The 71569-nt window shown below is 34.2% G+C and overlaps 5 protein-coding genes across 7 annotated transcripts; 2 read left to right on the plus strand and 3 right to left on the minus strand.

Annotated features, from left to right (window-relative positions):
* Positions 1–6217: 6217 nt before the first annotated feature.
* LOC108990231 lies at positions 6218–7378 on the minus strand. Its single transcript, XM_018964155.1, has one exon. The coding sequence runs from the start codon at positions 7376–7378 to the stop codon at positions 6218–6220; it is 1161 nt and encodes a 386-aa protein (XP_018819700.1).
* Positions 7379–14006: 6628 nt separating this feature from the next.
* On the minus strand, positions 14007–15240 carry LOC108991635 (HVA22-like protein e). 2 transcript variants are annotated; one of them, XM_018965997.2, is made up of 5 exons: positions 14983–15240; positions 14861–14887; positions 14603–14725; positions 14267–14486; positions 14007–14153 (listed from the first exon to the last, which is right to left on the minus strand). In XM_018965997.2, the coding sequence occupies exons 1-5, from the start codon at positions 15027–15029 to the stop codon at positions 14133–14135; spliced, it is 438 nt and encodes a 145-aa protein (XP_018821542.1). In that variant the 5' UTR covers positions 15030–15240; the 3' UTR covers positions 14007–14132. The 2 variants fall into 2 exon arrangements, with proteins under 2 accessions (XP_018821542.1, XP_018821623.1); XM_018966078.2 differs by lacking the exon at positions 14861–14887.
* Positions 15241–21619: 6379 nt separating this feature from the next.
* Positions 21620–24810, plus strand: LOC108997545 (palmitoyl-acyl carrier protein thioesterase, chloroplastic-like). Its single transcript, XM_018973897.2, has 6 exons — positions 21620–22200; positions 22473–22606; positions 23571–23684; positions 23766–23943; positions 24090–24158; positions 24395–24810. The coding sequence occupies exons 1-6, from the start codon at positions 21775–21777 to the stop codon at positions 24641–24643; spliced, it is 1170 nt and encodes a 389-aa protein (XP_018829442.1). The 5' UTR covers positions 21620–21774; the 3' UTR covers positions 24644–24810.
* Positions 24811–42337: 17527 nt separating this feature from the next.
* On the minus strand, positions 42338–44491 carry LOC108997458 (heavy metal-associated isoprenylated plant protein 7-like). Of its 2 annotated transcripts, none has more exons than XM_035685188.1 (5): positions 44268–44491; positions 43922–44171; positions 43595–43797; positions 43393–43480; positions 42338–43003 (listed from the first exon to the last, which is right to left on the minus strand). In XM_035685188.1, the coding sequence occupies exons 1-5, from the start codon at positions 44274–44276 to the stop codon at positions 42552–42554; spliced, it is 1002 nt and encodes a 333-aa protein (XP_035541081.1). In that variant the 5' UTR covers positions 44277–44491; the 3' UTR covers positions 42338–42551. The 2 variants fall into 2 exon arrangements, with proteins under 2 accessions (XP_035541081.1, XP_018829350.1); XM_018973805.2 differs by having other exon boundaries at positions 43922–44174; positions 44268–44476.
* Positions 44492–63113: 18622 nt separating this feature from the next.
* LOC108997390 (probable WRKY transcription factor 43) lies at positions 63114–65046 on the plus strand. Its single transcript, XM_018973679.2, has 2 exons — positions 63114–63534; positions 64679–65046. Exons 1-2 carry the CDS (start codon positions 63254–63256, stop codon positions 64857–64859), a joined length of 462 nt encoding a protein of 153 aa, XP_018829224.1. The 5' UTR covers positions 63114–63253; the 3' UTR covers positions 64860–65046.
* Positions 65047–71569: the final 6523 nt, after the last annotated feature.

Consider the following 71569-nt stretch of genomic DNA (forward strand, 5'->3'; position numbering starts at 1 on the left):
ATCCAGTACTATATGTTGTGATGAGTATTTTTTATGATTTCCAATCCCTCTTTTTATATTTTTTGTTTTTAATTTAATGCAATATTGCTGATTATAAAAAGAAAAAGAAAAAGAAATAGTTGAAATTTGCGTCCCTGTACGTTGTTACGTACACGCATGATCGTCTGGTGTCGCTCGGGCCCAGATCGAGCTGGGTATTTCCTTCAATTCAAACATTATATTAATTATATGATCTTAAGGCTAACTTACACAACGCCCATAAGAAAAGAGTTGGATCGATCCACTAAAAAAGCATCTCATGTATCGACTTTAATTACTTTATTACTTTATGTGGTGCATGTTCAATCGAAGAGAAAATGGGGGGCTCTGTTAGAGGCCGATGATCATCAGTTGCTTAGCTTTTCCTTTAATAATTCTACCTGGAAAAGGCACATTTCTTATCAAGTGGAACAACAACAAAAAAACAAAAGATCAGATCGAGGCTATATAATGAGAGGCATGGGGCCGTTTTAAAGTCATTGTCAGAATTAATGGAGCTAGCTAGCTAGTTATACGTATTCGATCGATCGGCTTGCAGCAAAGAAAATGGCTTGCTGCAGTACTGGTTTAATTCATGCATGGTTCAGAACTATCTATATCTGCCTCTCTGGTTAAAAGTAACTATAATATTACTGTTTATTAAGAATAATAAATTTAAATCAGTCGATTTTTTTTTTTATATCTTATTACTATTTATCGATAGTATGATAAACAGTAATAAACAGTAATAAATAGTAAAATATATATTTTTTTTCATATGAATATCAATGTGCGACGTAATACCGTAATCGTGCGTAGGGAATGAGAGAGAGGAAGAAAGAAAAAGTAAAAAAAATATTGATTTTTGAGTTTTAAATAATCAATAAAAAAGTTATTTTTTTTTCCTTCACATGTTTTTTTCGCATATCCTATTACTGTTTATTATATCATACACTAAAAATCAACTTTAATTTATAAAATACTAATTTTTTATCATTAAATAAATAATGAAATTTTACTGTACTTTTTAAGAGAAAAAACTATCTAATTAATTTGAATTTTTCATATAATTTAAATTTCATAATAAATTATGAACATAAATAAATAATAATTTTATTCTTATATATTAGACTATTTTAATATTTGAAATTACACTTCATTTTTTACTTCAATTTGACAGATGTGGCAAACGTGCTTTTTTTTTATCAATTAAAAAATCTTACGCCATACAGGATTTTACACAAGTACCACTAATTTCAAAATAACCAAGCCATTTATAAAATACTAATATTTCGTCATTAAATAAATAATGAAATTTTGTTAAATATTTTTTAAAAAGTATAACTATATAAATAATTAGAGTTTTAACATAATTTAAATATGATAATATTCTTAATTAACTAAAGAGAATTGTTACAACTAATAAAAAAGTAACCTGAAAATATGTCATGAATGTGTATTTCATTTTTTATTTTTCTTTTCTTTTTTTTCATGTATTTTTTTAATCATCATAAACATTTTTAAAAAAATAAAAAATTTACAACATCATTGGATCAGGAGGGAATTGATTCCCCAACAAAATTATTGAATTCGAAGAAGAGATTAATAGATTCTTATGTTTTCAGAAACTTTTATATATTTTTTAAAATATTATTTAAATATAAAATATTTTTTAATTTGTTAATCTAATCATTACAATTTTCTTAAATATAAATTTTTTAAATTTTAAAACAAAAACTACATTAAAAAATTATATTCCAAAAATATTTTAACTTTTATAATATTTTTATTTTAACTTTTTTTCTCCATTTTCTAAAATCAAATAAAACATCTTAATCCAAATAATTTTATATATTACTATTCACAAACCATGTCACTACTATTAATACATCGATCCAAATCATATCTAAGGATATGATATCTACGTGTGTTGTTTTTTGAAGGACGAGACTGCTGCTGGTACATTAAAATTTTTAAAATTTAAATTCAACCCTTCATTTTACCACTTCTCATTTTTTTTCTTTGGTTGGATTGCTTCGATTTATACAATACAGTAAAGTACTATCACTATCACAAAAATTCTCCACATCTCTTTTCACTTGTTAGGTGCAGAAATTGAGTTCATAAAAAATTCTCTATATACTACTTATTTTACTTATGATTACGCTTTTTTTTTAACCCAAAACATATTTATATTTTACAAAATAAGTTATTTTTCAACCGGGCAAATGTGCGAGGCAAATGTGCCTCGCACATTGCCCAACCGCTAGTATATATATATCCCTATAGCATGCATTAGAAAAATTAATTACATGTTTAATTTCTAATTGATTGCTCGATCGATTTACACACTATTTTTTTTATAAGAAATAGACCTCATATCATTTCATAAAAAAATTATATCTGTGATTTAAATTACAAACTAAATTAACTTTTATTATAAGTTTCTCCGTCCACACTAATTAAATGAAAGTCGATTAGCAATATTATTAGTTTTTTTAATTTCAGATATTGCCACTTTAAGGAAATATATAGCAAAATTAATCAATTCCTGCTTTTTGATTTCAGATCTTGCAAATCAGTCAATACGATGTAGACTGCAAAATCATATAAGTGAAGGGTACCTTCACAATAATTTTGCAGTCTCGATCAGTACGCAACTTCGATGCATGTACGTTCACATCACTGCCTCATTATCATCAGTAGACTACTCATGCTATAACATGCAATTTTCACAGTTATTGAAACGAAAAGGTTATGTGAGAATAAAAAGAAAAGCAAGAAGAAGAAGAAGACGAGGAGAAAGGATTGCCAAGAGTGAAAATTGATGAAAAGATGCTACTGTCATTCATTCATGCCGTATATACTTTACAAGGTACTGCCATCTATATATAGTAAGTAATCTAACAAACTAACAAACTAGGAATAAGAATATTTGTACAATTCACTAAAAAATCTTGAAAATGCAAAAAAGTACATGACACCTCATCCATTTGAGTGGCTTTCTAGTAATCTATTTACAATGGAATCTTCACTTGTTGGTACTGAATGCAACAGCAGCTGCTGCAACACTGGTGCAATGTTGTTACCAAGTGAGGTGATCATTATGATCTTGCAGCTCCAAGGTAGTGGAAGGTGGTGATGCATGCAAGATGGAGAATACAAATTTACTATTCCCATCTTGGAGAGATGTAAGAATAGAAGATAAGAGGGCAAGAATTTTGTAAATATGTCAACAAGTTAAGAATTTGTTGGAACATGAGCAGTCTTGATGCTGCCTTCAATAATTTTGTCTTTGATAAGGTGACAATCCACTTCGATATGTTTAGTTCTCTCATAGAAAACAAGGTTGGCTACTATGTGAATTACAGTTTGATTGTCACAATATAGGTCAACAGCTTGTGGATGAGGTATAGAGAGGTCAGAGAAGAGTTGTCTAAACCAAGTAAATTTTGTGGAGATTGTGGTCATGGCACGATATTTTGCCTCAACTAAAGATCTAGATACAACAGTTTGAAACTGTTTTTTGGATTTCCAAGAGATAAGGGAGTGGCCTAAGAAGATGCAATAGCCAATGATAGATTTTCTTGTGTTAGGGCAAGATGTCCAATCTAAGTCACAATATCCTTTAAGGTGGATTGAAGATACTGAAGATAAAAAGAAATGCCTTGGCCAGGAGCATTTTTAATGTATCTGAGAATTTTGTAAGCTGTTGCAAAATGAGTGGAAGTGGGATCATCTAAAAACTGACTAAGAAAATGAGTGGGGTAGCAGATATCTGGTCTAGTCAATGTGAGGTATAGCAATCTGCCTATAAGGTGCCTATAAATAGTGGGATCAAGTATAGGAAGGCCAGAGGACTTGTGATTTTGATCCATTGGAATTTTTAAAGGATTAGGGGCTAAATGTCCAGAATCTGCAAGGATGTCTAATGTATATTTTCTTTGGCAAAGAAGGATACTAGATGGTGATCTTGCAACCTTATTAAGGCACTGCCTACTACAATGACAAAGAATGAGGAAATGCACAAGGCACGGTCTCAACACACTCAACACAGCAGCGCACTACCTCCTGCAACAACAGGGGCATGGCCTACTACAGCAACACAGAATGAGACAAGGACAGCACAAGGCACGTCCCCATTACAGCAGTGCATATCAAAGGAGTCTAGAATTATTTCTATGCAAAAGTCCAAAATAACGGATTGTAATGGTTGTGGTCCCAAGCTGTGGTCCCAATCCTATACATAGCTAGCTATCATTTATTGTATAAATAGAGCTGAAAATAGCCATACATTGATTGTGAAGAAGGGTTCTGTAATAACTGTTTTTCCTACAATGAAATCAATCTCACAGAGAACGTTTCCCAATCACGTCTACTGCACTCTCCCTTTCTTTAGTCTTGTTATGGTATCAGAGCACAAATAAGGCTCACGCCTGCTCTATCTACATCTATTCCTATGGCACCCAATAACACATCGTCTGCTCCCTCTTCCTCTATCGTTAATTCGGCTTCCCACTTTATTACATTGAAACTCACCATAGACAACTATTCCTTATAGAAGGCACAGATTGTTCCTTTCCTCAAGGGAAATCAACTATTTGGCTTCGTTGAAGGCTCTATTTCTCCTCCCCCTCCCTCAAGTCCGATGGCACGCCCAACCCAGAATACTCACGTTGGCAACTTCAAGTTCAACTCATTATTTCCACCATTAATGCAAACTTGACCGACACTGTCTTGGCTCAAGTTCTTGATTGTTCCACCTCTCATGAGGTGTGGCAGACTCTACAAACTTTATACTCAGCACAATTTGCTGCACATGCTATCCAAACCCAATTTCAACTAGCTACCCTCAAGAAGGGTTCCAAATCTATTATTGCATACTTTCACAAAGCTCAAACGTTGGCCTCTTCACTGGGTGCTGCGGGTCACCCACTCTCTTCATCACATTTTTCTATTTACCTCTTGGCTGGACTTGGTCTTGAATATGAGTCTATTGTGACCTCCATCACCACTCATCCTGAGCCCTTATCTTCCCAACAGATTTACAGCTATTTATTAAACCATGAATCATGTTTGGCTTATCAAAATGCTTCCTTGATTTCAAGTACATCTCTTGCAGCTCATGCCACCAATGTCAGGTCTTCTCCTTCATCAGGTTTCTCTACTAGAGGTCGTAACTCTAACTCTCGAGGAGGAAGACGAGGTCGTGGTAGAAGTCCCAACTTTTTCACTAAGAAAAACACTACACGACCTCAACTCTTTTGCCAAGTGTGTCAAAACCCGGGTCACTTAGCCCTCTCTTGTTACCACCGATTTGATCAATCCTATCAGACCCCAGCTCCATCATCGCTAACTGCCAACTACACCTCCATGTCTTCTCATGCGCTTTCTACCAACAGTTGGTTTCCTGATACAGTTGCCACCACCCACTTCACACCAAAGTTCTCCAACTTTAATATTGAGTCCACCCCCTATCATGGTACTGACCAAGTCAGTATTGGAGACAGATCTTCTCTTCCTACTCATAATACTAGATCAGCTCACTTGTCTACTCCATCTGGCAAATATCTTCTACATAAGCTCCTTCATGTTCCATTAATTACAAAAAAAACATTTTGTCTGTGCGTCAGTTAGTCAATTGTTTTGTTAAAATCAAGTTAAAGTTAAAAGATGAAACACAGAGCATATTGTGCAATACCAAAGTGTTAGTGAGTTTGACAGTGCCTATGTGAGAAATAGGTGTTGTGTAGTCTTACCACAAAGGAAACATTGGAAGTAATGGCTGAGAGAAATGATGTGCTACACCAGTGTCAATTATCCATGGTGTTTAAGGTGGTTTGTTGTGTGCTTGAGTAAATGAAGGGAGGCAAAAATGGCATTTTTAAAATTTTCTTGCTTCGATGATGCAGGTGTTGCCTTTATTGGAATCTTAACCTCTTTACCACTTCTCAAAATGATTGCACTTGCATTTTCTCTTGGATTACTACCGTTAAGGAGGGTAATTCCTCGAACCTTGCGCCTCTAGCTGATTAATTGCAATTGCCATCTGACCCATCTGATTGTCCAAACTTTAAATACTGGCCCTCGTCTCCAGTTGAAATTGCAAAGTGCTAGTGGCAAGAGACTTAACAATATCTTCTAAAGACATACCAGAATTAGAAGTTTGTCCCGGTTGTTGTCTAAGAGGGTATGGTTGTTATATTGCTGGTAACTTAGGGCGGTTTTGAGTTGCGGGCTGATTTACTTGTGGATTACCAAAGCTAAGATTGGGGTGATCCCTCCATCCCAAGTTATACATGTTCGAATAGGGATCATACTTCCTTTGTAGTTGTCCAGGAAAACCACCCGCCGCATTCACTTGCTCAATGGGCTCATCTTGAAGAGTTGGGCACATATTGGTTGCATCCTCTACTACCGAACAAATCCCACAAGCCTTCGCCGTTTGCATATTAACTACAGCTATTTGACGAACAAGAGAAGTTAAACTCGCAATTTGTTGTTCAATGGAGGAAATATTTACCTCATTAACATGCTTATATGGAATGTCAAGCCTAGTGCCAAATTGTTGAGAATTGGCCTCCATATTTGCAATCAAGTTTCTCATGGCCTCGGGAGTTTTATCCACTAAAACTCCTCCACTAACAGCATCAACCATGCTCCTATTAGTGGAATGAAGGCCCTCATAGAAATACTGGATAAGTAGATGCTCACTAATTTGATGATGGGAGCAGCTTGCGCATAATTTCTTAAAACGTTCCCAGTATTCATGTAGGGACTTTTCGTTGTGTTGCCTTATACCACAAATTTCCTTTCGAATGTTGGCTGCCTTTGAAGCTAGAAAATATTTCTCCAAAAACAACATCTTCATCTTGTTCCATGTGACAATACTCCCGGATGGTAGATAATAGAGCCAATCCTTAGTTGAATCCTTCAAAGAAAACGGAAAGGCTCTTAATTTAATTTGCTCTTCAGTCACCCCCATGGGTTTCATACTCGTACATACCACATGAACCTCTTTTAAATGCTTGTAAGGATCTTCACCTGCAAGGCCATGAAAAGTGGGCAAGAGATGTATTAGTCCAGATTTTAATTCAAAAGTAGTAGTAGCATCTAAAATAGGAAACGCTATGCATAAAGGTTGTTGATTCAAATCAGGGGCGGCAAGCTCTTTCAAAGTTCGATTTCCAGCCATGACTTCCTCCTCTTCTAAATCAGAATTACTAGCAAATACGGAATCAAGAGTCAGATCGTTCTTTTCAAAATTTCTCCGAGCTTCCTTCCTTAACCTGCACAAAGTTCTCTCTATTTCTGGATCACACTGAAAATCACCTTGATTAGAAGATCGAGTTACAATCATAAACAATCAAGGAAATTCTAATAAACCATGAAAAACAAATCAGAAAAGGTCTAGAGTTATAAAAATAACTATCGAAAACTAATGATTTTCTTTTTCAAAAATTTCAAGAACGAAATAAGGATCACAAAAATCAACTAGAATTACTCCCTGGCAACGGCACTAAAATTTGGTGTGATGTCCCAAGCAACCAAAAATAAAACATTTACTCCTAAAAATACATGTAGTAGTGCAAGTAAGGAATAAGAATCGTTCGCACAGTGAGTATTTAACCTAGTTTTATGCTACGTGAACAAGGACTGGGGGGGTTTGAGTATAACGAAAACAATTTTAAGAAGAACAACTTAGAAACAATTCAAATTAAAGTATCGAAATCAATCAAAAGAACAAACCTTGGTCTAAGTCAACATCCACCATCGGAACTTTACAACTGATCATCGATGCAAATATATATTATTTCATACTTTGAATATTCATCATTGGAATTATTTTCCTATCTCTCCTTAGTCGTAGTTTATTAGAAAACAAGCAATCTAATTAACCTTAACCACTAAATAACCCAACACAAGCGCTAAAAGTTTAATCTAGTAGCAACCTTAAGAATTAGAGAGATCGATGAAGCTAAACAACACAAGCACAAGCGGTTGCATTTAATTTCATCTAGCGTTCTTCCTAAGATTTAATAATTTCTGACGCAACAAATCATCAAATCCTAGTTGTTTTACAAATTAGAGGGATCAAACAATTACGGATTTGATGTCTAATCTAGCAATAGATTGCAACGAATAATAAAATAATAGGCCTCCTAGTAATTAAATGAGACAATCATGAAAATAGACATAGAAAAACATTCGATGCTCAAAGCATAAATTGAACACTAAAAACAAATAAGATCTCAGCAGTTTTATTGATTCCGAAGTTTCTGTTTCCTTCGACCAATTATGAAAGTCTAGTCACATAAAATCATCATGAAAACTGGAAGGAGGAGTTAGAAAAGAGGGGAGAGAGATGCTCTAGTATGATGATTTTTACCTTTTTCTCTTTTACACGTCCATGCCCCTTATTAGAATCCTATCAAATCTCTTAAAATATTCTAAACATTATCCTCAAATAACCATATCCAAATCTAACTTAATTAAGGGAAATATTAAAAATAAAATAGAGTCATGATATAACTAGGAAAGTAGTGTTTTCCAGCTGTAACTTTCGTGCATCAGATCTCCAAAACATCTGCAATTAAATCGCATATTTGAATTGCACGATAAGGCCGAACGTTCTGAAACGTCAGCAGTGCAAGTGTGTCAACTTCAAGCCCGATTTAGACCTTTATGCGGCCAGTATCTTTCACACATCAAAACAAGAAAGTTGTAGATATTTGTCTTGGTGTTCCATAGTATCCCGAATCATCTCAATCGAAGCTCAGATGAGAGAGTTATGTGCAGATTACGAAGTTGTGTCAAAACTGTCCAGAACCGTCCAATTAACTTCGTTTTGCATTAAACGACTCTATTTGCTTCCTAAAAAAAAATATAAGAGTAATGAGTACATTTAGTCATCAAATAAGTATAAAAGACTAAACATTAAGGAAAAAAAATATGACACTTTGCATTCTCATCACTCAGAATCATTTTCTTGGTTCAAAGCTATCAAGGCCTTTTTCAATTGAAAAATAAGATGGCCATTTTGCTGAGTAAATCTATCTTTGAGCTCAACCAAAATCTTTCTAGCATCATCAACAACTGCAATGCTAGTTTTCAGAGAGGAGTTTATTGAATTTTGAAACCAAGAAACAACAAGGTCATTACAACGCTCTCATGCATTATAGAGGGTCAGTGGGGTTCTGTGGTTTTAACAAAGTGTCATTGATAAAACCAAATTTGTTTTTGGCTCAGAGAGCTCTGCACATAGCTCTAGACCAGGTGGTGTAGTTTTATGTGGTGAGGTGTTCAGGAACCAAAGGGATAGAAGAGTCGTCCCCATGGTCAAGTCTGTAAGGGTTGATGATGTTGGTGAAGTCTGTAAATAAGGTGTTTCAGTATGGAAAAAAACTGTCACCCTTATTGCTCTTGTACAAGGTGAGAATAAAAAGAAGAGCAAGAAGAATAAATTGTCTTTCATTCATGCCATATATACTTTACAAGGTACTGATATCTATTTATAGCAAGTAATTTAACAAACTAATAGACTAGGAATAAGAATATTTGTACAATTCACTAACTAATCTTGTAAATACAAAAAAGTACATGACACCACATCTATTCGAGGGACTTTCTAGCAATCTATTTACAATGGAATCTTCACTTGTTGGTGTTGAATGCAATGGCAGCTACTGCAACACTAGTGCAGTGTTGTTACCACGAGTGAGGTGATCATTATGATCTTGCAGCTCCAAGGTAGTAAAAGGTGATGATGCATGCTGCTCCAATAGGTTCCTTAATCATCTTTAATTTGCTACCAGGTATATATTCGGAAACGAACGTACGTGGTCAAGCATATATAATATGTGTGTGTGTGTGTGAGTGTTGGGTTTTGCTCTTTTGGCTTTAGTCCCACATTGGTGGTGAATAAAGTAGGAGCAAGGCCTAAGGTCTATAAAAGAAGGATTAGCCTCCTTGGCTAAGTGCACCAGTCAAAGTATAGCTAGTAACTGTCACTTTAATAAAATTCCTCTGTTGGCCTTTTTTGTAAAAGTGGATTAGGTGAAAGTTAAAATTTTGCTAATGGAGAAGCTTTGTAGGTGTATTTGGAGTGAGAAGAAAAATCGTGTGATTGTAATAATTTTTCACATAATGGATTTTCTTATCTGGGTCTGATAGTTTTTCTCATGTTTTGAGAGTTTTCCACGTAAAGTCTGGTATTGTTATTATTTCTCTATTTTTCTTGATATTCATGCAATGGGCGTAGATCCTAAGAGTAAATTTGGGAGGTCCAAGTTCCCAACAATATACATACATATATATATATATATAATAGAAGTATATTAAAAATGGAAAAATGCCAATTATTTGGACTGAATTAGCATCTTAATTAATAAATATTGTAATATATTTATAATCCTAATTGCATCCCTTAATTTCCTCGAGCAACTATTTTTACTAATTTATTGCTCTCAAATTATATATAGTTAATAAACCACAAAAGAATAGACGATATATAATATATATATATATATATATATATATTTATACATGAAATATTGTAAAAGGAGGAAAAAAATGAATTCTGGATGCAATATTATAGCTTATTATTTGTCATAAAAACTTGTCAACGTACTGATCTGGCTAATTATGCATGCATGTGTAAAGATCATGATAGAAAGATCCTCATGAGCAATTTACTTTTGCTAAAGGAAAAGTATCTCTTTGGACCAAAGACTTTGGTGTCCCTCTAAAGACATATACTCCATCTCCAATTTAATTTCGTGCGCATGCATGTGTTTCACATAGATCAGATCAAGGAGAGGAAGAGACATAGAGAGAGATTAGGGTTTCCAAGGGGCTAGCTACATGGCAGTACGCCTTCAGGTCCAACTGCTGCGATCCAAAGAAAAGAACTTCCCAAACTATTAATTTTTCTAAGAGAAATGATAGTTGCAGTCGTGAATGTGCAAACGTCATGCAATCATTTTGAAAATAAATAAATAAATACGATATAGGGACAATATGATGAAATCATATTGTTCAAACCCAAAATGATATAGGGTATTCGGGTCCTGTTTTCATGACTGGTGGTAAAAGTCTTAACTGACATAATGGACACATTCTAAATGGAAAAATCCGATACCATGATTGTAACTTATAGGAAAAGATGATTGCAGATTTGTAGCACCAGATAACAGAATTAATCCAGCATTTAGAGGCGCAGAACTTGAAGGATAAGATGGATGACCATGATTTTGGATTATTGTTTAATTAAATAAAAAACAATTTTCAGGCAATAATTTAGTTCTTCTATTTTTTAAAACATTCTCATAATTTTGAATTTTAAAACTACATTAAAAGATTCTCATAATGTAGATTCTCATCTAATTAAATTATCCACTCCCTTAATGTGTATATTGGTAAATGAAAATTAAATAATGGATGGAACTCATTTAAGTTATTAATTGTGAAAAAATCATTTATCTTTAGTATTTTTAATTAAAACTAATCAAGTTTTTTAGTCCTTTTGATTTCTCAACTCATACCTTTTTGGTTACTTTGTAACGAAAGTATTCATAAAAATTTATGATTTTTAAAGGAAGTTAAAAATCCTTTTAAGTTATGACTTTTAAGAGTAATAGAAAGAATAACTAACTTTCTATACACTTGTAAAATATATATAAAGCATAAATTATATGAACTCTTGATATGGACAATTAAGTTCCTTGAATAGAATTTTGATCCAATATAATTCAGCTGTAGCCATGACCATGGATCGATACTCAGTGTATGTGCTAAACATCGACACAACACTTCGTTTCTTGGCTTGCCCTAAAATCAAGCAATTTCGTAGAAAAATATCGTTGTTGCTAGTAGAGCTAGCATCGATCAATTGGGTCTTCTACCCAATCAAAATCACAATAGGCATCTAATTACAAAGTTCTTGGAGTAGACCAAAGCCCAAAATCAATGGTACCTTTTAGGTACCTCAACACGCATTTGGCAATAATGAAATTATCTGTTGTGGAGCAATGAAGGAACTTACCTAACTAAGAAAGAAACGTCAGGACTGGTAAGGGGGTCCTGTCAAATTTACTCAATCTCTTGATCAAAATACAAGGTGTTGAGTAAGTTTTGGCTCCCATGGAGATAAGGGATGTACTTGGACTGATTGAGTTGAAGATCTTCACTACTACGCTGAACATGTATACCAAGAAAATGGGACAGATAACCAAGGTGATTTAGCTTAAATTCAGCATGTAGATTAGTAATAAAAGTATCGATAGCAAACAAGTGAGTGCCTGTGAGAACAATGTCATCCACGTATATAAGAACAAAAATATGAGTAGAGCCCTTGTGAAGCAAAAATAAAGAGGTGTCAAGAAGAGAGCCTATAAAGCCAAGGTTGGGTAGTGTTTGTGTCAATCGATAAAACCATGCTCTAGGGGCCTGCTTGAGGCCATAAATGGGTTTTATTGAGTCAAGATACGTTATCTAGTTGTTGTTTGCTCACATACCCGGTTGCTCCATAAAGACCTTTTCACTAAGAAAGCCATGCAGGAAAGCATTGGAAACATCCAATTGTTTAATAGGCTAACTATAGTTAGCATAAGCCGAATGGTGGGTGGCTTGCTCATGAGGCTAATGGTCGCATAACGGTCTATTGTGCCATCAGGTTTATGCTTGAGCTTGTAAACCCACTTGTTTCTAATGACATGTCTATTGGAAGGTTTAGGACACTAGAGGTGCTAGGTTCCATTTTCCACGAACGCTTGATATTCACTTTCCATTGCATCCAATCGGATCTGAAATAGCTTGGGAGAAAGTGGTGGGTTCACGAGGTAAGGGAGTGGAAAGGAGTGCTTTCAAAGGATACTTGGTGGAGTTGACGGATTTATATATGTGAAATCTAGGGAATTCCTTTTGTCTAAGGTCTCCTATCATAGATCGGGTGAGGATATGTGGATTTTCTGTAAAACTGATAATGCTTTAACTAAACGTGAGCTACTAGGAACTAATGGATTTTCTAAGTTGCTATAAGGTGGACTTTGCGGTGTTGGCTCAGGAGTAGGTAAATAAGAGTGTGGGACCAAGGGTTCAATTGAAGGTGTCTAATAAGTTTGAGAGAAGAGTGGTGAGGCAGTAGTACTAGATGATGGTAAGGCTTCCACCGGACAATAATTAGTTGCAGAGCCACCATAGATTGAATAAGAATGTGAGGGTAAGATTACAATGCCTGAGGCAGTGTACTAATCTCGAATAGAGTCGGTTAAAATGTCTTTAGTTTGTATAGGAAACACTTGTTCATCAAACACAAGATGTGATCTAGAGATATAGACCTTGTTGGTTCATAGTCAAGCACATGTATCCCTTCTGATTGGAGCTGTAACCAAGGAAACAACCAAGAATATCTGATAAATTAATCATTCATAAATATGGCATAAAGTTTACTTCCACTTATTGAGACAATTGGAGATGTCCAATCATAATGATCATTATGGATTAACTCCCTTTCGTTCTCCTCTATTAATCCAAGATTGAGACCTTAGGTGTGAACTTCTTTTTATCCAAGACTGAAGGTTCACTTGATCTGATTCCTCTGACAAGGAGAAGGTGGGCATTTGCTCCGATTCTTGTCTATGACGGGACCTAAGATAGGTAAACAGGCTCAGTATAGAGGGAGACCAACCCTTCAGATAAGCCTTCTCTTGCTCCACAAGCCCAGGCATAACAAAAGTGGATCCTTCAAAAGGTAGGATGACGCAGCAATTGAGTGAAATGAAGTTAGTTTGGTGGTGCCGATGCGTGGTGGGCAACGGAGTATAGTATGATTGGATTTGGACCCATCAAAGCTCAGTTAATCAACCGGCCATCCGGATGATCATGATTCATGTTCATGACAAAATAATTAATGATAAAGAGGAAAAAAAATTGAAGTTACAAAAGCTAGTCTTTAATTCGAAGTTTCAAACTCGTACATGACTGAAAATCAAGTGTAACATCAACAAAAAACTAGGAAACCATGAAAACGAAACGTTGAAAGAGATCAAGATGAGCCACACAAGCAAGCTAGCTAGCGGGAAAATAATGCTGTCTCCCAAAATCTAATTATCTATTCAGTATGCCTCCTGCTCCCCCTGCCCAATCACATGCATAAAACCAAAAAACTAATTAAATGATCACAACTAATAACACAAAAAAAAAACCTAAAAATCAAAGTGTAGAAAATGTATGTGCATGAGTCACTCACTTTCTTGTGGGTGATGAACTCCAAGAACGTCTTATGTTTGCCCTTCATGTTGTTAAGGGTATTGGGAGACTTGTGGTGACGATGATCGCTAACCCGCGGGCCTCTATATTTCTTCATTTGCTCTCTCACGTATCTCTCATATAAGAAGGCTGCCCCTTGGAACTGCGGTAGAACTAGCCACGCCACAAACAGTAGCTTCACATCGTACCAAATTGGTATCCTACGTACGATTCGACCTCATTAATTAAAAGCTTTCGATCCATTAGTTTGAATAATTTAAATTAAATAATATGTTTTGCGCGTGATATATAGAAAAATTAATGGAAGTTTTCATACCACTCCAGAATGGGTTGGAGAAGCATCTCCATGAGAGTGAGAAATGAGTATAAGATCCAGTAAGCAAGCCACTGTTCGTCATCCAGTTTCGATGTGCTTTCTATGGCCATCACCGATGCATATCTGCAATCGCGCGAAGAGAATATTCCGAACACGAAAGAAAAAGGTGGGAAATTCTTACTTCAGATCTCAACGCAAAACACAGAAATGGAAAGCTAAAAGAGATCAAGAGGTATCAAAATTATTCAATATACTGACAAGGGGTACAACAACGTTAACACCGGCCTGCATGAATATCACCAAATTAAAATTGAAGAAAAAGATAGGGAAAAAAAAACTGATAATGTGAATGTCGCATGCATAAATGCTTACGTACGTACCCAGAAATTGAATGAACCTGGGTGATGAACGTCCACAATTTTCCCATTATTCAGTCCGTTCCCCGGAGCCTTCGTGGGATACCGGCCAGAAACAAGAAAAGAAAATTGAAAGTAGAAACAGATCAGAAGCTGGTTTCTAAAAGAGTAAAGTAAACAAGGGTTGTGGCGGTTCAAAATATGGAAAAAATTGGACAAATGGAGTTCCAAAACGGCAGGATATACTAATAGATGGGAGCAGGCCGGGACAGGTGCATGCATGGCATGATGATCATGATCATGTGAGATAAGAGTATAGGATTCTGACTTAGCCGTACTGTTGAAGTCAAGCATCTAGATTTAGCTCCGTCTCCGTCCAAGACAGCCAGTAGTAATCCATACTAAAGCATGCACTTTCGGCATTCCTTTGGGCGCTACCTCGCCAGCTAGCTGTGCCTTTTCACTCAAACCACGGGTTCATTATTATAATCAAAATTGGTAATATAATGAACAATAAAAAGATGATAATTAATTCAACATTTAAGAATATATGTTTTCTTGTATTAATTAATATCGATCATTACATGATCAAGTAACAATCGGAGCAAGTGGTATAAGTGGCTGATCTAATTCCACTGTACCAAAGTAATTGGGATCGGATAGCAAATTGTAGGGATCATATGAGTATTTAATTAAATAGCCAAGATCATGTGCAATTATATATATGAGTATTTAAATACTTTTTTTTACTGCATCTCATTGCCTCATATTAGGGTACGTGGGTGCCAAGACCTTTGCACCGAAATATACCGCGTGAACAGAAGTCCCAACGCACTGTGTTCGAAAAAGCTCCTAATTTACACCTCGTATAGTCGTATATAATCTATATATATATATACATTATATATAGTCAAAGTTTTTGTAAGATGAAACCAAGATTGAGAAATAAATATATAATGGGAAAAAGATGGTATATATATATATATATGCATGGTATATTGTAGATGAAAAGATTCCTTAATTTTTTTTTAATAAGAAAACAGTACTCCAATTTTATTGATAACCCTCACTTATAGTAGAGAAAAATCGTGATTATAACCAGATGTCTGGACGTTACAAATAATCAAAAAATCCAAACCCATGTATCAAAAAAATGCAAGACCCAAAGTAAAACCACAAAACATTATATAAAATATTAAAGGCAAAATTCTAATAAATACAAAACCAAAATAACATATCATGCCTGCACAAAAAATCAAGATAAGAAAAATCTGTAGTATACCTGTTATCGACAGCGAATTACGTGGAAATCTACTTGATCTATGCGAATAGCTACCAGAATATCCTTGGGAAGATTATTTTTATTATAAAAGAAGAAATCATACCTTTAGTGCCCATTTTGGCTAATTTGTCGGCAATGTGATTTGCTTCCCTAAAAGTATGATGTAGCATCACTACCGTTGATCGAGCCATCAATCTTGCCTCGTTCCTGTACCTCTGACTCCTCCAAGGAACTTGCCGATCTTTCTCCCACCAATTAACTATAAGTTTCAAATCAAATTCAACCTCTATGTGTGTTATATTCATCTGAGCACATAATCAAAGACCGTTTGAGAGGGCTCTAATCTCAACAACATTGTTAAAGTTTATACCATAGAACCTGACAAAAGCAAAGATCATGTTGCCATCTACATTTCAAAGAATACCACCACATCCGCTTCTGCTAGTATTACCAAGAATACCACCATTACCAAGAATACCACCCCAAGTACTCTCACTACTATTCTTTACTTTATTATTACTTTTTACCTACTTTTCTACTATTCATTACTTTTCACCTACTTTTTACTACTATTCAATATTTTATTATTACTTTTTCATTACTTTTTCACTACTATTCACAAACATTCTCAACACTTCTCAACACTTCTCACTACCCAAACGTTAGTTTCACAAAACCATATGCTAGGCACATCCACTTCAAAATCTGAATATTCTTTCTCTGTACCGGCATCTTCATTATACCTAGTTGTTGTAAAATCACATCATTTGAGCATTTGATGAATGGCTTATTCATTTTTATGTGGATAATTTGAGCCAACAAGTTCTTGACTTTATAAACCACTTGCTCCCCGGTTTCAACAATCCCCTCTATTCGAGTTTTACATCTATATAATCACATGAACCAGCTGATTAAAGATGGAAGAATACCAATCACTACATTGATCTATGAGACTGCCTGAGCCTTGGATATCCATTGATGAATTTTACCACTCAATGTACAGGTTGGCCCAAATTTTAGACCCAACGCTACCTCAAAACAATTCAAAAAAAAAAAAAAATTGGAATCTCTCCCAAAAATAGTGACTGATTTAAAGATTCACAACCAGTCATTTTACAACATTCAAGTTTAGAGGTCATAGAAATATGCAACTTCATTATATTCTGGTCAAAAGGCAAACCAGTATCTTTCCGCATAAATATATATATTTTAGTCAGAAGTAATCTATGCCAAATTTATTTGGCCCACAATCATTTGTCCTTAGGTTCATGATTATATTGCCAAGCTGAAAAGGTAGAAAAAATTTCTTTCTACTTCACTCTCCATATAGGAATATATGGGCCTGAGCAAATTTAAATATATTGTGACTTCAACTCTTCACAAATGTGATTCCCCACTAACTCTGAATTTTCTCCCAATTGCCTCCCTATAAAAAAAATTAAAAAAAAAATCCAACTACATTCAAAAAGGGATCCGTAACATCTGATAATTCACCAAGAATCCCTAGAGATGACCAATTTTCATACTAGAATGAGATCTTTTCTTCATTTATGATCCATCCAGACTCTTTAATCACCGATTTGATCAATGGTTTTAAAGCCTTTCAAAAGTGTGATTCATAAGAAACATGATTTAGGGAGAAATGGGTGATGTTGAGTTTTATATTTGGCTATGAAGAAAATAGCCCAAATAAAATTACCATACAAAAATTGCCAAACAAATTTCATATGAACAGATTTCTCAATGTCTTTCAACTTCCGTATACTAAGACCACATTCATCCTTAGGCCAACAAACAGTGTCCCATGTCACCCATTTCCTTTTCTTCTTCCCCTCCATACTACCCCATAGGAAGTCTGCAAAAATCTGATTTAACTTGTGTATGACATGTTAAATCTACTACTGATGTATTAAGCACAGTTAACAAATGTATAGGAATCTGATTTAACTAATGTACACTACGATGTGTATTAAGCATAGTTAACAAATGTATAGGAATATTAAACAACACATTTTTTAATAAAACAAGTTTACCACCCTTTGTGAGTAAAGCACATTTCCACGAGGCCAACTTCTTTAGCATTTTCTGAATTAAAGAATCTACGTGCATGAGTGCTCATGATATACTGTCTGGACATATAGGAGCGCCCAAATATAAACGGGAAAAAAACCCTCATGAAAACCTATAGTTTGAAGCCCAATCATATTCTTCCGTGCTGTGGAAACTTGTTTGGCAAAATATATCACAAATTTGGTATGGTTGATCCTTTGACCAGTAATGCTTTCATATGTGTGTAAAGTATCCCTACACGGCTTCATTAATATAATCACGCGTTCATTAATATAATATATTTGCACTGCAGCATATAATTCTTTGTGTTTTCTAATTCCTTCAATCGATAGATCGACTTTATGTTATAAATATTTAAGAAAATGATGCATATCATTTTTGCAAAAGTGTACATAACTCGAAAATCTTACAGATCAATTTATGTAATTGGCGACAAATCCGCAGGCCAGTGTTGATTTTCTTGCCGATGGAGTTCATGACAGTCTTCATGAGTTTCCATCAGCAAGGTGCACGTACGTATGTACACACTCATTCTTGCTCATTTGAGTTCACATGAGTGATCTTGGGACCTGCAACGATATAAGATTACATCAACTTCATTCAAGGGTTCTATATGGTGATGGTACATACTACTAGGGAGCTCACCTTCGGTATTGATCCTTGTCACATGCATGCTGTAAAAATCTTAATTTCTACCTTGATTTTGAGGGGGCTAGCTATATATTGGACTGGATAATTAAGATATATCTATCACTAGAGATAAAATAAAGTTAAGAATTCGATTTGAATAATATTATTATTGATATATTTGATTTTCATAGTTATCAAATTATTTATATATATTATATATAACTATCTCTACGTAACTTTTTCGAATAATAGGGACTTAAAATTAAGTGATCCATTCGTAATAATAAAGATGCAGTCTTAACGTGATGGCTAATTTAATTTTGAACTTGTCTTCTCATATATTTTTATATTTCTCTCTCGTTCTTCCCTTTTTCTTTCAGTTTCTATGCAATCGAGAAATCTTAGAAATACGAGCTTCAACATCATCATGTTATATCATAATAATGATCTCGATCGTAAATATATGGTACTTGATCTCTTTCATATTTTAAAGGATGAAATATTCCTAGGAACAAGCTGGCATGGCCCTCTAATTATTGTCCAATCCCTACAATAACTGATCGTTGTAATTAAAGTCTCTTTTGTAAATAAGAAGGGATGAGATCATGAGATGTATTGATATTAAAATTAAAAATAAAATAAAATATTATTAGAATATTATTTTTATTTTAAATTTTAAAAAAATTAAATTATTTATTCTATTTTATGTAAAAATTTAAAAAAATTATAATAATTAAATAAAATGAGATGAGATGTGAAAATAAATTATACCTAAGTTAAAGCTTAATTAGAGTAAGAATAATGATAGGGTTACAACCCTACAACTATCCATCTACTACTTTTTTCGTATTTGATTTTTTTTTAATTTTTAATTTTTAATTTTAATTCATTATTAAGAAAGCGAGTATTAATAGAATTATTTTTTTTAATTTTTTCTTAATGATTTAAGGATGTTAAAAAAATACTTAAAGAAAATGATAAAAATAAATAAAAACTCTACTCACACCCGGGATTGGGAACCATCCGTGTACACGTCCATCCACGTGTAAAAATGAAATGGAATGTTTCGTTCAAATTCGGATACATCTCTTCTTCTTTTCATCTTCTTCAAATTTTCTTTTCATCTTCATCTTCTCATCTGAAAGGCAACACTTTCTTTCGTATACTCACAGATTTGGCTTCGAAAGCAAGCTTCTCCACAGACGACCACAAAGACGAAACATAAAGACGAGTTTTTTTTTTATTGATTTGTTTAGTGCGTATTTATTTGGGATTTTCTAATCTTTTACTGAATGTGGGATTTGACTTTGAAGCCAAAAGGTTTTGTTGGATTTGGTCGTGATGAGTAAATTCTGATGTCTGAAAGGTCTGTATTTGGGTGGGCAATGATGGGTTTTGATTTCAAAGAATGTTACTTCATATGAAGATGAAATTAAATTTTGGAGCTGTCTCATTCATGGTCGGTCTTCATTTGAATGGTTCTTTAATTTTCACGAAGGAAATATTTAGGTTCGGTTTGGATTCATAACTTATCTCAATTTATTTTAATTTATTTTACTATTATTCATTACTATTCATCAATTTTAACTTATAAATTTTATTATTATTTATAATTTATCTTATTATTATTTATAACTCATCTTTAAATCTAAACGAGATCTTAAAATTTAGTAGCCAACTTGTCAAAAATACCGGCCACGTCAGCCGATTCTTCGAAAGGCTTGAAATGAACTTGAACCGTAGATATTGTGTTTCAAAATGAAACTGCCCAACCTGTATTGGGCGAGTAGTACGTAGCAGGCAAGCAATTAATCTACAAGGCCTGAAGGCCTAGCTAGCTAGCTAGATATCAACTGTGGGACCGGGATAATCTACTTCATCGATCCAACCACATGATAAAATATCCAAGTTGAAACAGACTGGAACAAAAAGATTTCCTAAAGTTTATTACTTTTTATCAAATTAATGAGATAAATTGTTTACATAATTCCTAAACATACAAGTCTTTTTAAAAAAAATAGATCTTATCTTTAAAAATTGTAAAAGAAATTAATTTTTATCAATAAAATTTACTTTTTTTATAAAGAATTTTATAATATTTAAAATTTGAATTTAATATTATTCTATTAATTAACGAGTACTTATGCTCAATTCGAGGATTGGTATATATGGGCGGCGGCGGTGAAGGTAGCTAGCTGGAACTAGGATTTGACTAATATCACAACATGTAAAATTTTCCAAATGATCAGTAGTGGGCTATAGTTTGGAGACAGACAGATGACCCAACTCACATCTGAACCACTCCAATGTTTTAAGGTATCCCTTTTTCCCAGCCAAAAATAGAAGAAAATAACCCGAGTCGTACGTACACTTGACTATCTCTCATTATTTATCATCCCAAGTTATCTATATATCGTTGAATACTCTCATAAAAACCATGCAAAAAAGGACAAATCAGATCTCTTTAACATTTCGTATGGACTAAAGCTAGAAAACCACCTCTAGCTCCCTTATTTCTACCCCACCCATTGAAGTTGTTGAGCTGCAAATCTCTTCTTCCTCAATAGATCTTCTTCGCATACTCGTTTTAAGAGATCCAATTTTCACCTTAATTTCTTCCATTTCTTGTCTTAGACTAAGCCTAATTCTTCTTACCCTTCGTTTATAATTAGTTGGACCAACCAATATTGTTTCAAAATTTCTCCATCTTCAACTAGGTTAGCTGCATGAGGTAGATGCTCGCTAGCCACACCGCCTTATATTTCTGTACTTTAGATCTTGCTCGGGACAACTATTTCACTCGCGTTTAATCCGATCATGTTCAATTGCCATTAATGGCATCATTAATGGCTGCGAAGGGTAATACTAGGTTGTGCCTTGGAGGTGATTTTTGCAAGGCAGATACGAAGAATGTGGCCACGAGGAAGATTAGCTGCTATCCTTTGATGGATAACGCGATCAAGCTAAAGCAACGAAGTTTATCGGTAATAGCAAGTGCCCGTAGTTCTCGAGGCATAGATAGTACCATCAATGGAAGTAAGGTGAATAGAATTAACGTCGGAGAGGTCGCTCCAGTAATGGGAAACAAGAATAGGGAGTCAACAAAAGAAATTAGCGGTGTTGATGCGCCTCTTCATGCCGTTTTGCTTGGAAGGTTTGTGGAGGACCAGTTTGTTTATAGACAGACATTCATTATCAGGTCTTACGAGATTGGACCAGACAAAACTGCCACTATGGAGACACTGATGAATCTCCTTCAGGTTGGTTCGTGGTTCTTTGCTAAATCTATATATATATAGCTCAATCTTAACCGATTCCATTTTTCAATCCAATGGCCAAAAGATCAGGTCCGGCCTGCTATCTCGTAAATACGTAAATTGAACAAGGAATTGTACGTACTTGTTGTGAACATTATATATTTCTGCAAGTGATGTTTCGTTGTTTTAAAAGTGCTTAATTAATTAAGTTCATATATATTATATGAAAGTGAAACATAGTATTTGCAATTGAACAGTATCTGCAAATGTTGCAGGAGACAGCACTGAATCATGTGACAAGCTCTGGCCTGGCTGGGAATGGCTTTGGTGCTACCCGTGAGATGAGCCTCCGTAAACTCATTTGGGTTGTCACACGCATCCACGTTCAAGTACAGAGATACAGCTCCTGGTATGTTGTCCTCCTACGAACTACTCCATGCCTCATCAACAATCTGCAGACGCTCATGTACTGTAAATATTAAATATGACCTGATCACTTTGGCATAAATTCACTTTGAAGCTGTAATTACTTAAAGAATGATAAGGACTTGCATGGATAGTAGTACGTTGCACTTCGTACTTTCTTATCATGATGTTCATATTCTCCAGTAACCCCACGTTTCTTCATAGGACCTAGCTAGATGGTATCAAACCATTGTAGAAGGAAAACTAGCATCGATAAGTTTTGCTTAATTAACCATCAACAACTCTGCTGGACGGAAGTGGGAAAGGATATAATTGCAATTGGAAGTCCAATATGAAGGAGTGAACTCAATAATATTTATTGCTGCTTATGTAGATTTTTTGAAAATATAGTCGTAATTTGGATTCAGATATGAGTTGAAATGGTTTGTAAATAATAGAATAAAAGTTGAATTACTTATTTTATTTTGTATGAGAATTTAAAAAATTTGTAATGATAAGATAAGATGAGTTGAAATGAGTTGAAATGGATTTTAAATGCAAACGAAAGCTAATTGAGGAATGATCTTGATATGCATCATACAATTATTACTAGCTAATTTGTATTAGGATCGTATTATCCCACAATAATGAACCGAGTCAAAAGAAATATACACCATATATATGCGCAGTTCAAAAGCAGGGGCGGAACTAGAAAATCTAGTTTTGGGAGACTAAGTTAAAAAAAAAAAAAATTGAGAGGGTCAAATACTAATTTTTATATAGTCTATTTTATAAAAACACCTTCTAAAACTTAATTTTTATCAAATTTTAAAAATTTGGCCCCCCAAGCCATAAGGTAGTTCCGCCCCTGCAGGCAAGATCAGATTCTTAGTACTTTCTTTTCTTTTTAGTATTCCAGTCAAATCTTCATCAACGAAGAGTAATCCAGGAAATTTGTGATGTAACAGGGGAGATGTTGTAGAGATTGACACTTGGGTGGATGCAACGGGGAAAAATGGAATGCGCAGGGACTGGATAATCCGAGATTACAAAACCCAAGAGATCATAACTAGAGCAACAAGGTGCGGTACTATACTTAGCCACCAAATATTGTTTGCTATTCCAAGTTGTTTATCTCCTTAATTTTTCTGATCTCCATGCAGCACTTGGGTTATCATGAACCAAGAAACAAGAAGATTGTCAAAAATACCGGAACAAGTGAGAGAAGAGGTGGTACCTTTCTACCTCAACAGAGTTGCAGTTGCCTCAGATAAAAATGATAGTGAAAAAATCGACAAGCTTACCGACAAAACTGCAGAGAGAATTCGATCAGGCTTAGCTGTAAGTTTAATCCTTCACCTTCTCATGTGCTTGAAATTCTAATATATAATAACTCAACTTTATACTCTCAACTTACTTCATCATTATATTATTTGCTCCACAAACTTGGAATGAGTCTCATTTCCTCCTTCTCAACTGAAATCCAGCCAAGATGGAGCGACATGGATGCCAATCAACACGTAAACAACGTGAAATATATTGGATGGATTCTGGAGGTACTTCTTCTCGAATCCCATGAACACAACAAATTATATATATGGATCGATCGTTCAGAATTGCTATATGTTTATAGACACGTGAAGTTCGAAAACCATTCTTTAAACAGGAAAAGTAGCTTGGTTTCATTACTCTATATATGAAGCAAAACTATACTCATTTGCTTTCAAAACAAGAACCAAATTAATGTGATCAAACGAGTTGCTCAATTAATTTGCTTTGTTGCCTTCTGCAGAGTGTGCCAATAAATGTCTTAGGAAATTATGATCTGACAAGCATGACTCTGGAGTATCGCCGAGAATGCCAGCAATCAAATCTGCTAGAGTCATTGACTAGTTCAACAGCAAGTGGGACTGAAGATTCAAATAATTACATACATCGAAGACCAGACTTAGAATTCACACACCTGCTTCGCATGCTTGCAGATAAAGCAGAGATAGTCCGGGCAAGAACACAATGGCATTCTAAACAAAAACTAAACTGATCATGTGATCATCTCAAACATGTGCAGCAGCTAGCTAGCTGTGCACCAACTTTCATGTTTATTGCTTTGTCGTTTCATTTTCTTGTTTCGATTTGTTATCCAATATTAATTTGTTGTCGTTTCACATTGGTGAGTTTGAATCAAATAAAAATTCCCATCGTGCTATATATGCACAATAGTGCAGTACTCATGATCAGAAGTACTCATCATCTTCTGGGCATGAAGAATCTTACATACAATTAACTTGCCATTTCAAAACATTATACTGAAAAGACAAGCCAACTCAACATTATTAACGAAGTTCAAAGGAGATTTCTAGTAACAAATCTTGATATATGCCCAATTGGATGGTCAAAATCAAGCCAAGAAGCAAATGGCTGGTTTTCTCCATTTTATTCATTGCAGATGGACTGGGCCTAAAGATATATACTATATGCCTAATGTAGGCCTCAATCCTCCCCCGGGACTGACCCCTGTATATAGCCTAAATTAACCTCTGCCTGCATATTAAACAAGAAATAACCTTACCACTTTTCTACAATCCTTCTATTACTCTTTTTAATTTTTTAATTTTTTTAAAATTTTTTATTTTACTTAATAATTAAGAAAGTGACTATTTATGAAATTATATATTTTTAAAAAAAAAATCTTAATGATTAAAGATATTAAAAAATACTTAAAAGAAAAAAAAACAAATACACTAAGAATAATAAAGTGATGGTAAAAAGAGTTATAAATCTATCATGAAATTAAATTTATTGCATTTTCTAGAAAGCCAAATTAACCAGCCTAGGAACAGAAAAGAACTCAAAATCATAAACTCATCGAAATTATGTTTCTACTTTTAACAGGGTAAGGATTAAATACTCTATATGCCATTTCAATTGTATTTTTATTTAAATTTTTTAAAATACTTTTTTAATATCTTTAAATATTTTTAAAAAATATTAATATATTAATAATCACTTTTATAATTACTAATTAAACAAATTTTAAAAAATAAAATACATCAATAACCAAATTGAAAAAACAAACTTAAACGTACGTTTCCTTTTTGACATTAAATTACATAATGATAAGGACTCTCCAGTAGGCAGTAGGTACAGTTTTAATTTAAAGTGCATAGAAAAAAAAGAAAAGGGTACATGTTTAAAGTTCTCGAGTACTTGGCGAAGTGGGTTGGTGCAACATCAATCAGCTTTTCACCAACCTATTGATTGGTGGGGTATATATAGATATCATCAGGACAGTATGGCGACCACTTGTAAAATAAAAAATGGGTTAGATTTTTGGGGATAAGAATAAAAGATAAGAAATGTGAGATGACATGATCGGTACTCTGTGATCTCTTACTCCCAGCTAGGCTGTCCTGGGTATACACTCCACAGTCCACCTTATTGGTCGAGTTTCAGATCCGAAACATATCATCATGTAGTACTACGTAACAAATTACAAATTATCTTTGTTACGGAGGAGAAAAAAAAATCCAAACCAAGCGAAATCGTTAGTCTGACTCGTTTGGATTCGTAAGTGATCTCAGCTCATCTCAACTCATCTCAGCTCATCTCACTACTATTCAGCAACTTTAACTCATAAATCTCACTACTATTCACAACTCATCTCATTACTATTCACAATCCATCTCAGCTCATCTCAACTCATCTCAAATCATCTTCGAATCCAAACGTCTCCAATTGGAAACTTAGTAATTAATGTTAAAGAATAATTTTATATTATTTATAAATAAGATGTTATGGATATTTATAAAGAATAAATAATTATATCTTATAAAATTAATTTTATGAGATGAGTTAGGTTAATAAATTTTTTCATGGTATTAGAGTCTATTGCAATACGAATTGGGACTTACACTACTTATCACATGACAAAGATAAAAAAAAAAAATACTAACATGCACGTGAATGAGAGTGTTGAGGAATAATTCTATATTGACTGTGGACAAAGTATTTGTCATGTTTATAAGGAATGAATAATCATTTCTTATAGTACCGATTTTATGAAATGAGTTAGTCCATAAATTTTTTCATGATACCAGAGCCTATTATAGGATGAATGGGGATCCACACTACTTACCATGTGACAAGAACCAGAAAATATACTGGCATGCACGTGATGGAGGGTGTTGAGGATAATTTCACATTACCTGTGGATAACGTTTTGGGCATGGTTATAAAGAATGAACAATTCTCTCTTGTGGAACCGGTTTTATGAAATGAGTTAAGCCCATAAATTTCTTCATAATATCAGAGCTCGCTATAGGATGAATTGGAGCTCATACTACTTACCTCATGACAATGACCAAAAAAAATATTAGCATGCACGTAAGGGAGGGTGATGAGGAATAATTTCACATTATCTATGAACAAAATCTTTGGCATGTTTATGAGAAATGAGCGGTCCTCTATTATAGAACCGGTTTTATGATATGAGTTAGGCCCATGAATTTCTTTAAATTTTTTCATAGTATCAGGATCTTCTACAGGACGAATGAGAGCTCACTTCACTTACCCTGTGACAAGGACCAGAAAAAATACTGGTCTATACGTGAAGGAGAGTGTTGAGGAATAATTTCACATTGCATATGAACAAGGTCTTGGACATATTTATAAAAAATAAGCAATTCTCTTTTATAGAATCGGTTTTATGAGATGAGTTAGACTAATAAATTTCTTCAATTAACCTATATTATTGCTTAGTAGATTTTGTAGCTTCGAAACCTTTTAGGATTATCGCAATTTATCTCCATCGTAAAATTTTAAGGGTAATGCTACTATTTATCTTACAAATCTTGTCTATCTTTAATTTGTTTCACCTTTGATATATACTTTTATTAGTATGTAAACATGATAAAATATGAGATGATCTATGTATTTCTTACATTTTAATCGTATTTTAGTAGAACGAGAAAACCCTAATGAACGGATGAACCAATTTATGTGTGTATATATATATGAGTAATCTTACTCATTATCTAATGATGTTGCATTAGATGATTGGATAAAATATAATAAATAGTCTCCTATCATCTAATAGTACATCATGAAATGATGAAAAAATAGATGATGAATATATATATACTAGCAGTAGAACAATGTGCTAGGCACATTTGCTTAGTTGGGAGAAATTCTTTTTGAAACTTAATAATGTCCACAAAAGATTAAAAAAAGTATATATATATATATGACTTTTTACTTAAAACCGATTAGTGAGTAATTTAATGCATCAAAGCAGAAAAACAACCAAACAATAGCCTTGAAAGCTAAAGATAGCTTAAATAGGTATGACATTTTGGGATTTATTTAATTTTCACCAAAAAGATCAACATATACATGCTTTGAAGCTAGGACATCGATATTACATCTAGAGTCGTGATATAATATTGTTGGTGAAAATATATATATATATATACATGTGTATATATATATCTATATGAAATTTTAGGACTACCGTCCTTTTAAACAATATATATGTGTTTAAAATATTTTTGCCATATTAGACCCATTTACACTCAAAGACAAATGAACTCTCACTTAAACATACACAAAGAACATAACACATGGGTAAAAACGACAAAACACACAAAACATCAATTTCTCACATGGATGAACAAAAATACAGATGATCCATTGTCTCATTTGTTTTCCCAGATGAGTTGTGATAAAAGTTGAAAGTTGAATAAATTATTGTTAGAATATATTTTTTTAATATTATTTTTGTTTTGATATTTGAAAAAATTAAATTGTTTATTTTATTTTATGTAGAAATTATAAAAAGTTATAATAATTAAATGAGTTTAGATTAGATGAGATGAGAATGGTCGTGAAAACAAACGAGGCACTAACACAATATGACTAATGTACTGACAAAACAAAAAAAAATGGGAAAAAATCAAAATTTTCAAGAGGGATAAAAATGTAATAAGACCAAGCATGATAGGGGTATAAATGGATAAAATAGAGAAGAAAAATGTCAAATACTAATTACTATTCATTCACTTACAATCACTTTTTAAGATACAAGGGATATATATGACCATTATGAGGGTCGAATGTCCAACATTATGTAGCCACTCACAGTGCATATACGTACATACATATGTGCCGTGTGTGTGTGTGTGTGTGGGTTTCTCGATCGTCCACCACATTTCTTGATTTGTCGACGAAAATTGAGAGGAATTTGACGTGAATGTATTCCCTCGATCAAAAGTCCTTAATCAATGAGTGCAATGAACACTACTCTCACTAATGCATCACAAGCAAGCTATAATATTTATAATTTGACTATCACATCATCATGATTACCCATATATCCTCCATGGCATTCTCATCCATTCATCCCCACTTTGAGAAGACATTTGACCAATAATAAATGATTTGAGAATTACATCTTGGCCCTCCGACCCCTTCCATTCTTCCTTTCACACCAATTCCAATAATGAATATTTAATTAATCATCAAGGGCTTAATTAAAACTTACATCCATTATTCTTTAATCGATTATACTATTATTTTACTAATTCCTATATATATATATATATATATTCCCCCACTATGAGACACATGACGGCCTAGTGCAACTACGAAACAAGTTAGATCGATTGAGGTGATCAATCAGTATTTCTTTATTATTATTTCTTACATATAGCAATAAGATGAGCATAAATATATACTTTAATAATATTATTCCCATTTTAGTATTACACTTATTCCAATATTGTTAATTCCCATTTTCTGTTTTTTTTTTTTTTTTTGCCAAGTCATTCTCTTTGGAAAAGTAATACATATGATCCGTTGATCTTGATCTAAAAGGATCATATGCAAAAATTACAAACACCAACCAAGTGATCATATGCAACAAAGATGAGAATGAAGTGCATTGTTGATTCTAACTCACCACCGAGGAGCCATCTCTTTAGAGAAATAAATTAAAAAAGAAAGATACATAGAATCGTAGATTTTAATTTCATTAATGGATGAAGCCGTATATATATCTTAATCACCATGCATAGATAATACATAGCTGAAAAAAATACAAAGTATTGAAAATAAAATTAGGATTTGTCTTTAATGTGTAATCATGAATTGTAAGCATTCTTCCGCAAATTAAGAAAAATTTACAAAAAAGTTTATTTCTCCACGTGAGTTTTTTATATGCTAAAAATCATGAAATTTTAAATTTTAAATTTTAAATTTTAAAAAAAACACTAATAAAATGAATTTTATAAGTAAAATTATAAGTAGAATTATAAGTACATGCAATACTATTCTTAAAGTACATTTGTCTTATATATACAGTAGCCTACATAATTAGCAATCAAGCAGCAGCTTAAGCTTAAGCTTAAGCTTAAGCTTAAGCTAATGGAAATGGATTAAGATACTGTGAAATTATTACTTATTCCAAAAGCTTAATCTAATGAGAAGATGTATATTTTACTTTATATCTTAACTTTCTCTCTCACGTATGGGCTAGATTCTTTCTCAATACGTGGATTCAATAAGTGAAATCTTTAATTAAATGAGTAGAGTGTAGAGTCAGAATTTAAATTCAATATCTCTATTTTGATATTATGTAAAATTACAATTCTACTAGGGACAGTCGGCCCTTACAAACGGGAGGCAGTCGGCTGACGTGGCTGTTATATTTTATTATATATATATATATAATAAAATAAAATAAAATAAAAAAGAAGTAAGAAATGGGGAAAAGATGAAAATCATGTTGGCTTATTCTTCAAGTTTTCGAATGAACTCTGCAGAAAACTAGAAAAACTGGAATGGGCTGATCTTCTTACTTCACATTATGCTTTGTTCGTTGAAAGAAAGTGAAAAAAATGAAAAAAACGATGGTCTTCTACATTTAGTCTTCTTCTGCGTTTAGTCTTCAAGATCATCGTCTGGGTTGGCTTGGTAAGAAATCTCATTTGGTAAGGAGGCGTGTGCAGTCTTGTTCGGTATAAGAAAGTTGAGGAAATAAATAATAATGTGTACACTTCAGTAGTTGAAACTTTTTTTTTAAAAAAAAATTAAACCTGTGTTTTCTCATAAAATAGAGGGAAATGGCTTTTTTTTTTTAATGCAATTATTGGTTGGCTGATGCGCTTCATTTTGGAGTGTTTATCTTTTACTTTGTTGTGTTGGTTTGCGCTGGTTGTTATCTGAGTTTTCTTTGCTTCTGGAACGTTGTTTCTGTGTTAATTGCTCCATTTGCAAAGGTGAGGAGATTTGCGATTTTAAAATTACGTTGGGTGTGCTGGTGTTGTTATTCCGTTGTTGGATGCCTTAACTATTTCTAATCTATCAACTTTTTTCTGTAACTCATTTTATGGGTTTCTTTAGAAGTTGTCGTTGATGATCCGAGGGAGAGAAAAAAAGAGATGGAGGGAACTAGGGGTGTTCATCCGGGTTCCAACCCGGAAACCCGGGTATACCCGGACCGGGACCCGGATTTCAAATTCGGGCCGAAATCCCGGCCAGATTAGTCCGGTTCAGACCCGGGCCGGAACCCGGATGGGTCCGGATTTTTGAAACCCGGAAACCCGGGTTCCGGGTTATACCCTGGTTTTTTTTTTTTTTTAACACTAAAAGGTTCATATTTAATGTTTTTTTACTAAAGGTTCATACTAAAAGCATACCCGGATAACTCTTTCCAAATAAAAACCTATGTTTTATTAATGTTGTTTCAAGAAAAATCTATTTGAAAGCACACTTCTTTTTATGCAAAAGCCTATATTTATTTAAATTTCAAACCATAATTATTTTTTTATATAAAAGCCTTTATTTTATTAAAAACAATTCTAAGAAGTCAAATTAGAAAGCATAATATTTGTGTTCTAAATACTAAATGCATAAATTCATATGCATCACAATGCAATCCACTACAATGACTACATATTACATTATTCATTATTTATACATTACATTACAAAAAACAAAATTACAATATATGAATTACAAAATCAATGGCATGTCCATCAATGATTTAATCTCCACACCAAATAGCAAACTTCAAGTAATTGGACTGAAAGAGATCCTGAAAAAAATAAAAAGTTTTGAACAAGGATTATATATATATTTTATAAGTAAACAAGGATTATATATACAAGGATTCAGACAAATTCCACTTACTAAATTAAAGATTAAGATGAGAACAAAATCAGCTTTGCTCGATGCTTCTATACAAAGATAAAAACTGTGAGTTAATGACATCATACCCTTAAAATGAAAACTTAATTATGAGAACTCATTGGAAATTTCTTTATTGAAAGCAATAAAACCTGACTGGAGCTAATAGTAAAATCTAGGCATTACCTAATTTACCAAATCAGTGAAAAGATCAATCCAAGTCATGTTCTTCATGTGATCCAGAATCTCACAAAATAGAATGAGAATGAGAATGACAAATCTGAAAATGTGGCTACAAATATATTTATTTCTTGTTGTGCTACCACTATGACTTTTAAAACATATATATATATATATATATATTACTCCATGCTTAAGAAATTGTTAATAAACTTTATATATTAAAACCAAAAGTCAAAGAAATATGTAGACAATCAAAGTTGAGGGGAAGCACATGAAGTGGTAGGAGATCCAGATATCCCTAGATAGCCACTTCTCTTAGCAAAATTAATAAACAAGAACATAGGAGAAAACTCCAACTCCATATCCTGTGAATAACCTTCCCATGTCAAGGGGAAAAGCACCCTACATTAAAGTCATACCAAAAAAACCATAATAGCAAGAAGTTTCAGCAATATGAGAAGATTTAATCTCTTACACGAAGAATTAAAATGTGCAAACAATGCAAGAGAAATATACAGCAAGCCATCCTGCAATGCAGAAACCAGCTGACATCCTCATTGCCTGCTTCCATTAAAACTCCAAAAGGTTAAAATACATGGTTTAGTAAGAATAGAGATGACCAACGTTGAGCACTACCAAATCACAGTTTTAAATTCAACATACCCCTTTTCGACCAATGAAGTCTGCAATCCTACCACTTGTGACAGCACCAAGCATTACACCAATCGTTAATATGGAGCCAAACATGAAATTGTTGCTTAACTCTCTAAAGTCTTTGCTTTTCCTAAAAATATTTTGGAACCCAAAGGCCCCAATTTTTTTTTCCAAACTCCACCCAGAAACACAACTAATTTAAAAAAAAAAAAATCTAGAAAAATCAAAGATACATCATCCCAAAAACCATTTCTTCCAAATAATAACAAATCTTCATTATATATATATATATATGTTATCTATAATAGATCTAAACAAATCTAAACAGATCTAAACAAATCTTCTAAATAATAATAACCTACGACTCTAGCATTTTGCAGCTAAATAGATCTAAACAGATACTCCTCAAACATTCAAACATACTCAAAAAAAAAAAAAACCCAAAATCAAGAAACAGAGAACAAGACAGAGGGAAGGAAAAAAAACATACCCAAACGGAAATCCGTTCTAATCTCTTGGATCCCAAGCTCGAGTAGTTCCATTGTTCGGCATCGCATATAGCAGAGAGAGAGATAGAGCAGATGAGAGAGTGATTTCGGGAGGGGCTAGGGCATCGCAGATGAAGGTGCAGGCGTAGAGCAGAGCGAAAGAGAGCAGATGAGAGAAATGAATCAGGGGGAGGGAGGCGTAGGACATCGCACTTCGCAGAGGAGAGAGAGAGAGAGAGAGAGAGAGAGAGAGAGCAAATGAGAGTTAGGGTGTGATTCGCAGGGGGAAGGGGGGGTGCGGTAGGGCATCACAGTAGTTTACGATGGTTTTATACTTAAACCCGGGTACCGGGTTTAAAACCGGTATCCGGGTGTTAAAAACCGCATCCGGGCCGGATGGGCCCGGGTTTTAAAAAGCGGGTACCGGCCCGGGTGCATTCCGGGCCGGAACCCGTAACCGGAACCTGGATAATCGGGTTCCGGACCGGGCCGGGAAAAAACCCAGCCTAGATGAACAGTCTGAGAGGAAACTGATCTTTGAGAAAGAGAAATGTCAAGAAGTAAGCATCGTCTTCAATAAAACGGTATTTTTTTATTTACGCCATATAAGACCCGTTTGTCTCACGTCTGCTCGAGACGACTATGGCCAAAGTTTTTGGTAAAATTATCACTTACGCTACAAATTTATTAGATATAAATTCTAAGGTAAGTTGCAGGATAAGTGATATACGTGAAAAAATAGTAGTTGGCCTCTGGATTTGTCCCGTAAATTGTGTAATAATGGGGTGCAGCATATGAACCCAACCCATCATGAATCATGTGATAGGCCATAAGCATCTATAATTACACGTACATTATCGATCAGATTCATATTGTTCACTGAATGGTTAATGCATGCTGAAAAAATAGTAGTTGGCCTCTGGATTTGTCCCGTAAATTGTGTAATAATGGGGTGCAGCATATGAACCCAACCCATCATGAATCATGTGATAGGCCATAAGCATCTATAATTACACGTACATTATCGATCAGATTCATATTGTTCACTGAATGGTTAATGCATGCTGACTGAATAACAGTGGGTATATATAGACAGATAGAGTTGTCGTATCCATTGTCATATCTTGTCAAACAGACACACACAGAGCTCAATAACATTATTTGTACCCTTCTCTACGTACTTCCCTCTCTTTAAATAAAAAAAGAAAAAAGGTCCACATGAATCGTAGGTTGGCTTTCCAGACAAAGACACAGTTACCAATTAGTGCAACACTCCGTGATGACCATAGCACAGCCTTGTCCTCAGCGATTGTGCCCATATTTTTTGGTCTTACCAAAACAATCTGACACAGAGAGGTAGCCGCAAATCAAAGTCCTCCTTATCCTCCGCCTCCTGACTCAACCCTTTTACCATTGGACCTATGAAGCTTCCTTTTGAACTGGTGACGTCTACTTGTTTAGGGTTGCTATCTGTGCAACACGTACTGCACTCATCTTCAACCCACCTATACGCCACCGCCACCTTTACTACTTCTTTGCCAGCCTTTGCTTGCTTTTATATATTTTTTAGCAGTTGTGATGGATAGGAAAATTTAAAAAAAAAAAAAAAACACTGCAGCCCAAAGTACGAAACTGGTGAGACTAGGGTTTGGCCCCTTCATGTGGGTCCCGCTTTTGCAAACCATCGTGTACCCGAAGAAATTTACGTAAGAAAACCTGTATAATTACGGTAAAAACTTAATATTGTACGTAATTCTATATTTAGAGAGAGAGAGAGATTAAAATCTTACAAAATTAATTTATCTGAAAAGAATCTCCTAAAAAAAGAATACTTCTTTTCGATGTCAGAAAAGTAGAGCATTTTCTTTTTTTTTAATGAATTTATTATTCATCATCTCTATAATTTACATATCGTAATTTTTTTTTAATTTTTTAATTTTTTTATTCCTTTTAAAATATCTAAATTCTTCTACCTATTATCTATGTATTACAAATTTAAAATATAAAATATAAAAATAAAAATAAAAATATATATAATACGTGATGTAATGTGTGAAAATAATGAAAATTTTCTTCTTCCATACGTGGAATCAAGTCAGGCCACATCAGATTAGAACACGCCAATTGATGGGTGTATGTCCTGCCACGTCGTATTGCTGATGTGTTTATGACGTTGTATCCCCCGATTATTAATTTGGATAGTTGTAGTAACTTTGACTGCTGAGCATCCTTATTAGTATGAATTTCTCGCCCTATATTTTTTTCTTTATATTTTTAAAAAATATATTAAATATTTTTAAAAATGAAAAAATATATTAATAATCACTTTCTTAATTGGTAAGTAAAAAAAAAATTAAAAAAAATTAAATATATCATCGATCAAAATGAGATGATATAATAGTTTTTTTTATTATTATTATTAGTAGTATTAGTTCGATCTGATTTGATTAGCGGTAAGGTTTAATTATAGTTTTTAGTAAAGTTTCAATTAAACTGCTGGAACAAATAAATTATGAAACAGATGCTAAAGCCACACATGGGCTCCCTACAACGGATTTTTTTTATTTATTATTTAGTGATTAAGGAAATATTTTTAATAATATTGTAAATATTTTTTATTTTTTTTAAATATTTGAAAGTGTTAAAAAATAAATAAAAAAAACAAAAATAAAAAATAAAAATTATTGTACAAATTATAAAATATAACTATGAAATATATTCAGTACATAGACATAAATAATTATGTTACATATTATATCATATTTAAATATAAAAGTATTATGCTTATATTATTAGTTAATACATATATATATGTGTATATATACACATAGGTATATGTATATATATATTAATATATGAATGAGTTTTAATCGATATAGCTAACGAGTCTACTCGGGTATAAACGAACAATCCTTAACGAGACTTATACTAATCGAGCGGGTATATACTTTCATGAAAGTATTTTTTTTTTACGAGTCGAGTTCGAGTCTAATTTAACCGATCAGGTTATCGAACAAACTGGTTTATTTACCGCCCTAAAGACCTCCGACTCCGATTGAAATGTTAAAAAAAAAAAAAAAAAGATCCAACTCCCACTCCATTTTTTCTAAACAAAGTTAGATTCATATTCAAATTTTTAAATTTTTACTCAACCCTACTATCAACTTTCAGTTTTTCTAACTCTATAGCTATTACACTATGTTAATACTTTTCTCAAAACGAGAACATGGAACCTACAGTAAAAGTAGAATTCTCATATGAAATGCACTATATTAGTTGATCACAATATTTGTATATTGATTGTGATTTGGAGCTACAACCAATCAATCCATTTGTTAGATTAATGTAAATTGCATTTGGCAGTTCTTTCCTTAGTTTTATGAAATCATCACTTATTTCAAAAATCTAAACTGATGAAAAAGATATATTTAATTATTTATATTATATTCTTAATTCCCCTTCATGTGTGGCCAAACTTCTACTCAATGAGTTAGCCTAATAAAAATAATATTTAATTAAATGAGGTAAAGTGTTGAGTCAAAAGTAGAGTGTAAAGTCAGAATTTAAGTTTAAGATCGCTGCTCTGATATTTTGTAAAATCACCACATATCCCATCGGCCAAAATTTTTTAGATAAGTTGTGATTTCATAAACTCATGTAAAGAATATGAGTAACCACCTATATTTTATTGATTTTACAAGTTAGGGAGTGAAAGGGGAAAGCCATACCAACCTACGATGGAAAGCGTACATAGCACCCTCCCAGATGTGGCGCATTAGTGAGGAAAAAACTAGTCAGGATCCTATTTCCGAAAGGATCAACCGCATTCAATGCAACATTGAATGGGTGGCACCTGGGTCGAGTTCATGTCACTGATTGGGACGACCACATTAAATACAACGCCATGTCGTCCGGAGCAAAGGGTGATCATTACTACATCAAAGGAGTCAAAACCCCCTAAGGGAACTGAAGTATAAATACAATGGAGCAAGCGAAAAAGGAGATTAATTACTATGAACTCACTTTCTACTCTTATTTTCTTCTCTCCAACACTTCATATCTTTTGACTTTGATATCAGAGGTGTCACAAACACATCTGACCATCGCCCTCCTCTTTTTTATAGTCATTTGGAGTGATTCGAGGCTGGTAGTTATAAAACACGCTTTAATTAAAGTGTTTTTTTATTAAAACAATTTATATTATTTTGCAGGAAATCTAATTGCATTGAATAAATGAATGAGTGAATGGAAATTGTGGTATATAATTTAGGATGATGCCACAGGGACCAATATATGTCCCTACAAATAATCCAATCGATAAGTGTATTTTAGATTTTTTTTTTTTCGCTTTTCTTTTAGTATTCTTTTAACACTTTTTTTTTTTTTTACAAAAAATATATAAATTCAATAATATTTACTTACTTGATGATTAAGAAAAAATTAAAAAAAAAAAACAAAAACAAAATTGGGTCAACCATCAGTCCTCTATCATTCAAAAGCATTATTCTTTATGAAAAATTCTATTTAGAGTTTCTACTTAAAGATTGTATGTGTATGTCTTTTATTAAATAAAAAAAATATTTTAGAAAGAATAATTTTATAATTTTAAAAATTTTAAAAATAAAATTATTTAAACTCATATTACAGTCTCTAAAATTATACGTAACATTACTCATCCTTTATTTAACCGTTGCAAAAGCAGTCCTCCACAGTGCATGGGCGTGGAAATAAAACTAGGGCACGCAGGGTTGACACTACAGACAAATTAAGCCGTACCGTGTTTTCGCATCTATTTTCATCGTCAACATCATCACCGTTATGTACGTAATAAGAGGGGAACATCGATAATATGATAAAGTTGGTCATCAAAATGCGAGCTATATATGTGCAGCTAATTAAACATCCCACCAATGGCAACCCACCATTTTCTGACTCACTACTCATCGTCCCTCTTTGTGACATGAGACCCAAATTATGTGCAGTCAGACCAACTTCCTCCCCCACTCATAACCCTCTTGTTCTTGCATGGTTGATACTTTGATGGTAAACTCTCTTTTCGCAATGATTAAAGTGACTTTAGGTGCTAAAAAAAACAGGATCTCTTGTATACAGATTTAATTATGTGCGTTGTAATATTTTATGGGGGGGTTGAGAGAAGGATCAGTAGACGTAGTCTAAGTTGATCAACTTAATTAAACTTTTCCCTTGTCCAATTTTCAGGTGTCTTAATTAATTAGTCACGATTTGGTTTCTAGGAAGCTTCACTTGTCATGTAGTGTTGCTCACTTGGGGTTGGTGGGAAATGCATGCATATATATACAATATTCCCATGAAATTGTTTTGTTTTGGTTCAAATTAACTATATATAGTAAAAAGTTGAGATAATATATTTGCAACCAAAACATTAATTCTTTCAACAATAACTTAGATCTGCATTAGGAAATTAAGAAGCTAGCTGAGGCAGAGAAATTGCAACTAGGCTCTATTTGGGTGTTGAGTTGAGTTGAGTTCTTTATGAATAGTAGTGAATTGATATGATGGACTGAGTGTTGTGAGGCCTACATAAAATGAGTTTATATGTATTTATGAAAAGTTGAAAAAAAGTTGTGGGTCTCGAAAGAGATATTGAGTTAAAAAATATTGTGAATTCTAAGTGTAAAAAGATTTTGAGTTGAGATCAGTTTTGTGATTTCAGAATTGTGTGTTTAGATGTTAGACTCAGCTTAAAATTAGATTGAAATGAATTAATTTCAATTCAGTCTAAGTTTCAAATGAGACCTTAAACATGGTGTATTCAATAATGTCCATAGATATGCAGATAAGATATACAGGGGACCATATCTTTCCAGAGATTTTAGGGGTGGAAGAAGAAAAAAGAAATAATTAGCTTGCATGCATGGATGGTTTCACTTCTTATATGAATTAATTATTTGCTTACGGACATGATTTTGTTATAGCCATATGATGAGAAACAAAAGTTTTACTACGATGAAATGTGTTATGTCAATATATATATATATATAAACATGCGCGCGTAATGTAGACCAGGAATGTCAATGAAAAAAGAAAAATATTTTAATCATATAGATTATACAAAAATAAATGTATAAATTAGCGTGATTTGATATGATTCGTCAGGTTATAAAATTATTTTTATTATAAAATAAATCTAACAAATTATATAAAATCATATTAATTTATAAATTTATTTTTATATAATTTCTTTGTATCTGTTTTCAAAAACAAAGAAACATGAGACGTTGGAGAGACTCTGATCTTGTATTTGACTGTGGAGAGACTCTGATCTTGTATTTGACTGTGGAGAGACTCTGATCTTGTATTTGACTGTGGAGAGACTCTGATCTTGTATTTGACTGTGGAAAGACTCTGATCTTGTATTTGACTGTGGAAAGACTCTTCAAGGAAATGCCAAAAAGAGATTTTTTATTAATTAGCATTGGGCTTTTGACGGAGACAACCCTAGCTATCTATCTATATATATATATATATACATATATATAAACTAAAGTATTACCTAGTATGTCTTAAAAAAAAAAAGTATTAGGTAGTAAAGATGAGGTGTTCTAAATTCTAATTACGCGAAATCATTGGAAGAAAGAAAGCTTGTGTCTTCTCTTGTTAATTAATTAGCCCAAAAAATAAAAAAAAAACAAAAAAGCTAGGACGTCTCATGTATGTATGATTAATCCTATAATGCTTGAGTACTTGAGACTGAAATATTATATAATATAGCATATATATATATATATATTATGATATATCAAGCTAGGTAGCTGGACGAATGAAATTAGGCATGTGGGGTGAGGGCGAATCTGGAGCAGCAACAAGGAACAAGGCCGCGGGGGACATGATCAACTTTTGGAAAGGTTGAGTCACGAGCTACCTAGCTTCCTTCATTCCCTCGACATATATAATCTAAATTCATATGTAAGTAGCCAGCGATGATGAAGTTTGTTGGCACAACTCTCGACATATATGCATGTTAGATTGCTAGGCTATACTACTTTCAATATCCCCATGCATATATATATATAGTACGCTAAAGAGGCAAATCATGTGCTAATGTCATGGCCATATATATATATATATATTCAATCGATCTTGTATTATTTGGTCATGTTGTTAATCCCACTCATAAAATAATCCACTTTTACCACAAAAATCAGTCAGCAGCTTGGAATCAGAATAAAGACAAATAAATTAAAGTAAACATCTCTGCTAATCCACTTTAACTCTCAAATGATCGACCCAACACTTTAATTATTTACCTTTACAATATAAAAGTCTCTCCAACACCCTGTAGTTCACTGCATACTGCATATGTATATAGTACGTGCACAGTTTTTTTATTTATTTATATATTATATATTATGATCTGAGCAGTAATTAGTACATTCCAGTATGCACTCTCGTGATTAATAATTACACCCCGCGGCCCCCAAAACAATAGCTCTGTTCCATGCAAGATGAAAGGCATGCTGTTGTTTTGTGTAAATCCAGTCGGTCAAGACAAAAAAAAAGAAATAAAATAAAATTGCAATAGGCATGGTTTTAGAAAAATAGAAATTGCATGACCCACAACCTTTATTTTTATCAAAAATGATTTACGCAACATTTTTCACAACTCTACTACATTTTAAATAAATAATATTTTTGTAAAATTATTTAGAAAAATAACTTCAATTTCAAAATATCTTTATCTATAAACATAATTATAAATTATATTGTGTATACATCATTACTCTATTTTTATTTATTTTCTAAAAGATTCATTAATGATGTCATCAACATCATAACTTGATCCCCGCAAACAATTATATATAATCTCGATTCCAAAATTGTGTGTTTAATTATTGCGTATGCTGAAATTTGACACTTAACTTAAATTTGAATGTTGAGCTGAATTAAATTTTTTATAAATAATAATGAGTTGAGATAATAGAATGAGTTATGTGAGACATATTTAAGATGAGTTTAAATGTATTTATGAGACGTCATGAGTCCTACATGTAAATAAATTTTTAGTTGAGATGAATTTAATAATTTAAAAATTAAATATTTAGATATTAAAAAAGATCTAAATTTGAACCGAACTCAATTTGATTAAAAAATAAAAAATCTTTTTCATAATCTCCCAGCTAGGAGTCTTTACATTGAAAACAAACGGGGACCAAATCTTATCTCCGTTACATCACATATTGTAGTTGTTCCCTTCCTTTCATTTCAAGGAGTAAAATCCAAACAATTTGACTTTTATTTTAATTTGATGTTCTTAAATATTTAAAAAATATTATTTTATTAGGATTTAGATGGTATATATCTATTTTTTTTTAAAAAAAAAACGTAGAGTACATGAAATTCAACACCCTAAAATTATAAATATCATTCAATATCATTTCTCAAAAATAAAAACTGAGTAAAATAATTTGTACAAAGAGACCTATATATATAGAAAATCTCATTTTTGCTATAGATCTCACTTTCTGTCATTTAATATTATTTTTTATTTCCAGTTTGTTGGTGGGCACTATTCACAACCAATTGATAGAAGAGCGAAATTAACAAGAAAAAGTACTCGAGGATCAATGCTCCCGTTCATTTCATAGGGAGACTTTATGAACCCAACCCACTCGATCGGCCACTCGTTCGAAACAGTGAAAAAGTAGACCTTTAAAAAAACGATTTTCCATTTTTTTTAAAAAAAAAATAAAAAAAATAAAAATATAATCATGAATATATAAATTTCGTATAATTATTTTTAAAAAAATTAAATATAAAATTTATAAAAAAATAAATTAATCTTTTAATAATAAACTTTATTTTTTTTTAAATAATTATACGACATTTACATATTCATGATAATACGTAGCATTACTCTAATAAAAAACTCCCCACAAATAAAATGTATAAATAAAGCTTAAAGAATAGTATTATATAACATCTACTGTAACAGTGAATACAATACACATTACAATTTATTAATTTCTTCTCTTTATATAGATGATTAAGATGATATCACATCAGATATACAAAATGACTGTTTCTCAACAGTAACTTCTCCCAAAATTATTTCAAGCCTAAAATACAAGGTTTCACTTGAAATATCATTATTCCACTGTCCAATTATTTGTACCTTCTGTGTGTATATATATATATATTATATATAATATATATATATATATATATATATAAAAAACAACTAAAGAAAAAGGAAATACAAAGCCTCGGCAAAATTCTACAGTTCAGTCTGTAGATCTTTATATTTTATAGCAAGAACTACATAGGGCACATGTAGACCAGCTTAGCACCGACCAAATCTACCATTCACCGACTCTACCCATTTTTACCCATATCAACAATTTTCACCATTCCCAATGACATCTTCATGATCACCATTTCTCACTTTTTCCTCCTTTTCTTTTACACGATAGAACAGGCATTTGGGTTCTCATCACTGAAGATCTGAGGTGGGTAGGCATACATTTCCATGGCATACCTTTGTGGGTAATAGTAGTAGGCGTTACTCTGAAGCTCCACCACCTTGTTGATCTCCTCCTCTGCTGCTGGTGCTCCAGCTCCGCCTGCCTCTGGCTTTGCCTGATCCTCGTTTCCTTCTTTCTTTTCTTTCTTCTCTTCCTCGCCACCTTTTGCCGCCCCCTTGTCACCACCACCATCTCCTCCTTCCTCGCCTTTTTTCTCTTCCTTCTTGCCATCCTTAGCTTCCTCTTTGTTTTTCTTTTCCGCCTCTTGTTTCACTATAACCACGTGTTTCCCGGTTCTCTTGTACACGTACTCCACCAGCTTTTCTGGGTCAATCGCTCCCTTCACTGTCACTTGTGAGCTCTTCAGATCTGGCTCAGCCGACTCCACTCCTACCCAAAACAAAAAAGTAGACATTTTTAATCATCACAAGCTGATGTAGTACAGATTCAAAGAATCTAATTAAGGCGCATTTAAAGCTGTGATTCAGGGATTTTAAACCATATAATAATTAATGAAAATTGTAAGAGCTTTGATTGGACCAGAAAGAATGGATTCTCAAAGTATTTCAACAATATATTGAAGAAAAGCCTGTGGTTGGTTTAATGCTAAGAGAACAAATTCTTTTCTTTTAAGAGATTCTTTACTTTTAAGAGATTCAAAAGTTAACAAAAATTAATAATATGGCCAAAACCGTTGGCTGCCCACGGAATCATTTACAGATACTCACCAAGTAAAAGCCAAATTGCATGAGCCCTGAAGATGAAAAATAGTCTCGTACCTTTCATTTTCAGTATGCGTTTTTTGATTTCTTCTGCACAGGCATCGCAATGCATGTGAACCTTCAGCACCACTGTGACAATCTGAGGCTGTATCAAACAATTACATAATGAACCCAGAGACCTCAAATGAATTCAGCAAAGGATGAAAAATTCGAAAATCTACAGAAAATTTTGTTTCCTCGGAAAAAATAAAAGAAAAACCTCTTTCTTCTCTTCAGGCTTGGGAGGCTCTTTCTCCTGAGGCTTCTTCTCTTCCTCGGCCTTTGGTTTGGGGATCGGAGAGATAAGATCGACCTGCTTGTGGCTCTTCCTCTGAATTCTCTCCAGAACCTTCAGTGGATCAGCTTTGTCACCCTTCACCACCACCTTCGAAATCTTGCAATCGGTTATCACATCCTCGACCCCTGACCCAAGCACACACATACACGAGAAGACACATCCCAATCAGCCAAAAGACTCGGAAAACAAACGAACAAATAAAGAATGTTGTGTCTAAGAGTGGATAAAAGAAACAAACAACCCCCTAACCTTCGAAGCCTTTGAGACAGCGTCGAACCTTGCGCGCACAACCTTCGCAATGCATGTAGACTCTGAGCACGATTTCCTGAGGAGCTGGAGGCTCAGATTGGTCTTTTCCTTCCTTGGATTCCTTTCCTTCCTTCGCTTTCTTTTCTTCTTTCTTTTCCTCCGCCGGCTTCTCGGACTGTTTCTCCGGTTCTTTCTTCTGATCCTCCTCTGGCTTTTTCTCCTCCATTTTCTTCTCCTCCGGTTTCTTTTCCTGCTAAACAAATACAACCGAATATCAGAACCCTGAGAAAGAAACATAGAAACAAGGAAAAACGAAACAAGGTTAAGAATATGGGTTCTTCAAGACCTCTCCCATTAGATTACTACGACCAGCCTCTTGGGTTGTGGAGAGATAGGTAAAGCTCTGAAATTGCTTCTTCCTCTGGTGTATATCTTCTTCTTTCTTTTTTTTTTTTTTTTGGGACTCTGTGTAGCTTTAAGTTCTCTCGCTGTAAATACTCTAAACTTTCTAATAACTCTTCGAGGGAGTGTGGGTTCTGGACCATCAGATCTAAGCCTCTCCACCGTCTTCATTATGGACATATGACGTGGCTTTTTATAAGGGGCACGTGCAACTGCGGGAGGGACATGCTCGAGACAAATGGTGTTCGGAGGTTACATGCTTTTTCTGTCCTTTTGTGTGGGCATTTTTGTGAATGCGTAGAAGTTTATACAATTATACTAGTGGGATTTGGATTTGGATTTGCCAAAAATAAAAATGTTACTGCTATTTTGAATTTCATGGATTAGGTCTACCTTCTAATTTTTACTTTCATGTTAAAAATGTTGAAATATGAATGAATATGTCTTTAGTCCAACATCTTTATGATTACCAATTTGCACTATAATATTTAACTAAAACCAGTATTATTCTTTAAACAAAATTGTCATTTTTTTAATTGAAAAATTCTTTTTATCAGTCGCTATTCACAATTTTACATCTCATATCCTATAAAAAAAAACTCCACACCTTATAAAAAACATCCTTACATCCTATACAAAAGTTATAAATATGAGTATGAGAATAAATAATAACTTATGCATAATATTCTTCATTCTAATCATACTTACTTATATGGTTTAGAATGATAAAAGAACTTATATTGTTCTTAATTCCCACAAGGAATTGATTATAAGAACAAAATGGCAGTGAAAAGCTATATAATTTTAAGCTGAATTATTGGTAGAATGTGATCTGTACTTGAATAACTCCTGAACATGAGCGCGCACAGATAATGAGTTACATTGATTTCATATGTGCGCAGTGACTGGTGAGTGATATTAAATTTCATCTTTATTACTTAGCTGTAACTTGCCAAGTTAGGAGAATTATAAATGTAAAAGCATTATTTCAGGATATATCTTCTCTGCTACTATTAAATACAATGTTTTGCTTTTCTTCGTGCATGGTGTACGGATATTAAATATGAAAAAATATATTTATAATCGTGAATTTTATAATTATTGTATAATTTTTTTAAAAAAATAAATAAAATATGAAATTTATATAAAAAAAAAAATTAATTTTTTAATAATAAATTTTATATTTTTTTAAAACGATTATGGTATTTATATATTTTATAATTATACGTAAAATTACTTATTAAATATATATAGTGGGCATGGATGTGATGTGCCACATTTATTGCATGTCTAACGGACACGTACTTGAAACCAGCCTCTTCAAACCGACGTACGTATTGTCTCTGTATACGACCAATTTTAAGAAAGCTCTCGTCTCATAAAATCCTTCTAAAAAAAAACCAAAAAACCTGAAATGAACGGTGGATAAACTAAGATGACGTTTAGATTTGAAGATGATTTAAGATGAGTTGAGATTGATTATGAATAGTAGTGAGATGAGTTATGAATAGTAATAAAATTTGTGAATTAAAATTATTGAATAATAATAAATAATAATGAGATGAGTTGAGATGAACTGAGATGAATTTCGAATCCAAACGTCTTTTAAGATGCGTAAATTTTTTTTTATTTTTTGTGGAGAAAAAAAAAACACGTCATGTGATTTGGTGATCGATCACAAAGCTAGCTAGCAACTGATCCAAAAGCCTTCGGCATCATGATTAACGTACCAAAATACAAAGATATTAAGATCAGTTTCATTCATTAAAAATGTCCAATATCTATGAACGACACATTCTACGCCCGATGATACCTATAATATCCTTCGGATGATGGCATTCTAAGCATGAACGAACTACCCACCTAAACCAAAGCCTCATAATTTAATAAAACAATTGAATGGGCGAAACTGAATGGGAATGAAACCGAAATGATTCGCCGTTAGGTGAGAAATTTAATGCATATAATCATCACGTACGTACAGAAAGAATAATATATAAATATTATTGAATATATTACCATTGGGAACAAATTTTTGGAGCCAGTAGTACTACTGATGACCACCTTTAAGTTCTTTGCAAGTAAAGGTAAGGTAGAGAAAAAAGTAGTTCGATTCGCGAGATCATGTGGTGTATTCCGCCTATTCCCTGTTTGAAGGATCTCGTACGTACCTTGAAGCTGGTTTCAAAATTCTTAAAATTTTGCAACGCTGATATTTTCTTTTCAATCTTAAAATATTAAACTTCTAACCCTTAACTACCGTTGTTGGTAGTTGGACACTCTAAAAACCCAATTGGATTAATAATCATATATGGTCATTAAAGTTGTGTTTGAATGTTAAATTAAGTTGAGTTAAACTGATAAAATATTATTAAAAAATTTAGTGATTTATATTATGTTAAATAAATATTACTTATATTTTCATTTTTTATATTATTGTGAACGGTAAGTAAGATGAAAAAAAAAAACATAATTAACAATAAACAATCTAGCAAATACTAAAAATAAAAACTATACATTAATTGCATTCCAAAAATATAATGTATGACGAGAATATAATGTATGACTATTTGAATATTTAAATTAATTATATAAAATACAAATAGTCATGATTGTCCATACAAAAAATCACATTTAATACAAATAAAAGATATACAGTACTAGTGGGCCAAATCGTGTAGCACCGCCTCAATATCAATCACTCAAGACATGATCTTCGACTCAGTCTTTGCGAGGGCGACGAGGACTGCATCAATGATCTTTGATATCTGTGCGTGCATCTCTGCACACACGATATCTGCAATCTCCTCACGAGTAGCACTGTGTGATGCACTCTGTGTAGATGCCTCACTAGATACGCCCTGTGCACCTCCCTGAGTGTCGACCGCCTCTGTAATGGGTGCACGAATATGAAATCTGGAGTGTCCGGTGCTACGAGACATGGCCATCGAGTTGATCGTTCCAATCGGCTCCCGAACACGCTCAAACTCATCTGGCCTAACTCCTTTTGCTAAAAGGAATCGATTGAGCATGACCCCAAACAACAAGATATCCGCCATAATTTTTTTTGATAAGTACAAGTATTATATATATCAAAAGAAGTAACTAAATACACTGAATTAAATAAAACTCCACCTGTCGTAATATAGGTGTCCTCTAATCGAATCTTAACGAATATATGTCTCGCTAAGTCGATAGGCACCCCACGAGGGACCCGTAACATAAATCGTGCCCAGTCCATGCATACATCAGTCTTGTGTAGTCGAGGATCGATGTTGTTGGCTATTATAATGTTCATGATCTTGAAAAAACTAGATAAGTCCACTTCTTTGATACTCTTGCTCCCATCATAGGAAGGAGCATCTGGACTTACAACTAACTCACAAACCTCATGATCAGCGAGACCATCGATCTAGGTGTAGACTGATGTCTAGGCACCACGTTAGGATATGCAGTGGGCAGTTAATGGATACTTAGAAAATCAACAATTGCATCAACTGAAAATCGTACCGAGACGCCTCAGACGGAGAAAGTTTATGCTCGTCCTCCTGGCTGGCACCACCAAGTTCGCTATAGAACTCAAATACAATATTGATATACGAAACTATCTTGTCTGTGCCTTCATCCTTCTGATTGATGATCGGTGTCCAACCACGATCGAGAAAGATAGATGCGAGAGAATGTCTCTCCCAAAGAAGATCCCTAAAATCATCTATCTTCACCTGTCTCTCCAACAAAACAGTCATCTCTTGAACTTCTTCACTAGATTATTGCCCTAACACAACCCGCTTCTTTCTCAAGAAGCCATTGGAATGACGCTAAATTGATGATATAAAATTAAGGACAACAATTACAAAATATCATAATTATAATTAGATAAAGATAATTATATCTAAAAAAAATTAAAATAAAAATGTACTGTTTGAACGTTCATAGATTGCAGTTCGAACCGTCTAATTGTGGTTTGAATGGAAATCATTCGTATTCCGTTTGAATGTCTTATACACGTTCAAATGAATATTTTTGGTTCGAAATTGTCAATGGCTGAGTCGATTCAATTGTTGCCAAAACCGAAATCTACGGCTTAAAAACATCATTTTTCCTCCCATAACAACAATGAGAGGGTCATCTCGTCCTCTATTTCCAGTCAACTACGATTTTGAAATGAGATTTTTTTTCAAAACTCCATTTTCAACCCATTTAAAACAGATTTTAGGAGAAATTAATCAATAAAAACGGTTGGGAGAGTACATACTTGTTGCGGGTTGGAGAGTGGTGGTGGACGGTGGCTTCGCCGGCAGCGTTTGGCAGCTGGTGGCACTGGAGCAGCGGAGTGGCAACGAGAGTGGGTTTGGTGTGTTCTAACGACGCTGGGTCTTAACACGATCCCTAATATTTATTTTTTATCGTTCGGACGGTTAGTAATGCCGTTCGAGTGCATTCATTTTATCCGTTTGAACGCTTACGAATATTGTTCCAATGGAGAAAAGATATTGCGTAGGTTATTATTATATTTGTTATATAATATAGTATATATACTTATAGTACTTATATAATACTTATACTTAATTATTATATACTGATATTTATACTAATACTTTTATACTACAATATATTATACTTCAAACATACAACTATATAATTATATACTACTATAATTATAATATACTTGTAATACTTATATGGGTGTACCATATAAGTATATAGTTTGTACACTACTATATCCTTATCTTCTACTATATATTTAGACTTATATATATATATTCTTAACTTATATTATACTTATTAATTTATACTTTATATATATTATTAACATAAATATTGAGTGTTCTATATACTTATACTTTTATATATATAGTAAGAAAATTAGATATATATATATATATATATATATATTGTACGTTCGAACTGCCTATTAACCATGTTCGAACTGTATAATTACTTGTTCGAATGAAAATTTACGAAGTTTGAACGTAGATCAAGCAGCGGATTTCAAGGTGAGATTAGAAGAGAACATGTAGAAAATGTTGGAGTTGAATAACCAAAAATGTTTGAGCAGTTCTAGTCAATGATGTCCGAAAACTCTATTCCACCACAATAATCTTGAAATTTATTTGTTCTTTAATTGCCTTTATATTATGATTTTCCAAAACATTTGAGCAATTGATGTTTGAATTATAATTTGTGTGATATTGGTATGATATTTTTAATTAAATTCTGATCAGTATGATTAATACCGTTCAAATGGTAAATAACCAGTTCGAACAAAAACTAACTCATTTCAATGACAACCAAGAAATATGGACGTTCGAACAATAACATATTTGTTTAAACAACATAAATATGCAAAACCCCGTTAGAACGAATATAATTTTTGAAAATAAAATTTATGTTCGAACACAAGTCATTTGAAAAATATATTAGTTCGAATACATAAAATCTGTTCGAACATGATCAAATATGGTCATTAGTTCGAATGAGTAATTTATATTATTCAAATGAACAAGTTGGTTCAAACGGAGAAATTTTCCATTCAAACAATGTATTGAGATGAAATTGGTTCGTCTAAAAAAAAAAAAAAAAACTCCGTTCAAATGGTTTCGACTGGTTTCTCCCAATTTCGTCGCTAAAAATGATTTTTTGAGACGGTTTTTGCGAGACAAAATATAGATGAAAATTTTCATCTCCAAAAACAATTTGGGACAAAATTTGGGATTTTTGAGACAATTTTTTGTCTAAAAAAATCCAATCTCTTGTAGTGTGCGTCCATCAAGGCCTGGTTGGGGCCTAGAGTTTAAAAAATGACACAATCTTTTTGAGAAAAAGAATAATCTTTATTCAACTTATTGCATCAAATAGTGGATACAAGGAGGGACTCCCTCCAAAATAATGCTCTCCTCAGAGAGTTTTAATGCATCCTTAGCAAGACAATGAGCTAAATTATCGAAATTCCTAGGAACAAATTTCAGTTTCCAGTGATGCATCTTATTAAGCATCACTTTGATATCTTGAGTGATAATGCCAACTGAGCTCCAGTTTTTAGTCACTTCGTTAATGTCCTTAATCACATTCTGCACATCACCTTCTAGAATCACATTTTGCAGCTTCAATTGATCACAAAGAGTTACTGCTTTGAGTGCTTCTTCGACCTCAACCAGTTTTGCATCAGGAAATAAATATCTGTTCGAATGTAGAGATGCTACCACCTTCATTTCATGATATCTGCTGATTACCCTTATTCCCACTTTATAATTAGTGCAATTCATTGCTGCATCCCAATTAACTTTAAGCATGTTGGATGGAGGAGCTGTACATTGGTTTACTACCTGCCTGACAATCACATTTTTTGTTGTATCCTTCTGATGTGCTAGCTTATAGTCTTCTACCACTTAAAACGCAATCTGTACAACAATATCTAGGGACGTAAACTTCTTTTTAAAAACAAATACATTCCTTCTCTTCCACACCTGATACACAGTTGCTGCAAAAATAGCCAAATCATCTTCACTTAACACTGAAACCAGATAAGTCACCAGCTCACTAAACTTAACTTCCATTATCACTTTTTGTAACTTCTTTGAACTGGAGCCCAAACATCTTGAATTGAGGAGTATGACCACAAGGCATGAGTTGTAAGAGTGATGTCTGGGCTAAGTTATGGAAAATAGAGGTTCCTAATGTTGTGAAAATGCTGCTTTGGAGGGCATGTCATGAGTCTCTGCCAAAAATGACACATTCTCACAAAAGAAATTGCGGGACTTTTAAATTATAAAAGAAAAGTTCAACGTTCACAATTATATATTTAATTACAATATATATTCAAAGTTTATAGGCCAAAGTTTTGGGTTGGAAGAAAAGGCATATTCTCAATAACTTTTTATAAATTTCTTTGGAGTCAATTTTTAGTTTTCTTAACTATCTGTAATTGGTTTTTGAAAAAATTACAAATTATTTTCAGATTTTGAAGGCAGCCTTCTTTAAAAAAAAATTGGGATATTTTATTTCTCAGATTTAATTTGTGGCAACTCAATAATTTCACATGGAGTTCAAGTTAGTTGGTATGCTTTAAATAAGAGATTCTTTAATTTAATTGAGAATTTTTTCAACTCAACTCGTATAATCTCAATTCAACTCATCTCACTATTACAACTTTTTTAAATTCTCACACAAAATACAATAAACAATTCAACTTTTTCAAATCCTAATTTAACTTTTTTAAATTCTAAAATAATAATAATATTAAAAAATAATATTCTAATAATATTTTATTCAAATTTTAACTTTTATCTAAAATCATCTTATCTTACTATCCAAACGGAAGCTAAATTTCTTGGGATGCTTTTTTTTGTCCAATCTTTATGTAGATTAATATATTGGATTTTTCTTTTTGTTAGCCCCAAGCCATAAGGTGGCTCCTGCATATAGATCAAAAGTTAGCGATTTGCATACAACATTAATAGAAGGCCATAATATGATAAAGTAGGTCTCCTAAATGTCAAAGGATGGCCAATAGGGGTGTAAGTGTAACCGGTTCGACTTTGGACAAAATCTATGACCGAACCGGTATGTATCGGTTTAAATCGATTACGTCCCGATTACCCTCCTAAACCGGTACCTCCGATTTTACCGATTTTTGGTTTTTTTAATATGTGAAAAATATATAATAATATGTTATTTCTTATAATAAAATGTTATTAATAATTTAATATATATATATATGTTATGTTTAAAGTATATGATCAATTAAATTTTCATATTTAAGATTAAACTTTTATTTTATAAATTATAATAACATTATCTTATATATAATTATATTAATAACATATGATCAAACAAATTATAAATATTCATATTTAATATTAATATTTTAATTTATAAATTATAATATGAAATTATTTCATTTATGATATATAATTATATATAAAAATTTAATATATAATTATATATTATATATAAAACTTATATATATATAAATATTTTGTATAATATATAAAATTAATTTTTATATATATATTTTTTCAACCGGTCTGGTTTCAAAAATTATGAAACCGAAATCGGATTGAATCTGATCGATTTTTATAATATAGAAATCGATTTCAAATAAAATTGGTTTAAAACCGGATCAACCGATCCGAACCGATTTTTCGATTTACATTTACACCTCTAATAGCCAATATATGGTGTTGACTTTAATTCCATATTGAAAGGTTATGAACGGGATAGGGCTATTATATGGAAGGGACATTGTTGTCTCTGGTTCACAGTATAAGTAGTGATGTGTTTTGTGGTCAATCTGATCTGACTTTGATATGATATTGTAGAGTGTTTATTACGTAAGTGATAGAGAGCAAGTTTGTCAACCAGCTGGGTTAAGCTCTAAGATTGGAGGAAATGTATAAAAATCAAAAGATAAGTTCTATCTCTCTTCTCCAATATGGTTAAAACGTCGAATTTTAAGTTAAACTTGTGATAAGATTCCTCATTCAATAGCTTTCTCAAAGTTTCCTCAATAAATATATATATATATATATATATTATCCTTGTCATAGTGTCGGTTTTCATTCTTTTAACATTGTTTATTGAATCATTAAATGAGGGGAAAAAAAGAAGGTTTTTACAGAGATGAGGTCGTATATAGCTGCTAGAAAATTCGGCCTTTTCAAATGCATGTGGTCTTTATGCATGCATGTAGAATGAAAAACTGTTTATATATATGTATATACTACCCGTGTTTATTAGGACAGGGATTTTGGCTTTAGTTAGGTATGTAATAAAACCAGTATAAATAGGTTTAATTTGTTTGAGAATAATTATTTAATGAATAGTTAAAAGGGATCAGAAATTCAGAATCGCATGCAATAGAGCCAGTTGAGGGGATTACCATTAAAGAAATCATTATATAAGGCTAAGATCATGTCGTCGACTTGTAATCGTCAAGCATGGAATCATCAGCTCTAACCATGCACCCAGAGGTTGGCTAATTAGGTAAGGTATGCGTCAGTCCAAGAAACAATGGTTGCACCTTGAAGCAAGCTGGGTTCGTTGATGGCAACCTATTCAGCAAGCTGACATCATATAAATTCGTACAAAAAAATTTCCCTCAACTTCTTAATTAATGTACTTACAGTATTTATTATTACTCACATAAATATTTTAAAATAGCATTAAATATTTAATAAATATTGTAACGTCACACTTGCAAAATTCTCGAGGAGAGCTAATGATCCGGTTGATCATGATGGATTACAGCTTGAACCTAGCTAATTATTATTTTTAAGTACTACTAGTACTGCAAGCTAAGGCATGCTTTTTTTTTTTTTTTTTTTTGAAATAAGCTAAGGCATGCTTTGAGCAAATTCGTCAGCGCTCGTCTCACGTGTAGCTCCCTCGCTCGAAAAGGCCCGCCTCTAACACTCTGGTAAAGTATTGTTTTCCGATAGCAAAGATTATATATATATATATATATAAATGGTTAATTCCCATAAAGTCTTACATTTCTTTTTTGAACTTTTACTTAAACAATGAAAGTTTACTAGCTACCTAGCTACCTCCATTAATGCCCCTTTCCATGCAGAAAAGACAAACAGATTGATTACAAAGGTTTATTCTTGTATTTACTAAGGTTAAATGAATTGTTCGTCGATGAATTAGTTGTATATATATATGAATAAACAAGGAACGTACAGTACTGTATTTATGTGAGCGTAAATTTCAGCAATGAAAGGTTGCTTTTGTTTCTGCATTAGTTTGATCTCGACAATTCATGTATAGCTAGTTGGAGCTAGCCTTTTGGGGCAGGCTTTGGGGGTAAGACTAGCGTCAGAATTCACGACATGCATGCAGTTAATTATTCGTACGTACGTTTTCTGGTTTTCAAAATGAGAGAATATATAGGTTTTTTTTTTGAATAAGAGAGAATATGTAGTTAAGGAGCAGAAGAAGATCATCGAGCTAGCCCCGTCTTTCACAGCTAGCCGCAATTCTTGATTATAAATATCGGCAGTGCCTGCAGTACTACTGGCCTTCCAATATTTTGGCAGCAGAAGCCTTATATATCTCTATTTTCTTATATACTTAGTGTGTATATATATATATATATAGTATGTTACGTACTGTCAATTTTCAAGATCACGCCCTTTAATTTCCTCTTTTGTCTCAAAAAATGAGGAAAAAAAAAAAGTACCCCGGCTTGCAAAACTTTATAACATGACTTTATGTCAGATGGAAAACATCATGTACATTCCTCGGTTATTTGATCGTGTTAAGGCTAATATTGTTCCAATAATAAAGCCTAGCTCACAGGTATCACAGCCGAAGGATTATAGCAGCATCACGTAACAAACACCTGCAACATGCAGCGGCATGCAGCGGCATCCTCATTTCATTTGTAACAAACCTAGAGTCTAGAATATTCTTTATGTACAGCTTTCCATTTCTAACTATAAATATGTAAAACCATCATTGTAAAGATCAAGTGAATCAATACAGAAAACAGAGGAATTCTTTTCTTCAACATGGTATACAGAGCCTTATAGGACCAACGTCCATGGCTTCTCCCTCCCTCCCTAACCCCAGTTTTTCCCACGCCATCTCTGTCAAATTAACTCCTGATAACTATCTATTATGGAAGGTACAACTTGTACCTTATCTTCGTGGACAGAAACTTTACAAGTTTGTCGATGGCTCTTTTCCCCCTCCTAAACCCGCGCTGGACGATGGTGATTTTAATCCCATCTATGAAGCCTGGTTCCAGCATGATCAATTTGTGATGTCTGCCCTTATTTCATCCCTATCTGAACCTATCATGGCTCAAGTTGTGGGATGCACATCTGCTCGTGATGTGTGGCTCTCTCTCGAGTCCACTTATGCTTCTGTCTCTCAAGCACGAATTATTCAAACACAATTACAATTAGCATCACTTAAGAAAGGAGCTGACTCTATTTCGACGTATTTTCGTCGTGCCAAAACTTTGGCTGATACTATGGCTGCTGCAGGACGTCCTCTTCCAGATGCAGATTTCATTCCTTACCTTTTGGCTGGGCTCGGACCTGATTATGATGCACTTGTCTCGTCTGTTGCTACTCGGTTGGAGCCTATTCCTTCTACTGAACTTCTTGGTCATCTGCTAGCACATGAAGCTCGTATGCTTCATCACACCAATACTAGTCTTTTCTCACTATTTAGAATCTCACGGAATTATTCATCGTATTACATGTCCTCATACTCATACACAAAATGGTATCATAGAGCGTAAACACCGTCACATTGTGGACACGGGTTTAGCTCTCCTTGCTCATGCCTCGGCTCCTCTCAAATTTTGGCCGTTTGCCTTCACTCATGCTGTATATTTAATCAATATTCTACCTTCACACTCACTACATAATTCTTCTCCTTACTTTCTTCTTCACCAAAAATCTCCAGATTACAGCAATTTACGTGTTTTCGGTTCTGAATGTTGGCCTCTCACTACACCCTACAACAAACACAAATTCTCCTTCCGCTCATTACCTTGCGCATTTCTGGGTCTCAGTCCAGCCCACAAGGGCTTCATTTGTTATAACATTCCCACGGGCCGTTCCTACACATCCAAAGATGTTCAATTTAATGAAGACTCATTTCCCTTTGCACATGCGTCATCAACTGAGCCCACCACCTCTTCTTCTTCAACTCACGTGATCCTTCCATCACTTCCTCCAAATAATCCAATAACCCCGACTTCATCTCCTTCCTCTATCTTGGGCCCACACCCTTCGTCTCCTTCTTCTTCTTCCTCTCAACCATCATCATCAACGCAGAGTTTCACCTCGTCTGATCCTCCGCCACCTGCACATCAAATGGTAACACGGTCACAAACCAGCTCTCTTCGACCTCGACAGTTCACTGACGGCACCATTAAGTGGCCTCCACCTCGTGCCTTTCTCAGTAGTTGTACTACCATCCCGGAATCCCCCACAAGCTTCACGGAAGCTCAGAAATACCCCGAATGGCGTGAAGCAATGACAAATGAGTTCAATGCTCTCCTCGCCAATCATACATGGACTTTGGTTCCATTTTCACAGGCCTCCAACACCGTTACATGTAAATGGGTTTTTCGCACCAAACGGCTCGCTGATGGGTCCATTGAACGACGGAAAGCTCGGCTCGTTGCCAAGGGTTTCCTTCAACAATCTGGGGTCGATTTTGATGAAACGTTTAGTCCCGTTGTGAAGCCTACGACCGTGCGATCTGTTATTGCTCTTGCTGTAACCAGTCGTTGGCCAATCCGTCAATATGACATTCAGAATGCGTTTCTCCACGGACCCTTGCATGAAACCGTGTACATGACCCAACCTCCTGGATTTACTCATCCCCAATTCTCATCTTATATTTGCAGGTTACATAAGGCCCTTTATGGTCTTCGCCAATCACCACGTGCATGGTACTCAAGGCTAAGCTGTCGTCTGGTTGATCTCGGGTTCACAATTTCATCAGCAGATCCCTCACTTTTTGTACGTAAGACCAAGTCCAGCACAATTTTTGTACTTGTTTATGTAGATGATCTTTTGATCACTGGCTCCTCAACTTCTCATCTATCCGAACTCATCACCAACCTGCGCACTGATTTTCCCATTACCGATCTCGGTAATCTGCATTATTTTCTCGGTGTTGAAGCGACCTCCACATCAAATGGTTTGATTTTAACTTAGCAGAAGTATGTTCTCGATCTACTTAAACGGACCAATATGCAGTTTGCTAAACCTGTCAAGACTCCCATGGCTACCTCTGAAAAATTAAGTGCCTTCACAGGGAATATTTTCGAAGACCCTACACTATACCGAAGCATTGTCGGTTCACTCCAATACTTGTCTTTCACACGGCCTGACTTATCTTATGCAGTTGGCAAAGTATGCCAATTTATGCATGCCCCTCGGTTACCCCACTGGCAAGCTGTGAAGCGCATCTTGCGCTATTTGAAACATACTTCACAGGCTGGTTTGCATTTTTCTCCATCTTCCAATCTCAATCTCACTGCCTTCTCCGACGCCGACTGGGCAGGCTGTCCTGACGATCGTCGATCAACAAGTGGTTTTTGTGTCTTCTTTGGAGATAATCTAGTATCTTGGTCCTCGAAGAAACAGCCTACCGTCGCCCGTTCATCTACTGAAGCAGAATTTAAAGCAGTTGCTAACGCCACAGCAGAGGTCATTTGGCTCCAACATCTCTGCCGTGATTTGGACATCACCCTTACTCGTGCTCCCTTGATTTATTGTGACAATATGGGTGCGACTTATCTCTCTTCAAATCCAGTGTTTCATGCCCGAACTAAACATGTCGAGATTGACTTCCACTTCGTACGTGATCGAGTCTTAAACAAGTCCCTGCAAGTAGCGTTTATTTCTGGAAAAGATCAGGTTGCCGATGCGTTAACAAAGCCTCTCTCTGCCGCACGTTTTGCCTCCATGTGTTCAAGTCTACACCTGCAACATTTGCCGCTTGACTTGAGGGGGGATGTTAAGGCTAATATTGTTCCAATAATAAAGCCTAGCTCACAGGTATCACAGCCGAAGGATTATAGCAGCATCACGTAACAAACACCTGCAACATGCAGCGGCATGCAGCGGCATCCTCATTTCATTTGTAACAAACCTAGAGTCTAGAATATTCTTTATGTACAGCTTTCCATTTCTAGCTATAAATATGTAAAACCATCATTGTAAAGATCAAGTGAATCAATACAGAAAACAGAGGAATTCTTTTCTTCAACAGATCGATATTTCTAGTTTATGAGTAGTGGCGCGCAGTACTTGCATGGAACATGATGAATTATATATGCAGAAATACCAAAGTCATATATATATATATATAATATATGTATATATATGTTTGGCAAGGGTAATGATGTATAAATTGAAGTTAATAATTAAATATGTAGATCAAATAATTATCATAGCATGAAGACAGCTTCACGTTGCATGCATTCCACGGAAAAGGATGACAAATTGACAAATCTGATCTCTCAATTAGGACCTACAACGTTCAATTGCAATTAACCCACGTTGCTTCGAAATGGGAGTTCATAATTCCTTTTTTCCATGTGACTTTGTCTACCATCGACGATGAAAATCTTAGACATCACCATATATTGCTTTTTCGATCCCCTTAGTTTCGATTCTCTAAAGCTCTAAAGTACTCCAATTAAAAATAAAAATAAAAAGGAAAACAAATCATCTCAATGGTCGTTGCTTTAGATTCCACGTGGCAATGACGTGTCCTAATCTTTCACTAAATTAATATACATTTGGCAAAAGTAATCATGCATAGACGTCATGCACATTTACCTTTCGGCATGTAAAAGTCTTGACCTAACGTTTCATTATGTTGCTCATGCACTTTTCAATACTAAAACTAATGGGGGAACAAAATTCCTCTTAATTAATTAATTTTAGAGGATTTGCTAAACCACGTCATTCATTTTATGGTATCAAACCCATACACGTAGCTTGCTTTCTTAGGGGGGAAAAACCATCTACTTGGCTTACAACAGGTGGCAATTATATGGCCCATTGTTAATGATTTGCCGTTCTTAGCAACACTAGAAAATCACCTTCCAGCTTAAATAAGATCGAGTAGCGCTCTAGCTTTCGGCCGTCTTCCACAATTTTAAGGCACGTAAGTGCCAGAACTATCTAGCAAAGCCATGCAACATGATTTGCACAGATGCAGTACTGGAAATTGCTTGGGCTTCAACTTATGCTTTGTGTAAGCTGGAAATTACTAGAAGGGCCAGAGGCCATTCATGATATAACTATATAAATATTTATATATATATATATACTGTGGATATAATACCGAATATATATAATATTGGAAGAGCTCTTTATAATTTGATCCATCCATGTTATATAAATGTTAAAATATATATTTATTTGTATATCGTGTGGGTATATTCAGTATCAAAATTTTTCATCATGAGTTGTAATATTAATGTTGGATAGAATATAATTTGAAACTAAAATGAAAATTAGAAAATATGAGATTTTGCTAAACCCTCGCTAGGTTGACGCGAGATGATCTTGGCTGTCTAGCGAAACCTCCTTTAGTTTGTTAATTTGACCCGTCATAAGATTAATTTTAAATTTGGTCAAGAGAAATTCTTATAAATTTTGATTTCATAAGATGTGATCGAGTGAACGTGTCAGAAACTTATCACAGAGATTGAGGGATTTCAAGCCAAACAATTTTCTCGATCTCCTTATTTATAGACAACTACCCTAAATATTAATTAATGCTCTTTATTTGAGTATATTAATGATCATATTGGATTGCTCTGATTGTTGCAGGTGAGTTCTACAATACTATTCCAATTTTTTGAGATTTGATTAATCTTCAATACTAATGTTCTTTTGAGTATCCTAAGATTGGTTTGCTTGGATTAATGTTGCATGCTACTTATAAGTTCATCAATGTTACTGTCGACATATGTATTTGGATTTGTCGTAGAATTTTTTTTTTTCAATCTATGTACTTAGTTTCAAGATTTTGAGCACATCAGCCATTTCTGGATCAGATTGCAGCTCCTCTCTCTCTCTGTGTGGTATGCTCACGAGTGACTGGCTTTTCTTAGAAGTGCTTTTGGCTGCCCCCACTTGAAAGTGGTAACGAAGCATATTACTGGAAAATTGTATATTTTCATCATGAAAAAGTGTTAATTTTAATTTTGAAGCGCATATTTAGTCAACCTGATGAGAAAGTGTAAATCCTACATGTGAAGTGGTCAACTAATGTCTCACAGCTAGCTTTTCTCTCTCTCTCTCTCTGATCTCTCTCCCCCCCACCAAAGGAAAAAAGCTACAAACCCTTTTAAATGATTTTTACAACTTAAGAGATTAAATAGAACAAAGAGGAATCATGTAGAACATTGCATTATGGTACGAACCATCGTTCTGACTTGGACAACGAAGAAATCATGTCAAGATACGTACGTAAAGTTTCATGAATAAGATCAAAAGTTGTCAGCTTTCTATAATTCTAGGATGCATTATTCTACCTGCGCGCATGACAATGCCAAGCCAAGTGTCACACTACCCAATCACTAATTCTCTACTTTTGTTTTGCTTAAACAACAATATTATTTTTAATTGAATGGAAGGGACAACACCTTCTATAGTTCTATATATATATATATATAGTAGAACATGACTGTATATCTCAATATCTCGCCGATTTCTTTTTGGCAACTTCTTGTATTCGCCCAAAACCAAAACCAGAACAGGATCAGGGGAGGATAAACAAAGATCAGCAGTAGTGCAAAGCAAACCCATAAAACGTTTTCCCAAGACGTACCCATAATAGCACTTAAAAAGACAATGAAATGTCGACACTCATGTCTGTGAAAAGAATAGCATATCATGGTAAGATTATTTGATTGGCCATGCATGTGATGATGCCTTTTGTACATCCCGTCTGGGTCCACTCATACATGGAAGGTACCCCGCACCGATCCCATATTTAAGCAAAGCAACGGAGGCCCATGCACACATGTACCCTTTGGACGTACTTGATAATTACAACAAAGACTCTGCAGATTTGATCGCCTCATGTGCACCCACCAATCCTAAAAGAATCCTAAAGCCACAGGGAGAGCCAGAAGTTTATGTACTCTCTATCTTGATGTTACCAAAGGGTTGAGGCCGGGACCCACTTGTTAAATCTTTCATAAAGTGGTGTTTAATTAGCGAATAACGCACTAGTTTTTGTACCTTGAATCCTGTACGTACGTGGACCAACCTTTGAAAGCATCTCTCCAGAACTTCTGTGTAGCATGCACCATTCAAACACCTCAATTTAGTTTCAAATGGGCCTCCAATTATAAACTTTTAACCAAAGAAATCAAAGATAGCCTCTTACCTAGATCCAGTTTTTTGGGCCACAAGGGAGTTCATGGTGGAAATGTGTTTCCGGGCCACGCTGCATTTATGCAAGAAATGGGCCGGTTTCTCAATTAGCTGGTCTTTGAATGGTTCTCGACCTTGGTGATGATGATTGATGCAAGAAATGGGCCACGATGCATTTAGACTAATGAATTATCAGAGGTTTTTTTTTTTTTTTTTAATTACAGTACCGGCCCTACGTACACTATTGAAAGTTTGAAACTGACAATTAATATTCTGAACTATCAAATTTTGAAACTTAAAACTCCAATTTATAACTATTAAAATCAATGCGGAAGTCCAAGTCAGATGATAATGAGTTGTCAAATTGCACGTCGTTAATGATGCTGAACTACCTAGGGATGGCTTATCAGCGCAAGCAAGATAGGAAACAATGATCTATCTTTCTATGATTTGGGACAATTTTGGGCACATGTTGATATTTTGGCCATAATTTTGGTTAGGGGTATCAGAATCATAAATATGAATTCGATTTGGAAAGCTCTTTTTAGTGCGCATGTCGTGATCACCCAGCTTAGCTCGATGTGCATCGTTTTTTAGGCCAAAATCCACTATTTTCTCCCTTTGAATCTCCATTTTTAGATATGTTTTGCCATTTATGCTAATATTTATATTCTCTTTTAGGAAGTTATGTTGAACCCAATTTGGGTTAGATTTTTAGCAGATTATTTCTTTAATAACATATTTATTTTTGGTGTGATTTTTGGGATATTTTTGTTTAGTAAAATTTTGATATTTTCGATGTTATAACCCGTCTTGTAGGTTGATTTCGACATTCTTAAATTTTGACAATTTAAATTGAACATCATAGTCATTTTCTCTATATTTTTGAGCGAATCTCTTGTCTTTTCTGTATTCATCATCTATTAGAACTAGTCACTAGAATTATCTCAATTTTATCCTACGTAAAAAGCCAGACATGTGGCATATATGTACCATATATGATCAAAAGTCAGTTGATCTGAATCGATGTTATAAAATGATTATTAGCACTAGCTACGTACGTGACAACGTGTGACTAATTAGCTTAATTACTTCATAAGTTGGTATTAAGATGCACTTCCATGATCCTTCTATGCGAGTATACAAAGCGCGCGGAACACTTTTCTTTCTTTCTTTCGGTTATCACCCCTTAATGTGAATGGATATATATAATACTTTAATTACTTTTCAGTTGGAGAATGAAACATACGTATTATGAAAATAAAGAAGCTAGATGGCCAAGAAAAAAAAAAAAAAAAAAAGAACCAAAACATGCTAAAGAAAAATATAATATAGAAATTAAAGTACGTAAAAGAAGAAACAGTTATAAACATATAATTTATTTCATTAGAATGTCGTCATGAAGATTTGTAGATATTGCATGCATGCAGATTCATGGAATATCATTGTCAATGTAGTTTGAACGCGGCTTTATTTTAAATCGACGATTTTTGTGAAGGAAAGAATAATTATATTCTTTCATGATTTGAGGAGGCGGTAAAGGCAACCACTTTAATGAGCCAAGACAGAAACATTAACATCATCGCAGGTAAGGTGAACAATGCGCACGAACCTTCATATATATATATATATATATATATATATATATATATATATATATAGACTTGAATAGAAAACCTATATATCCACTTGATCAGCTAATTAAACCAGCATCTTTGAATGAATGTATATACTTTAACCTAATCCTCTCCCTCAATCGCTAGTCGCTACAGCTAGCGTGACGTTTACGATCGACATTCTTTTTTCCAACGCGTGATGGATACGTCCTTTGTATTTTAGCTTTCTATGCCTCGAATTTCTCCGTAGTCATTGTATTAGTTGGACGTTCGCCATTCCGCCGCCCACCTGTTTTTCAACATGTTCGGCTCTTTTCCACTTGCATTCAATAAACCCCGGCCCCCTCCCTTTCTGATCCCTTGCAAAGTCAGTAAACTTATTTTTTAGCAGGCCGGCTGATTTTCAGCATCACCATATATTTTCTACTTCCTAGTTAAACATGGAAGGTCCTCCAGCTTATTTTCATGGTAATAGCACAGACAGGATCAAAGTTGGAACAAATAATCAACCTTTGGAAACTACAAATAAAAACATTTTTGAGGGTGGTAGTAGGTCTTCTGGCTATGAGATCAGCAAGGTGAAGTCAGGCAAGAAAAGAGACAAGGAGAGTAGAATGCACCGGTATGCGTTTCAAACAAGGAGCCAGGTTGATATACTTGATGATGGGTACCGTTGGAGGAAATATGGGCAAAAGGCAGTAAAGAACAGTAAATTCCCGAGGTCTGTATATATATTTTTGTGATCATCTTTTGGTTCACTACTTCACTCTGACTTTTATATATTTTTGTTCATGTTGGAAATCTTATTACGTAGTAGTCCCACCATTCTCTGTAATAAAGGTACCATACACATACCCCCACTTCATGGTAAAATTAGCATCATCAAGTAAAGAAAGTTCATCATGAGCAGAATTGCTCGTTTTCCGATTGGAAGTTGGCCTCAATATAACCTAACCAATGCAACTCTAGCATGGTGCCTGTATTATATATTCATCATATATGTGTCAAGTCCGAATCTTTCTATTCACTCATGTAGGGTTGTTTCTTATGGTCCATCCACTGTTGATCTGTTTAATTTAATTGGTTTCTCATAGCCCAACTGTGCAAGGGGTTTGGTGATCAGTAGCTTAGGTTCGAAAATGGTGGTTCAACCTTGGATCATGTCTAAGTTGCTTAATCTTTAATTGAATTCTTAATATATATAATTTCAACTAGTAATTTCCCATCTCGTCCAGTCATATATATGGGAACCGTGATCTGTCATTAGATCTTATTTTTATAGTTTTAATTTCCTAGCGTTTATGAAGTACTAGCTAGGATGTCATTAAATCACCAAGAAAGAAAGAAGTGATTATAAGGCCTCTTCTGACATCATTCATGATGTGCTGCAACAGTTAGTTAATTTTCTATGAGCTTTACATTGTTGGCCTATAATTTCTTGTTCCAATATTCCTTCTCTCTCTTACAATTGCCGTTCATTCTTGAATTGAATTCATTTCCAACTATAACGTTTTAAAACCACAAGTATTGAAGACATGATGAATATATAGATCATCAGATCGGGTATTTTTAGATCCTACGACCCAATCCGGATTACAGCTTGGGGGTAGGTGTGACACGGGAATGCTTCCGTGTAATTGGGTAATGAGACGACCCATGCATTTGATGGTTATGTTCTGCGTACGTAGTCAACACTACGTCTTGTAGTCTTTTTTCTGCATTATAAAGTTAAAGCTGCTATGCATATTACTAATGAAGAACAAAATGGGTCCAGACTCATAAGTACCAGTACTCAATTTCGAAATATAATAAATACCACGATACAGAAAATAAGTGGTAGTTCATGTTTCATCAATCTGTTGCAGAAGTTACTACAGGTGTACGCATAAAGGGTGCAATGTTAAAAAGCAAATTCAACGCCTTTCAAAAGATGAAGAGATTGTGGTAACGACCTATGAAGGGATGCACATACATCCATTGGAGAATAATGCGGCCCATAGCTTCGAGCAGATCTTTAGACAGATACAGACATATGCTCCTCCATGAAGTATATATCCTGTCATTTCATAAACCATTGCAGCGTGTACTGATGTGTTCAATCATATGCACAGTATGAGATATGAGATGAGAGAATGCAGGAAAACCATCTTATTTGTACACTATAAGAAATTGAAGGCAAATTAGTTCAACTCTTTTGCATATGTTAAATAAAAGTTAAATCGAATTATCTCAAGGAGCGGAATTCCCACAAGGTCGGATCTTTGCTCATCTTATAGCCTATGTCACTTTGTTGTTTGTACTTCTACGTCGTTTACGAGGCTACTAGAATCTCTTAAAAAATTTCACGCTTCAAGATCAAGAAATCTAGATAATTTTGCTACAAAAAATGAAGAGAGAGAGAGGAGAGTTTTTTTGTCTTCTTTTAAGACTCTTTTTCACACTCTCAAAATAATGTAAGTACTCTTATTTTAAAGAGTTTACTCACTTGGAGGTTAATTAACTTCCCTAAATATGTGGGAGTTAAATAACTTCCCTAGAGTTGTGATAGTGGTGGGGAGTTAACAAATAACTTGCTCACCCATGTGGGCACTACTTGGTCATGGGATTTACCCATTACCAACATCTTTAACTTGTTCACTATGGGTGCTATGTCCATTAACAATCTCCTTATGTTCTCTTAATGAATTATCCCTCATACAGAAAATGAAGCGTGCGACCTGACGAGAAGACAAAAGTTAGGAGTACTATGTTGAGTCACCATTATACTAAAATAGTACATCACTCATTATATCTCGGCTATGTCCATTGCCTCTGTTTCAGTTGTCATGGCGGAGAGTATACATCACTTCCTCCGCTCACAGTATTTTGTTTTCTAGTCCCACTCTCAATAAGAGAGAGTGTAGTCCACCCATCTACTTGGCTCTATTTTTTAATCACTTTACCGACACAAATACACATTAAGATGACTGAATTTTGAGTTTAGAAGTCTCAAAACATTGTGAGCGGAGGAGGTGATGTACACTCTTCGTTGCGATAAGTGAAATAGAAGCAAAACAGCCTTTAAAGCAAAAATGAATCCCACACGCGTTGGCGGCACGTGCAGATGATTCCAATGCCATTTCTTGACACTTTCGGCACGTGTAATCATGTGTTGGTGTCTAAAGTTGATTGCTAATTTTTTTTTTTATTGAAATAGGGAGCCGAAAATATATTTTTTTTAATCTTTATTTTTGTCATACTTCCTCAAATCCAATTTTTTTGTGTTATGTGATATTTATATACATTAGTTGTGGATTCTCTATCCATTGAACCATCAAGCATACTAGTATGATTAATTTTTTTTTATAAGAAATGGATAGAGTTGACAATGGTAATTTGTTGGGATCATGTGTAATGTATGTATGTATTTTCATGTGAATGGATAAGGTGTAAATTATAAGTATATCGATGACGTGGTATCCCTATTTATTTATTGTTTTTCTTATAAAATTTGTAGTAGGATTTTCTTTGGAAATGTAATATTGGGAATGTAATTTTATAGATGAGACTATGTAAAGGGATGTGTTTCACGTCTATCGATATACTTTAAGATCACCTTAACATGATGCACCAAATTACCAATGTGGCTTCGGATGGAGCCTATGTGCATGTGTTTAGCACAATAATTATTATTTTTTCATATTTGATGAATGAACTATATGTGCATGAGTTTTGAGGATTTTTTTTTTAAAATGCTCCATAAATTTTATTTAAAATTAATTAGATATGACATTTGGACTTATATAGTGGGAGATGATTATTAGCTTTTAGCGAAATTTTTCAATCTCATTATATAGGAAGGAATTCTCTGGTCTAGTTAGATTTTAGAATAAAATTAAATTGTGTGCTGATATCAATCTTGCGTAGTGAATGTAGTGATGACCACTAAGAACGTAGTTGTAAGTCTTTAACTTCTACTTCTAGATCCACGACAGCAACAGTAATCTTGGGTTGTAGAGATCCACAGCCAAGTCATGCTCTTATTGTTGTAGACTGCATCTTGGCCATGACCCACGACAACGAAGAGAGAAGCTGATTGAGAGAAGGACAATAAGAGGGAGGAAAAGAGAGAAGAGAGGATGGTGAACCGTGAAACCGGTGAGGTGCGAAAGGAATGGGGAGAAGAGAAGATCAAGGAAGGAAGGGAGAGAGGAGAGGAAGGGAGGGTGGCGAGGGGAAGGAGAGAAATGAGAGGAGAGAGAAAAACTAGTCAATTTATAGTTAGGTTTTTTTCTAAGTCTATTGGCAATCCGCCCCCTAGCAAAAAGGTCAGATTGAGTGAATGGGCCGAGTTATGGGAGCCCACCGACTAGCTGTAGTAATTTTCTACCATGCACACAAAATAAAAATATATATAAATCCAACGAAATTAGAAGTAAAATTAAAAGACCAAAAATTTGATTATATTACAAAAATAAAACATTGGTTTAAACAAGGAGCATCAATACGTTTTATCCCTTATACATTTTCATCATCTGGTTTAGATGGTGAACATCATCTCGGAGGGCTAAAGTGAAAATAAAGAAAGTAAGGAAATGAGGATGAAAATGATCGAGAAACAATAAAATATTTTTTAGATGGTGAATAGTATTTGCTTCATATAGTGGGTTTATTATAGATAAATGAGAAATACATATGGGATACATAATCCATTGGATCTTTATTTACATATTTGGAAGAAACTTGTGTTTTAGATAAGCCATTGAGGCTGCTCTTATCTTATTAATAAATGTGTCCAACATTAGTGAGAGAGCAATTTCATGATAAAAATGAAAACATCTCATGAATTGGAACAATGCAAAATTGGGTAAATAATCAAAGCAATAGCTACCCAACACATGAAATTAAACCATCCAACTTCCATTACTACAAGCAAGCTATCTCCTTGTATCCTCACTTGCAAGTACTAGTTTCTTTTCCTCTCATTCTGCTTGTCTTTTCACATTTTCATAACATCAAAGAAGGCGATGATTATGAAGATGGAGAAGAATTACAATAAAAACAAACATGAGTTTCTCGCTCACACCTGAGTCATATTTGTCATCATCATCATAAAAATACACTTTTCTCACTTATGTAACACAACTCAAGTGTTTGGCAAAATTATAGAAAGGAAAGCTCACTTCGAGAGAAGTACCTCCAGAAGAAAGAAGAAGAAATTGAGGAATAAGAAAAATTAACTTTCATTTACTAACAAACTAAAATATAGGAGGGATGTTCCACTACATATACTAGCAAACTCCCTTGGCCAAAGGCCAACATACTAAAATAATTACACACTAAAGGCTATAGGCTGACTCCAACAACATATCCAAACCTGCTATGATTTTGGCCCATTATTGTCACTGTAAACTGAACCGTATCAAACCCTCTCCCTTCAAAGCACCTTGCCCACAAGGTGCGGTATGCTTCTTTGAGTGGAAATTTTCCATGCCTCGTTTCCTTATCAAGATTGCTAATATGTAAAGTTTTCCACCTCCTTCGTATTGCAACCAGTTCTTTCCTTTCCTTTTCTCTACTACCATAAATGCATTATGAGTATGTACCACCATTTTTAATGCTCAACTGGTGAACCAATTTTTCACTCATATAAAGTAATATTGGATCAATAAACCTTAATGCATGGTAGTTAACTTTATAACTCAACTTTTACAAATCTATGCCTAACTTGTTTGCAAGTGTGTAATCAAATTTGGTGAGCTGAACATCATGACTTTCCAAGAGAACATGCAATACATGCCTTTCAAAACATTTATCATTGCACTTCCTTTGGCACATTCATGGTGTATGGTTCCAAAGTTTCCCCTCCCTTTCTAAGCAAATGTTGAATTATTTTAATGTCTTTCGACATAAATGATATAAACCAATCGAAATCAATTATCTCTGAAAAGTTACTGGAATCTTTCCAAGACTTTTGGTCCAACTTTGAAACAAAAAGAGTAGTAATGCTAGCAACAAGTTTCAAAAAGCTAAAGCTATTATGCATCCCAATTGGTACTTGGCAATGGCAACCAGTGCGGGCTTGAATCAGCAAAGATCGGGTATTACAAATGCTATGGTTGCTACAACCGTGGCAGAACTTATAATTTTTGGAGTTCCCAATATCATGAGCCGAATTCCCCTCGCTACTAAAGGACTCAAAATGAATGAATTGCAACCGTATCATTGTTGTGAACCTTAAGTTCAACAACAACAAAGTCTAGGTTGCTCTCTTCTTGAAGTTGTTGAAGCTGTAGATATTGAGCTTCCAAGATCTCCTCCATATACTAAGGCTTTGTGAAGTCAAGCAAACTTCTCTGCATCAAACCCAATTCCATGCCTTTGACTCTGCCTTTGCACCTCTCCTTTTCTAGTCTTTTTCGGAATTGTGCTTTACTATTGAGTGCTCCCTTAGAAAATCGCAACCCTGCCATTTGTTCTCATCCTCCATAATGTGTTCATCTACATGTCTTTGTTCTCCAGAAAAATGAACTCAATATCGAAGTTGAGAGCCAGGAGCAAATATATATATTTCCTCATATGTTTATAATAAAATTAGACTTTGTCATCTTATCTTTTACCATGTTATTTTGGGCATCTATGTTGAGCATTATCACTAAATAGGCAAGAATGTAAGCAGTATCAACACTAGTAAATGAGTTACGGTTGTATTTACAATAGCCCCCAGCAAAATTCTCCATGATGTGGTCAATGTTTTATGCCTTTCTAGGTAACCTGAAGCCCTTGAGGAAAAACCTTATAGCTACACTGAAATCCATTCCTTTGAAATTAAATGAGCCTACAAAAACAAGCATGACCTTTAGAGAAAGTCCCTCCCTTTCACCCATATAGTCACCAATCATGGTTTCATACTAGAAGCACTCTTTTGGAAAGAAGCCATAGCTTCTAAAGAACCGTCAATTCTTTTTGTTCTTATAAAAAACTCAATTCCCTTGGAAGGTTTCCTATTGAAAAGAGAGATACCTTTCTAGAGTTCAATTTTATAAGCTCATCGTTGCTCAAGCATCGAATCATCAGAAAAGTCAGAACTCACTTATGGATGTAGTTTATAGTCAAGAGCAGTTTTGTCTTCTCTTTTACCATGTAACAAAGCTTAGACGCTTCCTTGGTTGTAACAATCATACACGAGCTTCTCATCTTTTGAATATTAATATGCCTTCAGCTCCACCACATTATCATGTCTAATACTCCCAACAAGCTCCATTTGCTACTCAAAATCCCATGTCTTAACGCTTACCTCCTTCAACCTTTTCACCACCTCAATGGTTGCATCCTCTAGAATTGCTTTATAACCCATACCGAATGTCCCTTTTTCTAGTTCCTCAATAGAAGCCCTCTCAGACATCATATTGAAAAGTCTAGTTGCTTCAACTTGATCACCCCCAATTCCAGTACCCAAAAATCATTGAGTTCCAATTCGTAAGAGTTTTTTTCATGTTAGTGAAGTCTTCATCTGGTTCAAAGGGACTTTTGACTATAGACAGGTCATCGTTGGTCAAACTCCCATATGGTGCCCAGATGTTAAGACTGGAAATTACTCTAGTTTTCTCTATTAATTTCATTAACCTTTTTACAGAAATGCTTTGTACATTTATAGCTAAAGGAAACGCTTTACAAAGAATGTTTTAGACTTAGGTTTGTTACAAAAGGAAATGAAGTACACTGCTGCATGCTGCAAATGGTTGTTACGTGCTTCTAGTATATTCCTTTGGCTGTGCAGCAGATGGTTTGTTACGTGATCCGACTATAGTCCTTTGGCTGTGAGACTTTATTGTTGATACAATATTATCCTTGACATCCCCCCTCAAGTCAAGCAGTAAGGGATACAGACGAAGACTTGAATACATGAAAGCAAACCTCGCGGCAGAGAGAGGCTTTGTTAGAACATCAGCAACTTGATCTTTGCCTGAAATAAAAGACACTTGCAGGGATTTGTTTAAGACTCGATCACGTACAAAGTGAAAATCGATTTCAACATGTTTTGTTCGGTCATTGAAAACTGGGTTAGAGGAAAGGTAAGTGGCACCCATGTTATCACAATAAATTAGAGGGGCTTGAGTCAGAGTAATACCCAAGTCATGACAAAGATGTTGAAGCCATATAACTTCTGCTGTGGTGTTGGCGATAGCTTTAAACTCAGCCTAAGTTGAAGAGCGAGTTACAATTGGTTGTTTCTTGGAAGATACTAAGTTATCACCAAAGAACACACATAAGCCACTTGTTGAACAGCAATTGTTGGGACATCCTACCCAGTCAGCGTCGGACAAGTCAGTGAGATGAAAATTTGAAGATGGTGAAATATACAAGCCAAATTTTGATGTGTGTTTGAGATAGCGCAAGATGCGCTTGACGGCCTGCCAATGGGGTACACGGGGGGCATGCATATATTGACAAACTTTTCCAATAGCATACGCTAAATCGGGTCGTGTAAAAGACAGGTATTGCAGTGAGCCGACGGTGCTACTGTAGAGAGTAACATCTTCGAAGATATGTCCTGTAAATGCACTCAATTTTTCCAAAGTTGCCATAGGAGTCTTTACGGGTTTGGCAAGCTGCATGTTAGTCTTTATAAGGAGATCAGAAATGTACTTCTGCTGAGTTCAAAGCAAGCCGTTTAACGTTGAGTTTACTTCAACATCGAGGAAGTAGTGCAAGTTGCCAAGATCAGTGATAGGAAAGTCACTTCACAAATTGGTGATGAGCTCAGAAATATGAGA

This window comes from Juglans regia, chromosome 2 (genome assembly GCF_001411555.2).
Source record: "Juglans regia cultivar Chandler chromosome 2, Walnut 2.0, whole genome shotgun sequence".
NCBI lineage: Eukaryota > Viridiplantae > Streptophyta > Magnoliopsida > Fagales > Juglandaceae > Juglans > Juglans regia.

Excerpts from the sequence above, each read along its gene's own strand:
- LOC108990231 (XM_018964155.1), bottom strand. The coding sequence starts at position 7,378 with ATGATTGTAACTCGATCTTCTAATCAAGGTGATTTTCAGTGTGATCCA.
- LOC108997390 (XM_018973679.2), top strand. The coding sequence starts at position 63,254 with ATGGAAGGTCCTCCAGCTTATTTTCATGGTAATAGCACAGACAGGATC. Across the intron at positions 63,535-64,678 it reads AAGAACAGTAAATTCCCGAG|AAGTTACTACAGGTGTACGC; the intron begins GTCTGTATATAT and ends AATCTGTTGCAG.
- LOC108991635 (XM_018965997.2), bottom strand. The coding sequence starts at position 15,029 with ATGGGAAAATTGTGGACGTTCATCACCCAGGTTCATTCAATTTCTGG. Across the intron at positions 14,726-14,860 it reads TTAACGTTGTTGTACCCCTT|ATATGCATCGGTGATGGCCA; the intron begins GTCAGTATATTG and ends GCGCGATTGCAG. Across the intron at positions 14,487-14,602 it reads CTCCAACCCATTCTGGAGTG|GATACCAATTTGGTACGATG; the intron begins GTATGAAAACTT and ends AATCGTACGTAG.
- LOC108997545 (XM_018973897.2), top strand. The coding sequence starts at position 21,775 with ATGGCATCATTAATGGCTGCGAAGGGTAATACTAGGTTGTGCCTTGGA. Across the intron at positions 22,201-22,472 it reads CACTGATGAATCTCCTTCAG|GAGACAGCACTGAATCATGT; the intron begins GTTGGTTCGTGG and ends CAAATGTTGCAG. Across the intron at positions 22,607-23,570 it reads GTACAGAGATACAGCTCCTG|GGGAGATGTTGTAGAGATTG; the intron begins GTATGTTGTCCT and ends GTGATGTAACAG.
- LOC108997458 (XM_018973805.2), bottom strand. Across the intron at positions 43,481-43,594 it reads AGCCTGAAGAGAAGAAAGAG|CCTCAGATTGTCACAGTGGT; the intron begins GTTTTTCTTTTA and ends TGTTTGATACAG. Across the intron at positions 43,004-43,392 it reads ACGCATACTGAAAATGAAAG|GAGTGGAGTCGGCTGAGCCA; the intron begins GTACGAGACTAT and ends TGTTTTGGGTAG.